This window comes from Saccopteryx leptura, chromosome 4 (assembly GCF_036850995.1).
Source record: "Saccopteryx leptura isolate mSacLep1 chromosome 4, mSacLep1_pri_phased_curated, whole genome shotgun sequence".
Classification (NCBI taxonomy): Eukaryota; Metazoa; Chordata; class Mammalia; order Chiroptera; family Emballonuridae; genus Saccopteryx; species Saccopteryx leptura.
The window spans coordinates 179,290,214-179,362,302 of record NC_089506.1 but is presented as its reverse complement, the minus strand read 5'-3'; positions in this window follow the sequence as shown (position 1 = coordinate 179,362,302).

Sequence of the window (72,089 nt, the reverse complement as noted above, 5' to 3'; positions counted from 1 at the left end):
CTGCTTGGTTGGCACTGAGTCACTTCCTTATAGCGGGTGAGCTCCCTCCTGGGTGTGCCTAGGAGGGTTTCAGGTGCTGGAGTGTTCTCATAGCATTGCATCAGCCACAGCTGCTAGGAATGTGCTCTGCGCTCTACCTACATTTCCCACTTCTCTTTTAATTAGGGCCAATTGGACTTGATGAATAACAGAAGAACACGCTGTAGTTATCATAATATAGCTCAATGTCTATTATTATACCATTTCTTAGAAATAAAACTAATTATGAGAGAGAAATTGAAAAATGACCTTCCTGTTGAAAAAAATTCAATATATTGGTATTTAAAGTTAATACAAGAAAAGTGCTTGACTTTTATATATTAAGTATATATCATTTGTTTAAAAACTCAGGCTATATATTTAAATCTCTGATCTCAAGACACTCATTACTTCAGGATATCTTATTAAAAATTTTATTTCACAAAATTAATTTTGTCATGGTTTGAGCTATGTTGAAAGGGTAAAGCAATTCCTAGAATACTTTTAATAGTAAAATTTTCACACCTGCATTCTGCTAAAGCAGCAACACAAGATTAAAGCATTAAACAAAGAAAATTTTAGTTGAAAATATAATTTAATGTAGTTCTTGTTACAAATATAAAATCAGTAAGGCAAAATACATTATAATTATTTTGCTGTGCCTCTGAATGGGTTAGAAATAAATGCTAATAATTAGCCTTGTGATGAACAGCAACATTATTTATTTCATGGTGGTATATTTGTTGTATGTTTTAACTATTTGTTGATGCTATTAATTTCTTATTTTGAAGAGTTACACTAATGGGACCTGTTTCTATATTTTATTAAGATTTCTTAATCTTTGAAAGTGAAACTATTATAGTAAATCATTTAATTCAACTAAAATAAGTGCAGGGTTCTACTGTTCTTAATTGTTTTAAGTGGTTTTTATAGAAACCTACATACTTATTTGAACAACTTTCTCTTGCTCAGCTTTTAAGTGACTTGTATCCTATTGGCAAGAATGGCAACGATTGTTTTTTAGTTTAGAAGGATCTATTATTTTTAAACACAGCTATTTCCCTTGTTAAGGTTACAAGGCAAAGTTTTGACAATATTTTTATTTATAATTAGTTTACATCAAACTATAAAATATGCAATGTGGGTCTCAGGTGGATATATATAATGGAAGATTTTGACTAAAAACATAAAGCACTTGGTATAAAGTTTAATTAAATTGAGACATGTATTTTTTATCAATTTAGAAGATGAGGACAGCAAAATAAAATTATTTAGCATGGAAGCATCATTTTACTCCTAGTCCCCTTCCATACACACTTCTGCAAAACACCTACCCCTCCCATGATCACCACACCATCACCAGGGCTGCCATTTACAAGTATCTTTAACAGGCACTGTAGGAGAATATTCCTTTAAACTTTTCAGTTTCTTTATATATGATGCAAAGAAGTAGTCCTAAATATATCCATTAATTAAACTCTCCAACTGGAGAAACAAATGGGAATGCTTAGACCAACTGTAGTGGAGAATATTTTTTAGAAAACATGGGGCTTAAGATGATCTAATTGTTTAGAAAAGCACTGTAAAAGCATAAACAATTTATGTCCAGCACTTTCACAGAGAGCTTCTGAAACAAAAAGCATTTTCTATCTTTTGTTTATCCCACTTAACAAAACATTTGAGATCATCTTTTTTTTTTCTCCCTCCTCTTCCGTTCTCTAAACATTTTCACTATTTCTTTAAAAAATATATTGAGAATTACTGAGAACCTTAACTTATCAACCTAGCCCCATAGCTTCCTCCAGAATTGTCATTTCACCGGAATTGTCCTTTCCTATGTGCAAAGATTGCATTTGGGGGAAAAAACAGTGATTGTTTTGAATATACCAATCAAGGAAAAATGAACAATAGGAAAGAACAATACTAGAAAAGTCTGACATTGGCTATATTTGCCGCCACATGAAAATGTTCCAAAGACACATTTTAGAGATCACTTAAAAACAAAGACTGCATTTGCTTGAGCAGACTTTTATTATGTACACCTTTGGATTATAGTTCAATTGTATACTACAGGCAGATGATGTTTCTATTATATTTTATTCATTTAGAAAAATGCTTAACTTCTTATTGTCTTTAAAAGCTAAAAAAGTTATTTCAACTGGCAAATTATTTATACCAATTGTTTAAAAAGTATTTCATGTTGCTTTCAAAAAAATTGTTTTCTAGTTCTTTTAAATTTTTAGAAAAGTTTTAATTATTTAAAAACATTGATATCACCCACTGCCAAATCTCTGATTACTGCAGTTCATCATAAAATCTCAGATTATTATGGCATAAAGAAAATGACAATGTACTTATTTAAGTTTAGCTCCAAGACGTTCTCCAGGCACTCAATAAATGTTAATTTTTAAAAAATTTTATTTATTTATTTACAGGGACAGAAAGAGAGTCAGAGAGAGGGATAGACAGGGACAGACAGACAGGAACGGAGAGATGAGAAGCATCAATCATTTAGTTTTTCATTGCGCGTTGCGACACCTTAGTTTTTCATTGATTGCTTTCTCATATGTGCCTTGACCGGGGGCCTTCAGCAGACGGAGTAACTCCTTGCTGGAGCCAGTGACCTTGGGTCCAAGCTGGTGAGCTTTTTGCTCAAGCCAGATGAGCCTGCGCTCAAGCTGGTGACCTCAGGGTCTCGAACCTGGGTCCTTCTGCATCCCAGTCCGAGGCTCTATCCACTGCGCCACCGCTTGGTCAGGCTAAATGTTAAAATTTTTTATAAAGCAAGTTTATGTAACTTACTGAGTAAAATTACATGACCACTTTCTGTAGAATTTATGGTTTGTAGAAGGAGAAATAAACATATAAAATCAATGGAAATAAACAGCTATATGAGTTTTGAGTAGAAATATAATAAACAGAAATATATTTGGGAGAAATTTAATAGAAAAATGTTTCTTGGGAAGCTGTTATCAGATCAGCTTTTTGAAAACCTTATGGAGAATAGTTAGAAGTTCCTGGGCAGAGTGAAGGTAGGGCCAGATTCACCCTGAGGATAAAGTGAGTAACTCTCATTGGTCATGCTTAACTCTTCTAGCATATTCTGCAACTACCAAGAAGATTCGGGAAATTGTATGCCTTTACTCCTGGCAGTGAGTTAGCAGGACACTGTTTACATACATTACATTTCTGTAGCAAAACATCTGTTCCCTTTTTTATTCCATCCCAAACAAAACTTCACTTTAGGGTGTCTGATATCCAAGGTGATGAAGAGTGCACCCCAGTGCCTTGTAAAGTTGGCAAAATGGTACTTAGCAAAATTGCTATTGTTTAATTGACCACCTCCTATGTATTGACCATTGTATCAAGTGCTTTATATTTACTAGCTATTTAAACTTCATTATAACTCCAGGAGTTAAACACAAGGCAGTAAAGCTAAGAGTTAAATTTAGGTCTGCTTTGACATTTTAAATTATTACTCTCAGTTCAAGGATTCAGAAATAAATGTTATTTATTGATAAGAGGTAATTTATTTAATTGTCCTGTGGTATCTATAATAGCTATTGTTGTTGTTTATAAGAAAATTTAGGAAATGTGAACTAAAATTAATATGAGTAAAAAACTAAAAACTTCACCTGTATTATTTCACCTCAGAGAGATACTTTGTTTTCATGGTGTAAATCTTCACACTGACACTAGCCCCCTTATGCAACCTCACGCTCTAGATTGCAGCCCACAAAGTCACAAGCCAGTGTGAGTTCCTGATATAACTCCAATAGCCCTTGTTCTCAACAATATCTCCTGCCTTCTAGAACCGCCCCCTTTTGTGCCCCGTAGATAAACCCCTTGGAGCCTCAAAACTCCACTCCTTTGGTTTGATTTGACCAATCTGAATAAAGCCTGGGAACCTGAAAGCATTCCAGCCACATTCCTTAATAAAGTCATGTGCCTTGGCCCTGGCCGGTTGGCTCAGCGGTAGAGCGTCGGCCTGGTGTGTGGGGGACCCAGGTTCGATTCCTGGCCAGGGCACATAGGAGAAGCGCCCATTTGCTTCTCCAACCCCCCCCTCCTTCCTCTCTGTCTCTCTCTTCCCCTCCCGCAGCCAAGGCTCCATTGGAGCAAGGATGGCCTGGGCGCTGGGGATGGCTCCTTGGCCTCCGCCCCAGGCGCTAGAGTGGCTCTGGTCGCGGCAGAGCGACACCCCGGAGGGGCAGAGCATCGCCCCCTGGTGGGCAGAGCGACGCCCCTGGTGGGCGTGCCGGGTGGATCCCGGTCCAGCACATGCGGGAGTCTGTCTGACTGTCTCTCCCCGTTTCCAGCTTCAGAAAAATACAAAAAAAAAAATAATAATAATAATAAAAAAAAAAGTCATGTGCCCCGAAGGTCCCGCCTCTACAACCTCTGCACTCTGTGGCCCTTTGAGGAAAAGCATGCAAGATACTTCCTCCAGAGCCTGTGACTTACAAGCTTCAATTCCTCTGTCATCTATTGTGGAACCCAGGCTCACCATCCGGAGCTCCATTCTGTTCTTAATAAGTGTTAATTTGACAAATTCATAACATATAAAACCTCTCCTATTTATAAATACTATTCACTCACTGTACACCTTGTCTGATTACTGAAATTTAAACAAATAGGGAACACATAGAATATAAAGAAACCGTACCAGCAGCAAAACTCTAAATGATGCAACAAAGAAAAACTCCCAAAGGGCTACAGTCAGATCTTTAATTTTCTGACTTCTCCAGGTAACCTGGTATAACGCAAGAAAGCTCTGGCTTAATGAGTGGGTTCAAATTCTGATTCCATTGCTCAGTAGTTAGCTGGCTGGGGTATGTCACTTAACCTCTGTCGTCCTCAGTTTTCACATCTGTTTAATTAGTAATAGCTATTTTAAATGTTGAAGAATGGCCTTATTCTAAATACAGGGATTAGCTTAGAGTAAGCTACTCCAGAAAAGAACAGAAAATATAAATTTTTAATATTTCTTTATACTCAAAAAAAATGAAACAAAATGTTTTCCCCAAGTTATGTGAATGGAAACAAAGTCACATATCTATATTTACTTTGCTATCAGGAGCCAATTAAAACAAAATATGAATATGAATGTGAAATACATACAAATAAAACTCAATCATCTAATCAAAATAAAAAATTTAAATGGGAAAAATATTTTATTTTTTTTTAAAAAAACTTGGATTACAGTTAAAGAATGTTAAAGCTATAATTTATAATGTAAAGGTTGAATACATTAAAGTATAATGTTGTTTGGAATTAAAAAAATAAAAACTTTAGAGGCAATTTTAAAATTTAATGAAGGAGCCTGACCACGTGGTGGCACAGTGGATAGAGCATTGGACTGGACCGCGAGGACCCAGGTTCAAAACCCGGAGGTCACTGGCTTGAGCATGGGCGTATTTGGTTTGAGCAAGGCTCAGTAGCTTGAGCACAAGTTCATTGGCTTGGGCAGGGAGTCACTCGGTCTGCTGGAGCCCCCCAGTCAAGGCACATATGAAAAAGCAGTCAATAAACAACTAAGGTGCCGCAGCAAAGAATTGATTCTTCTCATCTCTCTCCCCTCCTGTCTGTCTGTCTCTATCTGTTCCTCTGTCTTTCTCTGCCTCTGTCACACACAAAAAAAAATTTAATGAAGGAGAATACAGAAACGAAATGTAGGAAAAAAACCTAAAGTAAAATATTTCCATGAAAGAAAATGGAAAGCATGGCTGCTCTTGAGAAGAAAAATAAAGAGAAGGACTTATCCAAACCGGCCCAAATGTTTATCTTCCTTGCCTGGCTAATTTGCTATATTGCTATAGTAGACAAGAAGAAAAATAAAAGACTAAATTTCATTTCTTATGAATAAAAGAAAATATGTGAATTATTGACTCCCAAACTTTCTGACTCCAAAAAGGCATTTGACTTTCTTCTTTGAATTTTGATATCTTTATGATTTTAACCTGGTCCCAGATAAATATTATTATAGCTCTAAAATACTGAAGGCCTTTGAAAGCACTAGCCAAATTCTTATATAGTCAACTCCACTGAGGACCTCCATGCTATAATGATTTATCTTTTTTACTTTGACTTAAAATAAAACGCCCTGTTAATGAAGTTGAGTGGCCGCCCTCTGTTTTTCTTGTGCTGGTTGAAAAAGCTGTACTTTGTTTATTTTAACTACATCTCTCGTGTTTTTACTACTTTCGCCCAGACCCATTGAATTCCTCTTTCCCCACAGCTTCATATCATATGGAGATTATGGGTTCTTGTTTCCTGAGCTTGATGTTGGTTCAGGGTCACTATTTTTCCATCACTGATTCATCCAGTCTACTTTTAAAGCATTAGTATATTTACTTGGGCAGAATGTAGTTAGACTAGTGAGAATATAGACATAAAAGTCAGCTAAAACTCAAAATGAGTTTAGGATTAACGGTGATTTCACTTAAAGTAATAGATCCTTTTGGCAATGAACTACTTTTTCATAATATTGATAGGCTAAACAAGGTAGTTTAACTGTCTAATGACTTCACTAGACCTTACTTGGTATAGCAAGGGATTTAAATTTACAGTTACTATTGTGAGTTTTTTTTTACTTCGATATGTAAAATGAAAAGTTTTTTTTTTACCTCAAACTCTATTTGTCAGTCTAAATTGTTATATTAACTTGACAAAGCAATTTGTATATGTGACTCTTAGTGTGATAAAATTGAAGCACAGACATTTTAAATGTCTTGGTGATATTCCCGTAAGCTAGAATCAGTTGTTGAAATTCAAATCAAACGGTTCTAACACTAGTTCTATTCCTCACAACTGCAGTGTTGTCCTTTCATGTTCTTTAGAATCAACCTCGTTTCTTGTTTCCCTTCCTTCGTCCTTCTTTCAATTATATTCATCTTGAACACTATGCTAAAACTGAGAGGAAAAAGTCCTTTCTCTATGATAGTTGACACAGTTATCTGGCCTAGGATGAGTATTCTGCATAGAATTAGTGTCAGGCCAGAAGTACAAGTCTCTTTCAGAAGAAAAAAAAAACTCTAGAGAAGGTGCTTAAAATACACAGGTCATTAAGTTTGCTGGGAAAAGCAGTTTCAACATACCCTGACTGGGCTGAATTAGAATGGGTTTGGGGCCTGGAACATCTGCTTGCCAAGAGATGAAGAGCCCACACAGCCTAAGACAGGCTTATCCCCTTGTATGGGAGGGTCTATCCCTAGTTCATGCTCAGTGAGTGCTCTTTAGTTCTGCTTAAAATGTTCCGCTTAAACATCAGTGGCCCTCAGGCACACCCCCAGTTTTCCGTATTTCAGACTCCAAGGAAAGGGGGTTAGGGCTGCATAAGAGGGTACAGTGGTAAACAGGAAAACTCCAGCATAGGTTGTGGGGGAGGAAGACACCTGCTAGCCACGAGGAGTCCACCTACACTGCGGGAGCCGAGGCTGCTCTGTCTTCCCTTTGTAAGTAAATCATTGTTCCATTTTCTGTCTGGCTGTGTTTTGTTTTCCTTGGTGACTCTGATGGGGGAATTCAAGATTAGAAATTTAGCTCTAGTCATAGTAGCTTTTAGTTCTAAGCAATAGGCTTAATGATTAATGCAAGCAAAAAAGCTTTGGTGCAGGTGCTGGATACATGAATGGGCCTCTGTGACTTCATGAAGCTGCAAGCAATCTACCTATGTGCCCCAAGCCCAGGAGATCCACCAACAATATGGTATCTAAGGCCTGGTGCTCCAAGAATGGAACACCCACTGACAAGGACACAGATAAAGAATTACTGGTCAGCAGATAAGAAATGCTAGAAGGATTCCGGGACTGCAACTTTTACCTAATTAACTTCTCCCTAAATTCCAAACCTCTTCCCTGTGCCTCTCTTCCCCTTATGAAAAGGCTGGCTGAGATGAGCTGTCAAGATATATATATTTTGGTACAGAACCCCCGTCTTCTCAGATCGCCAGCCATCTGAATAAAGTGCACATAAACACTCAATCTTTGTCTCTACGTATTTGTCTGAGTGGTGACAGGCAGCACAAACACAGACATTTTTCTAGTTTCAACTAGATACCAAAATGCAATAGGCAGAAAAGTATTTGGAGTTCTCCCATGGGATTGGTAACCGGAGCATGGTACAATGCTTGACGAAGTTCAATACAAAATTTGATATAGTGTACAACATATTTATGTACATATTTTGGTTCCTAGTGTATTTTTCTCTTTGAGTTATTTCTTCTTCGTTGATTTTCACAAATTTTGACACTAGTCAGAAAAAGTAAGATATGCTCTGTCTCACTTCAAATTTAGTATTAACCCATGTTAGTTTGTCTTCCACCTTAACATATCATTCATGTCTCTCATTAAAATCAAAAGTACCTGGCCCTGGCCAGTTGACTCAGTGGTAGAGTGTTGGCCTGGTGTGTGGATGTCACATGTCTGATTCCCAGTGAGGGCACACAAGAGAAGTGACCATATGCTGCATCTCCCTCTCCTCTCCTTCTCTTTCTCTCTCTCTCTTTCTCCCTCTCTCTTTCTCCCTCTTTCTTTCTCTCTCTCTCTCTCTTTCTCTCTCTCTCTCTCTCTCTCTTCCCCTTCCACAGCCATGGCTAATATAGTTGGAGCAAAGTTGGCCCCAGGTCCAAGGATGGATCCATGGCCTCACATCAGGTGCTAAATAGTTCTGTTGCCAAGCAATGGAGAAGAGGCCCAGATGGGCAGAGCATCACCTGGTAGGGGGCTTGCCAGGTGGATCCTGGTAGGGGTGCATGCAGGAGTCTGTCTCTGCCTCCCCACCTCTCTCTTAATGAAAAAAAAATCAAAAATACCTTTAAATATAACATATTCATTTTTTTTTCAAACAGAAAATAAAAAACAGAGAAGCAATGAAAACTAGAGAACTAATAAATTACATCATCAAAATATTATTGGAAACAGAATTATCAAACTTCACTACTAACAGAAAAAATATATAATAAGAAATTCTGAAGAAAGGTCTATGCAGAAGAAACATTATCTCTGATATTTGTCCATTTATGCATGAAAGAATAAAAAGCATACAAAATGAGTTTTGGCTGTTTGAACTAAAAAATGTTGAAGTTTAAAATACAGGGTGGAGCAAAAATAAGCTTACAGCTGTTAGTGTGAAAATAATGATGAATAAGTAGTAATACAAGAATAAACTCTGCTCTGTGCTTTGCATACTCACACTGTAAGCGTGCATTTGCCCCACCCTGTATATTGAGAATTTAAACACATGGTGCTGACAGGACAACGTAAGGTAAAGGAGTAAGTGAGGTCACAGAATTGTAAGGTCCTTGAATCGTTCAATATTGGTAATGCAGAATTTAAGTCAGAATCTGACAGGTAAAAGAAATATTGAAATATATACATTCTAACAGATCAATAGAAGAAAATGTAATAATAAATATTTGATGAAAACTATTGAAGGCAAAAGAGGGGAAGAAACATAAGAAAAAGGAAAGATGGAACAGATATTATAAAAAAAAACACATTAAGTTGGTAGATTTAAAGTAAAATTCATCAGTAATCACCAAATGAAATATTTCATATGGATTCCTGTTAAGAAAAAGATTGTCAGACTAGACAAAAATAACAATAACAAAAATAACAACTGTTTAAAGCTTATAAATATGGGCACAGAAAATCTGAAATAAAAGGATTGAGAAATACGTAACATGGAAACACTAAAAAGTCTGAACTATCTCTGCTAATGTCAGGTACAGATTTTAAGGCACATGCATAATTAGACGTACAAAGGGACATTTTCTTATTTTTTAAAAAAGGATAAATTTTCACAAGAAAATAAAACAATCCTAAATTTATTTGAAAGTAAAATTTTACTTTAAAGTATATAAAATACATATCTGGAAAAATATAGAAGAAATAAATCTAAATCAGACTGGAAGAGTTTTTTACATACTTTTAATTACTGATACAAATATCACAAAAAAGTGTATTAAAGATATAGAAGATTTGAACAACTTGATTAACAAACTTCACATAATGAGCATGTAAAGACCCATTAGTACTGTTTTCAAAAAGTATTAATAGTAAGTACAACTATTAATCACATAGAGGAAAATTGAGAAAGCCGAACACATTGTAAATGATTGGAATCAGAGAGAGTATTTTCTTTGGACTCGGTGGAATTGGGTGAAAAATTGATAACAAAATGATACTTTAAAAATCTCAAAATACTAGTAACACACTTCTAAATAACCCATGGCTTTTTAATAATATCACAATACAAAATAGAAAATGTTTTAAACTGAATGGCAATAAAATTGTGGCACACAGACCTTATGAAAATCAACTAAAACTACTTTTTTATAAAGTAGAAAAATGAAAAGCAATTCTGTAAGCATTGATCTCAAGAAACTAGAAGGTAAATTGCAAATTAAACTAAAAAGAATGAGCACATTCTTTCTTTACATTAGAAAAAAATACAGAATAGAAAAAGATTAGTAAGCATAAGTTGGTTTTGAACAGCTTAATAAATATAAGCCTGTAGAAAATCAATAAAGAAAAAATGGAAATGAAAAGTTGCAAGTATCAGAATGGTAATAGTTACTTCCATACAAATCCTGAGGAAATGAGCAATTGTTATGGTGATTTTGTGTGACACATTCGAAAATGTTGATAGGAGCAACAAATTCCATAAAAACCAATAATAACCAGTTCTGACCCAAGAAAAAACAGAATATATAAGTAGGTCTATGTCTATTTAAAAAATTGAGACTCTAAAAGCTTTGCAAAAGTTAGATCTAACAATGTCTTCTTTTATCTTAAGTAACAACTAATACCAATCTTATACAAAATCTCCCAGGGGATATAATTAAGGGGCATGCTTCTAACTCTTCCTCAGGTCAACATAAGCTTGATATCAAACTCCAACTAGGACATTACAGGAATTAAAAAATTATAGGCGGCCCTGGCCGGTTGGCTCAGCGGTAGAGCGTCGGCCTAGCGTGTGGAGGACCCGGGTTCGATTCCCAGCCAGGGCACACAGGATAAGCGCCCATTTGCTTCTCCACCCCTCTGCCGTGCCTTCCTCTCTGTCTCTCTCTTCCCCTCCCGCAGCCAAGGCTCCATTGGAGCAAAGATGGCCCGGGCGCTGGGGATGGCTCTGTGGCCTCTGCCTCAGGCGCTAGAGTGGCTCTGGTCGCAACATGGTGACGCCCAGGATGGGCAGAGCATCGCCCCCTGGTGGGCAGAGCGTCGCCCCTGGTGGGCGTGCCGGGTGGATCCCGGTCGGGCGCATGCAGGAGTCTGTCTGACTGTCTCTCCCTGTTTCCAGCTTCAGAAAAATGAAAAAAAAAATAAATAATAAATAAAAAAAAATTATAGGCCAAAAATAATTATATAAGGAAATAGTTTTTGGGTTTATGGGTTTGTTCATGGGTTGGAAGACATAATATAATAAGATTTCACTTCTTAGGAAACAAATCTATAGGTTCAATGCATTATCCATATAATTTAGGTAGAATTTTAATACACATGCAAATTAATAAACTGATTTTAAGTTTATATGAAAATGCAAAGGACAAGAATAAAAGACAAAGTGAAATAAAAATGTTGAAGGACTTACTCTACCAGCTATTAAGACTCAGACAGTGGTACTTAGATGAGAATAAATAAAACTATCAGAACTAAATGAAAATTCAGAAACAGACTGAAAAATATTCAGGCACCTGATTTAAGAAAAGGATGTGTCAGAAATTCACCAGGGGACATATGCTCTTTTGAAATTAGTGCTGGTTCAATTGGATAGCTACTAACAAATACAAGAACTGTTATCCCAAATAAAAAAGTAAAAAATAAATCTTTTAGAAAATGACAGATAAGAATACCTTTATGACCTTGAGGTAGGTAAAGCATTCTAACACACGACATAGTAAGTATTCACAAAATAAGAAAACTTTGATGAACTGAGATTTATTAAAATTTAAAAATTCTACTCATCAAAAGGTATCTTTAAGAGAGTAAGGAGAAAGCCATACAATGATATAATGTACAATAAATATTATGTTTAATGGGACATGACAGGACATTCTTTTAAGTCTGGGATCAAGACATTACTATGTAAACTAATATTTCGTTATTGCTGTTAGCTATGAGCCATAACTAAAATAAGAGACATAAGAAGTATAAGTTTGATTTTGAATGATCTTACTACTATTATTAGAGATGACTATCATCTGCACAGGAAATCCAGGAAGGACAAGGCATCAATGTGGAAAAATGAGACCTCCCTAGATAGTTCTGTGAAAATAGAACAGATATATGTGAAAAAAATGAAGTTAGACTTGTATCTTATATCTTTTATAGAATAAATGTAGATGGAGATTTAAAGATAAATAAAAGAGAGAAAGAAAACAAAAAATAGTAAGAGGAGAAAATATAACGATGTAGTTGTTGTGGTATATATCTAGAAGTAGGCATGAAATTTTTAAAGCTGTTCCCCAAAAACCTAGAACACATAAAAAAGAAAATTAGTATAGCTGACCAATTAAAAAATGATAAATTATTTTTGACAAAGTTCATAAATATAAGATCAACTTCTCTGTACCCTCTCAAATAATTTAGAAAGACATAATAGAAAATAATATACTAAAATTATAAAGTATTTCAAATATCTATTTTCCCTAATAAACTTTTTTTTTTAGTGAGAGGAGGGGAGGCAGACAGACTCCCGCATGCACCGTAACTAGGATCCACCTGGCAAGCCCAGGGGTGATGCTCTGCCCACCTAGGGCATTGCTTCATAAGCAACTGAGCTTTTCTTAGCACCTAAGGTGGAGGTCACGGAGTCAATCTCAGTGTCGGGAGCCAACTTGCTCTAATCAAGCCATGGCTGCCAGAGGGATAGAGAAGAGAGAGAGAGAGAGAGAGAGAGAGAGAGAAGTGAGAGGGGGAGGGGTGGAGAAGCAGATGGGCACTTCTGTGTGCCCTGACCAGGAATCAAACACAGGACATCCACATGCCAGGCGACACTCTACTATTAAGCTAACTGACCAGGGCCCCTAATAAGCTTCTTAATTCTATGTAATCACAAAGTAAACCCAGGTGTATTATAATACAAAGTTGACTAAATTAATTTTATTTTTATTGAGATGAAGAGATAAAAGTATGTCAGGTAACTTTGAAAATGAGTATCAAAAAAGTGGGAATTGCTCTGCAATTTATTGAGACATACCATAAAATTTCAAGATTAAAAATTATGCTAATACTTCTAGATGAGACAAAAGTCAAATGGAATGAAGGCCAAGTTCAGACAGATTTATACTATAACATAATCCTACATTATCAAAAGAGGCATGTATAAACTATACAGAGATGCTGTTTAAAAATATGGATTACTAAAATATGGACAAAAAAATTTACATTATTTATTCAATCTACAAATATTTAATGAGCACCTTTCAAATGCCAAATTTCACAGTCTATCCTAGAGATTGGAGATATATCCCTGAACTAGACAAAGTCTCAGACATTATGGTACTTACAATCTAGTGGAAAGAAATAGAAATTTAAGAAAAAATATAAATATGCTGTATGGTGGCATGCACAGTGAGAAAAATCATCTGTGCAGTTGTGATGGTGGAAATGGTGGCCGAGGCTTGTCTGGGAATGAGGCTTGTCTAGGGTGAGGCGTGGCTGGGCTGAGGGTTGGCTGGGAGCTAGGGGTGAGGCGTGGCTGGGAGCTAGGGGTGAGGCGTGGCTGCGGTGAGGGTTGGCTGGGAGCTAGGGGTGAGGCGTGGCTGGGAGCTAGGGGTGAGGCGTGGCTGCGGTGAGGGTTGGCTGGGAGCTAGGGGTGAGGCGTGGCTGGGGTGAGGGTTGGCTGGGAGCTAGGGGTGAGGCGTGGCTGGGGTGAGGGTTGGCTGGGAGCTAGGGGTGAGGCGTGGCTGTGGTGAGGGTTGGCTGGGAGCTAGGAGTGAGGCGTGGCTGGGAGCTAGGGGTGAGGCTGGCTGGGCTGAGGGTTGGCTGGGAGCTAGGGGTGAGGTGTGGCTGGGCTGAGGGTTGGCTGGGAGCTAGGGGTGAGGCTGGCTGGGCTGAGGGTTGGCTGGGAGCTAGGGCTGAGGCGTGGCTGGGGTGAGGGTTGGCTGGGAGCTAGGGGTGAGGCGTGGCTGCGGTGAGGGTTGGCTGGGAGCTAGGAGTGAGGCGTGGCTGGGAGCTAGGGGTGAGGCTGGCTGGGCTGAGGGTTGGCTGGGAGCTAGGGGTGAGGTGTGGCTGGGCTGAGGGTTGGCTGGGAGCTAGGGGTGAGGCTGGCTGGGCTGAGGGTTGGCTGGGAGCTAGGGGTGAGGCGTGGCTGGGCTGAGGGTTGGCTGGGAGCTAGGGGTGAGGCTGGCTGGGCTGAGGGTTGGCTGGGAGCTAGGGCTGAGGCGTGGCTGGGGTGAGGGTTGGCTGGGAGCTAGGGGTGAGGCTGGCTGGGCAGAGGGTTGGCTGGGAGCTAGGGGTGAGGCGTGGCTGGGGTGAGGGTTGGCTGGGAGCTAGGGGTGAGGCTGGCTGGGCTGAGGGTTGGCTGGGAGCTAGGGCTGAGGTGTGGCTGGGGTGAGGGTTGGCTGGGAGCTAGGGGTGAGGCTGGCTGGGCTGAGGGTTGGCTGGGAGCTAGGGGTGAGGCGTGGCTGGGCTGAGGGTTGGCTGGGAGCTAGGGGTGAGGCGTGGCTGGGGTGAGGGTTGGCTGGGAGCTAGGGGTGAGGCGTGGCTGGGCTGAGGCTGGGATGGTGGCCATGGTGGTGAAGGTCATGGTGATAGTGGTGTTATGATGGTGGTGCTGGTGCTGTTCAGATTCAGTTATGTGGTTTACTATTCTTCAATTAGTTGTTAGAGAAGATCTCAGTGACAGGTGTCCTTTGAGCAGAGAACTGAAAGAAGTGAGAAAGTTAGCCAGGCAGAGAGTAAAATGTAAAAGCCATGTAGTTGAGCTGTGTTTTAACATGCTTTAGGAACAGGAATGAGACTAGTGTGCTTGGAATGGAGAGGAGACAGGAGGTGAGGGTATTGAAGAGCCACTCAAACTCATATTATCAGAGAAATGCAATGACTTAGCATGCAGAGTTCTCAAGCACACGCATGTTTGTCTTCTGACAAGCTGGGGTTTTTTGTCAACATTTCCTAACATTTTATTTTTCCTGTGGTCCAAATTGCCATTCTGACTTATATCAAATTCTTGAATCACTGAATGTTTAACCCCTTAATCTTTTATTTCTAATGCCTTTTTCTATCAAGTACAAGATTATAGAATATACATTAACCCAAAGTACTATTGTGTCTTTAATGCTTAGCCCCCCAATTTTAACACCTTAGCCAACTGCAATGAATGCATTTATATTAAATTTTAGTAATCCTTTAATAAAATAATAAAGGTTCTGGTACTTTCATTCAATATTCATATATTTTAAATAAAGTTAGAGAAAGCCAAGAAAATTTCACAAGTCAATAACTGGCTTAAGCCACATATCTTACTTATGTAGAGTGAGATTTACATACGTTAGTCCAAATTTCCAGCTTAATGTTATATACTATTAAATGGAACACTGACTATTGAAATGAGAGGGTTTTTTTATTGTTATTGTTATGTTTTTAGAGAGAGAGAGAGAGAGAGAGAGGAAGGAAAAAAGATGAGAAGCATCAACTAGTAGTCATGGCATTTTAGTTTTTCATTGATTGCTTCTCATATGTGCCTTGACTAGGGTTGGGGTGACGGGCTCCAGTCAACCAGTGACCCTTTGCTCAAGTCAGCAACCTTGGACTTCAAGCCAGTGATCTTCAGGCTCCAAGCCAGAGACCATGGGATTATGTCGATGATCCCATGCTCAAGCCAGAGGTCTCATGCTCAAGCCAGAGGTCTCATGCTCAAGCTTGACTCAAGTCGGCTACCATGAGGTTTCAAACATGGAAACACAGCATCCCAAATCAGCTCTCTATCCACTGAACCACCACTGCTCAGGCAACATGAGAAATTTTTAAATAGGATTTTTGGTGAATTTGCTAAGATTCTGGTACTAATGTTTTTTACTACATCAGTCCTTTTTGTATCTTAGATAAGTCAGTTTATCTTGACTTGTTTAAATTGATCTTCAGTTTAGTCCCCCTAAAAACCATGAAAAGAAACAACAGTTTTAATGTTCTTAGGCTCAAATCTGCACTGATGAAAATGCTAGAAAGCTAATGTTATTACTCATCCCTTTGCCTTCTGTTAGGTCATTTAGGAAATAAGATATAAGATCATAAATTCACATTCCAAATAGACTAGCTCTGGTTAACCTTTTGTTATCTGTCAAGCAGCATGACACATATCTTCAATAATAGGAATAATAAAAGACTTTTGAAATATATAATAAGATATTAATGAATTCTCATCATAAAACTTTAAAAACTAGAAATAATACTGAAGTACTCATTTAGAACTACTAATCCTCCAAGTCCTCAAGGCTAACCTATGTTATCAGTTTTTTAATACTTTCCAACCTTGTTTTATATATTTATTTATAATATATACATGTGGAAGATATATTATCAGGTACATATCTGGTTTCTAGGGTAGTATGTGTCAATCTGCTATGAATATAAACTAACGATTATTTCAAGTTTCTTCTATTTTTTAAGACTATTTTAAATATATTTTATTATTTTTGCCACCTGTACAGGCAGTCTATCTAAAATAGGAAGTTATAATGTAGATGCAAAGACTAGAATGTACCTCAGGAGTATAATTTTCTGTAGGTCTAATGTTTTTTTTTTTCTTAAGGGAGAAGCAGGGAGGCAGAGAGACAGACTCCTGCATGCACCCGACCAGGATCTATCTGGCAATATGTTTATGTCATTAATTTTAGAAAGTAGTGCCAACCTCGACATCAAACATCATGCTCCTGAGCACATGCTTTTGCTTCAGTAGAATATATCTTATCTTTTCATCAATGTGAACATAGCACTTAACATGTTAACTGTCATTATAAGTATGTGCTTAAATACTGTTGCATGGTGAGTGAGTATGCTCAGAGGAAAAAATTGTTATAGAACTAATGATGTGAAAATTTAGACAAACAATGTATTTTAAAGATTTTATTTATTTATTTTTAAAGACTTTATTTATTCTTTTTTTTTTTTTTAGAGAGGAGAGAGAAAGAGAAAGAGAGATAGAAAGAGAGAGAGAGAGAGAGAAGGGGCAGAAGAGCAGGAAATATGAACTCCTATATGTGCCTTGATTAGGCAAGCCCAGGGTTTTGAACCAGTGACCTCAGTGTTCCAGGTCAAGGCTTTATCTACTGTGCCACCACAGGTCAGGCTAGACAAACAATCCTAAAAGTCTAACTTGTTTTGGTGAGTTAAGACCAGAAGTATATTTGTAGGGAAACATCTGTTGACTGTACAGCTCAGAATAGATTGACAGCTCTGCAGCATTCCAATGAAGTACACTTTTCTTCCCTAGGCAACATGTGGCCAGGGCGCCAGAATCATTACTGGCACCTTGGATATCCTGTATACATCATCACCATCACCACCATCATCACCATCACCATCATCATCATCATCATCATCATCATCATCACTTTTATTTTTATTCCGACCAGTTTTTGCCTTACTTTGGTTCAGTTTGATGCCCAAGTCAGTTATATTTGCTCGGCCCCTTGGTTTCCTACCCCATGTACAATTTCCACTCCGTTATCTGAGAAGCATTTCAGAATTTGAAAACTTTAAGAGTAAGAATAATTAACTACCGTTATTCTTTTACACATAAGATAGCACTGAGATTATCAACATACATTAGAAATGAATAGTATATTGTTGTATATTAACATACTTTTTCTCTTTTATTCCATTTCCCCGAGTATGATTTTTTCCCATACTCAACAACTCTTACTTCAACATACAACTATGTAGTAACTTAACCACAATACTTTTAACATTGAAAATGTAGCTTCTTTATTTTTCTACTTTGATTTGATCCTCCTTACAAGGAACTATCCCATAATCAGTTCTTTTGAAATTCTTTGTAAAGCTACATTGCATTCAATCTCTGTTGATAGCTACATCCCCAGTCTTGGGCAAACATGGGATGCTTTGTTCTCAAATCCCAAGACACCCCACTATAATTCAGTCAGGGCTCCTTAAGGGTATACATCGCATTCATTCTGCCATCACATATTCAAGTAAAGTACAATAAATCGTTTGGTTAGGTCAAATGAGCCAAGCATGAGAATTGATTGTGCTATATAGTCTGAACAAGCTTCAGAGACCTTTTTTGCTCTTGACTCATTTCAAACCTGTCAGCCTTTCAGTTAGTCAAGCAATTGCATTAAAACACCCACCCAAACGTGTTAGGGATTTCCTGCAAAGTCAAAAAGCCAAATAAATGTGTGCTGATTTCTGAGATCAACTTACCTTTTAATTAACACACTATACCCCACACTCCTACTTGCTCAAGAAGTTTGATAAGTTGCCAAGACCCTTTAGTTTTGTAGAATTTATTTTTCCTTCCATTCCCTGGACATGGACAAATCAAGTCATTTAAGATACCTGCAATCTGGCCCTGGCCGGTTGGCTCAGTGGTAGAGCGTCAGCCTGCCGTGCAGGAGTCCCGGGTTCAATTCCCGACCAGGGCACACAGGAGAAGTGCCCATCTGCTTCTCCACCCCTCCCCCTCTCCTTCTTCTCTGTCTCTCTCTTCCCCTCCCACAGCTGAGGCTCCATTGGAGCAAAGTTGGCCTGGGTGCTGAGGATGGCTCCATGGCCTCTGCCTCAGGCACTAGAATGGCTCTGGTTGCAACAGAGCAATGCCCCAGATGGGCAGAGCATTGCCCCCTGGTGGGCATGCCAGGTGGATCCCGGTAGGGTGCATGTGAGAGTCTGTCTGACTGCCTCGTTTCCAACTTCGGAAAAATAAAAAAAAAATTAAAAAAAGATACCTGCAATTTTGTACCTCTAATATTTATTATATGTTAGAGTGATGTCCTTTTGAATGGTAGCAGAATAAGATTCCTTTTAATTAAATCCTGTCTAAAATAAGATAGGACATTTGAATAGCCCCAAATTGACAAAAGCCCATTTCAATGTCTCTGTCTTTCTCTTCTTTGTTATTTTAATTTCCCTTTCATCCTCTGGCACCTTGATCTGTTCAGGAAGAAAAATCACATATCCATAAACGCTAATTCAAATAAAGTATTAATACATGTTAAGTAGCTCCTGCTATACATAGACTTTCGTTTTCTTAGAATGTTCTTCCCACAGTAACCTGCATTTATCTAATTTGTTTCTGATATTGTTGTGTTCTCAGCTCAAATTATTACCTTATTCAAGAAACCTTCTTTGGTAACCCCATGTGAAACAGCACTCAACCCTGGATTTTTCTTTTGGTAACCCCATGTGAAACAGCACTCAACCCTGGATTTTTCTATCTATCTGAGCCATTGTCTGCATTTATAAACACATAGGTTTAATTTTGAACCATATATGTAATTATAGTTGGTTTTGGCATATTTTAATATTTTCTTTTTACAATAACATTTACTCAGCTATTATTATAAAATACATTATATTTATAAAAAGATGATTTCAATAATGTATTAGTGAGGTATTGCTATTAATAACAATTACTAATCATGAATTAAACTAATTCAATAGCATCTAAGTACTTAGTACCCATAGCTAAGAAGAAATATATATTTACAAAATACTTTGAGGTTCACAGAGTCTAGCTGTTCCCACTTTTAAACATTTCTAACTTTTCCTTCCTTGTCAAAGATGCATCATTTTTTAAAAATCTTTAATTTTAATACAGCATCTAGCACATATATAGCAAAATATTAATTTTTTTCTGTTTTTGAAGTTCAAATGATATTAGATTGTATACATTTTTTATGATTTACTTTTATGCTTAATATTATGGTGCTGAGACTTGTGGTTCATGATACACATAGGTTACACACTTTTTAATTGTTATTGGAGCCAAACTGTCTTCTATCAAATTACTTAGGTACTCTCCTGTAGTCGGACACTATTACTTCTCAAGTGAAAGAGTGTTTTACTACTTCAAAGAGTGCTAATTTTAACAATCTTGTACATATCTCCCTGTGTTAAGTATATAAGGCTGTCTCTAGGTATTATAACATGTTAGTTGATTTTTAGTTGATTTTTGATGTTTATTTTTTCTACATTTGTTCTACTTTTTTCTACTTTCACTACAGCCAGCATGATGCCTCTTGTCCCTGTTCTCTGTCACAAACAAGTGAGACAGTTTATGTGTCCTGTCATTGTTATAGACTTCAGGCTGCCTTATTGCTTGCAAATTCAGTTCTCTTACAAGTTCAAGAAATTATACACTTGTAATTTATTTGGCTTTTTCTCATTGTTATAGTGGCAGCAACACTGTTTTCAGTTTCCTGCATTCTGAGCAAAAACAGAGGCCCTGTATTAGATTGTCATCCATGAAACAGAAATATTTGATGGATAGCTTTAAGAGATAAATATTAGTAAATATATTATGACTTGTGATGAACCTAGAATTTTGTATAGTAGTTTCATTGTTGTCATTGTTGTGTTTGTTAACAAGGGAAAGAGAAGACAGACTAAAAAATATTAAAAGAACGCATGCATTTATTCAACTATTATGTCTGTTTCGGTGGGTGGTGGGTCTAAGTCTGTCAGCAGTGCTCTTCTCTATATACAGCTTTTGTCACAGAAGTTTGCATATTTGAAATAATTCTATCTCAAAATAAATAGTAATACAAATTACTTCTGTTTTCTAATTAGATAATCATATATTTAATCTAATTCTACCTTAATTAGTTAGTCCGCATTTTGTATCACTATTTCAGGCTCTGAGGTATAACCAGCCAAGTTTTGTGCATTACTAATTGTTATACCCCCATAGCAGTGTCTTCAGAATATGTCTTGATGAATTAATGGGCTAAAAGTCAATTACATATGATAGGTTTTCTGAACTTTTCCAGGGAAGGCAATTTATTTTTTAATTTCAGAAACCATGCTCTCTTTTTCTAGAACTATGAAAATGCCAGCTCGACAAAACGTTGAACTCTTATTCCATTACAATTCTATTAAGAATTACAAAGTCAGTGATTGAACTATACACTCTGTCCTTATAAAAATCTCAATTTGCTACAATTATGTTATTATTTATTTTATTACCCAATGCCCTGGTGATAGCCCTGAGAAATGTACTTTCAGAGATTTCAGTACATTAACTCTCTGATGGAAACATTTCAACTACTGGAAATGGCAAAACACCAAATGTATCACCGTAGTAGTTTCAGATTGCTAATTTTTATTTTGTATAAAATCAATTTGCCATCATAAAATAGTTTACCACACCTGGAATCATCCTTATCAATTACCCTTTCAATCTATTTTTAAGATGTATAGGAAAATGAATTTTAGAAGAGTATGAGCAAAGGTATAGTGGGCGGTGATATGAAAACAAAATATAGATTTAGTTTTAGGTCAAGAAATTAAACATGAAATATAGTGTAGGTAATGTCAGCCATTCTAATGTTTACAGAAATATTGACTTTTAGGCCACTGGTATGAGAAAAATGTTCTGGAGAATATTATCAGGAAAACTAGAGGTGAAGGCAATAAACTCAGTTATTTAAGGTTTGTCATCTCCTCATGAGCCTGAGCTTATAATGTCTTTTCATAAATAAATAAATAAATAAATAAATGAAAATAAATAAATAAATAAAATGGAAAAATATATACATTATATTCCTATTTAGTGACAGAAAGACTCAGTACTGTAAAGATGCAATTCTTCCAACTATATACTGAATGCAATACCAATAAATCCCAGGAAGTTATTTGTGGGCATCAATAAACTGATTCTTTATGTTTATATGGAGAGGCAAAAGAACCACAATGGACAGAACAAATTTGGAGACTGATATTGCCCAATCCAAGACTTACAGTAATCAATTGCTATGACATTGGCAAAAACATAAGTAAATATGTCAGTGGAACAGATTAGAGAGCCCAGAAATTGAGCCACATAAATACAGTCAACTGATCTTTTGAAAAAACAAAGCAAAACAAAAATCAACACAATGGAGCAAAATTAGCCTTTTCAATAAATCAAGAAATGGTTCTTGAACAACTTAACATCCACTATAAATAAATCTAGCTACAGACCTTTCCAAAAATTAACTCAAAATGAAACAAAGACTTAAACATAAAATGCAAAATTATAAAACTCCTAGATAACGTGGTGAAAACCTGGACAATCATGGGTTTGGCAATGACTTTTAGATACAAAATAATGGCACAACCCATGAAAAAAAAAGAATTGCAAAGCTAGACTTCATGAAAATTATAATATTTCTCTACAAAAGACAAGAGAATAAAAAGCAAGCCACAGACTATGAAAAAAACGTTTTGCAAAAGACACATTTGAAAAAAGACTTTCCTCCAAAATATAAAAATAACTCTTAAAACTCAAGAATAGGCCCTGGTTGGTTAGCTCAGTTGGTTAAGCATATCATCCCAAAACAACAAGGTTACAGTTCCTATCCCTGGTCAGGGCACACATGGGAAGCAACCGAAAAACGCATGACTGAGTGGGACAACAAATGCTTCCCTCTCTCCTCTCCTCTTTCTCCCTCCCTCTCTCTGTCTCTCTAAAAATCAATAAAATTAAGCCCTGACTGGATAACTCAGTTGGTTGGAGTGTCCTCCTGGAGCGCAGAGATTGCCAGTTTATTCCCCAGCCAGGGCACATACAGGAACAGCTTGATGTTCCTGTCATCCCCCCTGCCTCTCTCTCTCTCTCAAAAAAAAAATAAATAAATAAATAAAAAATAAAAACTACCCCAAACCCTCATGAATAAGAAAATCCAATTTAAAGACTGTCCCGAAGACCTTAACTTAGAAACCTCATCAGAGATGTATACAAGGAAAATAAACATATGAAAAGATGCCCCACATCCTATCACTATGGAAACACAATTAAAACAACAATGAAATACCACTACATACCTATTAGAATAGCCAAAATCTGTAACACTGACACCACCAAGTACTGGTTAGGATGTAGAACAATAGAAACTCTCATTCATTGCTGGGGGAAATACAAAATGGTACCAGCTACGTTGGAAGGCCGTTTGGTGGTTTCCTACCAAACCAAACATATTTTTACCATACCATCCAGTAATTGTGCTCCTTGGTATTTACTCAAAGGACTTAAAAACTTATGTTAACATAAAATCCTGCTCATGGATGTTAATAGCACCTTTACAAATATTTATCAAAACTTGGTAGCAACCAAGGGGTCTTTTAGTAGGTGAATGGATAAACAAACTGTGGTACATCTAGCCAATGGAGTATTATTCAGTCCTAAGAAGAAATGAGCTATCAATTCATTTAAAGATGTGGCAAAAATTTAGATGCATATTACTCATTGAGTGTATGCTCAATAAATGTAAAAAGTTAATAGCTCTTCGCTAAGTAAAAGAAGCCAATCTGAAAAGACTACATACTGTATGATTCCAACTATATGATATTTTGAAAAGGTAATACTATAGAGAAAAATAGAATATCAGCAGTTGCCAAAGTTAGGGGAATGGGAGGGATAAAAAGGCAGAACATAGAGAGTATTTAGAACATCAAACCTCCTCTGTATGATGTTATAATGGTGGAAACATATTATAAATGTGTCTAAATCCATAGAATACACAACACCAAGAATGAACCAGAATGTAAACTATGGACTTTAAATGACAGGGATATGTCAGGGCCAGTTCATCACTTGTAACAAACGTATCACTCTGGTGTGGGATGTTGACCACAGGGGAGGGCATGCATGTGTAGGAGCAGGGAGTGTATGGAAATGCCTGTATTTTCTGCTCAATATTTCAATGACCCTGAAACTGCTAAAGATTCCTGAAGTGACACAAGTGCAAAAACAATCTGATGCTTAGTCTAAAAATATTTTTGTAACCTTGATTTAAACATGACATTTAAAACTGGGCTATAGGCCCTGGCCGGTTGGCTTGGCGGTAGAGCGTCGGCCTGGCGTGCAGGAGTCCCAGGTTCGATTCCCGGCCAGGGCACACAGGAGAAGTGCCCATCTGCTTCTCCACCCCTCCCCCTCTCCTTCCTCTCTGTCTCTCTCTTCCCCTCCCGCAGAGGCTCCATTGGAGCAAAGATGGCCCGGGGTGCTGGGGATGGCTCTGTGGCCTCTGCCCCAGGCGCTAGAGTGGCTCTGGATGCAACAGAGAGACATCCCAGAGGGGCAGAACATCGCCCCCTGGTGGGCATGCCAGGTGGATCCCGGTCGGGCGCATGCAGGAGTCTGTCTGACTGCCTCCCATTTCCAGCTTCAGAAAAATGAAAAAAAAAAACAACAAAAAACTGGGCTATAATATTCAGCAAACTCTTGAATAACAGAAGGATCAAGATAATGGGATGATGGCCCTGGCGGGGTGGCTTTGTGGATAGAGCATAGTACGGTGTGCTGAGGTCACAGGTTTGATCCCCGTCAAGACACACGAGAAGCAACCAATAAGTACACAACTAAATGGGACGAGTTAATGCTTCTCTCTCTCTCTCTCCCCCCCCCTTTACTTTCTCTGTCTTTCTCTCTCTCTTTCTCTCAAATCAATGTAAAAAAAAAAAGATAATGGGATGATTTCATATTTTTATAATTCTCCTTTGGTTACAAAAACAGAGCTAGAGTAAATAAAAAATGAAAAAAACAAAACAAATATAAACTATAATACTGGTATCATATAAAAATAAACATATCTGTGATTAGGAAATAAATTAAAATACAAAAGTATAGGCAGACCGAAATCTAGTGGATATTATCAGTGACTGCCGAGTCTGTGTTTGTAAAGACCTGTAGTGATGGCGCGGGGGTGGGGGGTGGGGTGGGGGGGGTTGCAGATAGATCCGACTTCACAGTTTGAAGCCGATGGTAGTAGGAAAGCAGCCCTGTGTAAGAAAGAAGCTAAAAACACAATGATAAATGCCAACATAATAATAATAATAACAATAAATCAATATACAATAGTTCTGAATAAACTCTTTGGCATGAAAGAAGGTGTGGAAAATGCCAGGCATTTTTTCAGAACCAAGAAGTGAGCTAAAATCTCTATTGGCTTTTGACTGTATCAGTGAAGCCCCCACTGAGCAAAAGAGCTGTCACTCTAAATTGCCAGTGAGAGAGAGACAGGGATTATGAAGGGAAATGAATGTTCCTAAATCATGTGTGTTGTTGTTTTTGTAAGAATTGTTATTGTTAACATGTGAGGTTAAAGCAGGTCATTTTAAAAGGCTGACTGTACTAGAAATAAAAATCCTGTGTAAAGGAAGACAATTTTATTACTATAGTCTACAGAAGACAGAATAGTTTATTACATTTCCTACTAGGCAAAGGGTTAATAAAATAATTAATTTTTATTCTGGAGGTACTGGGGATGTTACATAAGGTCAGTAATATTCAAAACAAAGGTTCACAATCTCTGGGTATTGGAAGCCTTAGGTTGAAAAACAGCATCTCTAAGCCATAAGAGGTAATCATTTTACTTACACTGTGGACCCTATCCTCCTTCTCCTGAGCCTAAATAATCTTCTACCTCTTATTTACCTCTGTTCTGGATAAACACAGATTTTTATCATCTTAAAACAATAAAATAAAATGAAAATTTAACTTTTACAGTCCTCAGCAGTTTATTTTTCTCATTTCCTTCACAATGTCTCAAAATAAACCTAGACTCATCATCTCCAGTTCCTCAGTTCAGACTCTCAATCTGGTAACAATCTGCACACCTGACAATCCCTGCTGTACTTCTGCAAACTTGGCCAGGCACTAGAGACATGAGGGTGAACAAGCATCATCCTTTATAACTGCTGGAGTTTCACAGTGGATCACATCAATGTAATTCTGGGCCACTTCTGGGCGAAACCTCTGCTTCCATCATCTTTCCATATTATAATGCTAACTCATGCACATATCTATTTTTGTACGGGCATACATTCACTAAGGATAATTTAGAATTACTTTGGAATACTCTGTGACATGAACGAGGTTATTTATTTGAGAGGCATAAGAGAACCAAAAGAAAAGAAATCTTGTCTGTCAAATGACATGCATTTTTTAAACACTATGAGACGTTCAAGTGCAAATTCAATTCTATTGTAGAATCATCTTCCTCCCTTAACATTTCTTAGGCTAAAACTATTAAAAAGGGAGAAACATATTTTCTTAGTGGGTATCCACCAAAGATTATTCTACATGTTGTTTTATTCCCTCTTTACATTTCTTTTCGACTCCTTCACTGAAGTGTTCACACTTCAATATTCTTAAAAATTATCATCTTCTAACAAAAAGAACCCAAATGTTACCTTTTTAGACAAGATCGGGCGCGTTCAGGGTGGTATGGCCATAGACCAAATGTTACCCTTTTAAAAAGCTTTTTTCCATTGATTTGTGTGTGAGAGAGAGAGAGAGAGGAAGGGAGATGGGGAGAGGAGAGACTGAGAGGAGGGAAAAAAAGGAGGGAGAGAGAAAAGCATCAATTTTTTGTTTCACTTAGTTGCTCCATGTGGTTGTGCCCTCCTTGGTTGATTCTTCTCATAGGCGCCCTGACTGGGAACGGAGTACATGACCTTGGCACGCTGTGACGGTGCTCTACTCAGCGACTTAGCTGGGGCCCCCAAATGTTCTCTAAATTAAAATCTTTAAACCTTAATTATGTTCCATTCTCCGTACCATATTTAAGAACTACTTGCACTCAAGGATAGAAAAGGAAATCTTGTTGAAGGATTCAGTCTTGTCCTTAGTGTACACACTCCAGGCCTACCTTACCTCTTCTAATTAGTCAATTTTTTGGGTACAATTAGAGAGTGAAAAGCTGGTCAATATTATATATAAGAAAGGCGGAGTTATCTTTGTTCTCTTTCTAAAAAAGGAAAATGAACTAGAAGCCTCTGACATATTATAAAGAGGCTTCGAGTGGGATTGCGACACTCAATTTCTGATGTTATCCGCAGAACTTCAAGGAGAGCTGGCTTTAATCATAGAAGCTCAGAAATAACCTTTAATAAGAACAGGCTCTATTTGTCCAATATAGTTCCTTCCTGTCCCTTTTATATCCCCCAGAATTATAGCTAACACCCTCACAACTTCCCTCTGCCTGAACCACTGATTGTAACCTTCTCCATCTTGGCCACAGGCAGCTCTCATTCCTGTTCTGTCTGGCCCCTTTACTTTCCGTTTTCCTCCTTTGAGGTTAATTTGTCAAATGTCTTTTCTCTAATTGTGTGTACTCAAAGCATATCTTATCCAGTTAAACAAAGCTAATACAACATAAAATTTGACACAGAGAGCAGAAGTTAAACTTCAATGATTAACTTATGTTCACATATTCTTTCTTTCATCTTGCTAAAAGCTGCAGCTTAAGGGAAAACAAAGTTTTCACTGTGAGTTTCATAATGACTTTTATTACTGCCTTAAAAAAAAAAAAACACGTGTCTCTCAATGCTCTGGAATAATTTTTTAACTCTTTAAATTTACGTTAGTAAGTACATAGATTTATATGTACTTAAATAAGCCCATGTAATATTCTTGAGAAATAGATGACTCCTCATACAAATTAGAATGAACCAATAACTGTCATTAAAACCACACTATATAGGCCCTGGCCTGTTGGCTAAGTGGTAGAGCGTCAGCCTGGTGGGCAGGAGTCCCGGGTTCGATTCCCGGCCAGGGCACACAGGAGAAGCGCCCATCTGCTTCTCCACCCCTCCCCCTCTCCTTCCTCTCTGTCTTTCTCTTCCCCTCCCGCAGCCAAGGCTCCACTGGAGCGAATTTGGGATGCTGAAAGTTAGGCCTTATTTTAGGGTCATATTTAAGACTCAGAGGACTAAACTTGCTGAAATGGAAAGAATACATATTATATCAAACGATGTCATACATTTGGATTCACTCAATATTTTAAAAATCTGCTATTATAGTTTTTTTCCAGGTCAAAACACATGCAGACCGAGACTCTGTTGCTGGGGCTGGTCTTCGTTACCAACATTCCTAAGTCCACAGTTTGAGCAATAATACTTCATTCTCTGATATCTGTGCACGCATGAAAACTCATGAATTCTTTGCCTAGTTCCTCAGGACATTGTTCTCTGAACAACCAGAAAAGTCAGCCCTCTCTCTGCATTGATGGTCTCTCCATATAATATGCACTTTAATTTCTTTATGAATGGAACATGTATAGGTAGATTCAGAGAGGCCGACTGGGTAAGTCAGAACTATTATTATTATTATTATTTTAGCATGAATGTACAAATACACTGCTTTTTAAAAATGTCCTAGAAATTCCTCATGGGGCTTTTTTTCTTCTATGTCAGTCTTAATATACGTGAATGAGGCCAGAGACATTGAGGAGAGAAACACTGTTAGCAAGTAACAGTTTTTTTGTTTGTTTTTTGTTGTTGTTGTTGTTTTGGGTTTTTTTTTGTTTGTTTGTTTTTACAGGGACAGAGAGAGAGTCAGATAGAGGGATAGACAGGGACAGACAGACAGGAATGGAGAGAGATGAGAAGCATCAATAATCAGTTTTTTGTTGCGACACCGTAGTTATTCACTGATTGCTTTCTCATATGTGCCATGACCGCGGGCCTTCAGCAGACTGAGTAACCCCTTGCTCGAGCCAGTGACCTTGGATCCATGCTAGTGAGCTTTTTGCTCAAGCCAGATGAGCCCGCGCTCAAGCTGGCAACCCCGGGGTCTCAAACCTGGGTCCTTCCGCATCCCAGTCTGATGCTCTACCCACTGCGCCACCGCCTAGTCAGGCAAGTAACAGTTTTTATACATATAATTTTGAGAATAGTCTGTAGAAGGGCAATGGGTAGAAATTAGAAGAAGAGTAAAAAAGCATTTGCAGAAAGGGAAATTAAGGTCTCTCAAAACCAAATGGTAACAGTGCATGTGGTCAGAAAGATGACCAGAGTCTAGATAAACTCTGAAGCCAGAGCCCACAGGGTTTCCTCCTTCATTAAATATGAGGCAAGAAAAAGGAAAAAGTGAAGGTTAAATTCAAGGTTTTTGTTGTTCGGAAAGGAAGGATGGAGCCATCAATTGAAAGTGGGAAGGGTCTAATAGCGTAAGCTTGAGGGATCCAGTTAACATTCAAGTAGAGATGTTAAATAAGTGGTTATATGTATGAGTCTAGAGCTGTCAGAAAGATCTGCAGGAGAGTTGTAAATTTCTTAGTAGACATCATACATTTGGTATTTAAAAACTGGATGAGAAAATTAAGGAAATAAGTTTAAATAAAGTAGAGGAGTAAGAAATGAATTCTAGGACACTCCAATATAAAGAGGTCCATTAGATTTAAAATAAGATACACTTGAACTAGGTAACTCTGCATCAATTATTTACTCCAAAATGAGTCAAGAAAAAGCAAGAGTTTTAGTGCATGCCAGTGGGATTCTAACTGGAAACGTTATTTTTTACATTAACATTCTACAGTTAAACACATGATGAATTTCTAGAGTAAGAACTATGCAGTAATTTAATTATTTTAATGATTTATAATGTTTTCAAAGCATTATATTAACTTTAGTTTATAGTACAGAAATAGGAGCTTTATATTTTTAGAATATAATTTTTATATTCTCAAGAGACTGGAGATAGGAAAACTGAGTTTTCAAAATTCCTATTTTAATTTATAAAACTAAAATGATATTTCAAGTTGGATATTTGCTTTGCATTTTTTTTTAACTCGTTATATCTTTTCAGGTGTTTAGTTATTCCATTATTTTTTAACTCTGAGTATTTTCCTTCAGTTATTTCATTGCAGTTGCAGTAAACAGGGTTCATCCTAGGAAATTCTCTCTAACTGTAGAATTTCTTCCCTCTGCAGCCCTATAATGAATGATAATTATGTCAAGAAAAAAACATGTTTTAGATGCAATTGACTTATATACGATTTTAACATCTACTCAAACTTACTAGAAGTATGCATTTGCAAATCAGAGTTTGTTCTTAGCCAAGAATTATCACAGGAATTAGGGTGCCCTGCTATGTATGTCTGTGCATATGTTTGTGTGTATATGTAAGCGTATGTCTAGGTGTGTATATGTATGTACATGTGCAGGTATGTGTCTGTGTGTGGGATGTGTTTTTCCAAAGAGCACATTTTTAGTATTTATTGCTTTTTTAAAAATTTTTTTTTAACTTTTATTAATTTTTAGAGAGGAGAGAGAAAGAGAGAGAGAGAGAGAGAGAGAGAGAGAAGGGGGAGGGAGGAGCAGGAAGCATCAACTCCCATATGTGCCTTGACCAGGCAAACCCAGGGTTTTGAACCAGCAATCTCAGCATTCCAGGTCGACGCTTTATCCCCTGCGCCACCACAGGTCAGGCAGTATTTATTGCTTTAAATATCAGTCTTTATAAATAAGACATAAATACCTATAAATCATGCAAAATTAATATTTATTGATCATTTGTTACAAGCCAAGCAGCAAGGAAGGTAATACTTATACAAAAAAAAAAGCATAGTACCTTTTCCCTGACTGTTAGTTTACCTCTTTTTTTATTGCAGGATTTCTGAGGCTTTAGTGATTTATTTAATTTATTTCTAATTATAGTTGACATACAATATCATATTAGTTTCAGGTATACAACAATGATTAGACAGTTAAATACCTTACTAAGTGATCCTCTTACTAAGTTTTTAAATGCAGTGATTTGTTTCTGTAAACTTGCGAATAAAGTTCCTTCATAGGGACTCTGCCTTTGAAGAGCTCATAGTTTAGTGAGTTAAAAACATGCCAGACGTCATTATGATATAGTGCGAAAAGGGAAGCAGTAGAAATGGACCAGCTGTCATATAGCTAAAGGGAATGATAACTTTATTGAGTGTAACAAGGAGGGTTTTCATATAGTAGTGGCAATTGCTGTACCTCTGGAAGGTCCTGTTTAAGACCCTTAAATTCTTCGTTAACTGCTCACCATGCACCAGATGTTAGCTCCTGTCATTTTCTTAGGGATGCCTTCTCTGACTCCTCTGGCTGATTCACATTTCTGTGTTATATATTTGCTTTCTACCAATTGTGTTCCTTTCCTTAATTTGTAATTCTACATTCACTACTGAAATAATGCGCTTGCCTTTCTCTGAACCTCTCTCCCTATTAGAAGTTCCATGGGGCCCTGGCCTGTTGGCTTAGTGGTAGAGTATCCACAGAATATGAATGTCCCGGATTCAATTCCCAATCAGGGAACTCAGGAGAAACAACTGTCTGCTTCTCCACCCCTCCCCCTTCTCTCTCTCTCTCTCTTCCTCTCTTCTCCTCCTGCAGCCATGGCTCAACTGTTTTGAACAAGTTGGCCCCTGGCACTAAGGATGGCTCCCTGGCCATGGCCTTAGGTGCTAAAAATAGCTCAGTTGCTGAGCAACAGAGAAGCAGATCGAGGAATGCAGAGCAAAGCCCCATACCTGGTCTGAGGGGCTGGCTGGGTGGATCCTGGTTGGGGTGCATGCAGGAGTCTGTATCTCTGCCTCCCCTCCTTTCACACATTAAAAAAAATGAATCCCAATGAATGAACACTTGGAATGTGCCAGTTTGTTAACCTCTTTGTCCCCAATAGGTAACAGAGTGCCTAGCCTGATCAACAGGAGAAATCATTAATTACTTATTAGATGGAAAATTAAAAAATTTAAAAAAAAGTTAAAATTTTGGGTGCCTTTCTGTATACCTATTAGACCTATAAATAACTAATTAACATTTCCAGGTCTCTTTTCATTAATTTTTCTCAGAGTGATCATTTGCATCATTGCATAATTAGATATGGCACTTATCAAATACAGTGGTCCCTCATGTATCATGGGGGCTAGGTTCCAGAACCCTCCATAATAGGCAAAAATCCACGGAGTAGTGACCTTATATTTATTTTATTATTTATATATTTTAAGGCTTTATAAACTCTCCCCACACTCTTATAAATCTTTCCCCCACTGTTATTAACCTTTCCCACACTTATTTTACCGCAAAAATAATTAAAATAATAAACATATAAAAATACCTATATACCACAAAATACTGCAATATAGTGAAAAATCTGCAATACAAAATTAGATATATACAATTTAGAAATTCATGGTATAGTGAGACCACGAAAAGTGAACTGCGATATGGCGAGGGATGACTCTATACTTCTTCTTCTGGCTCTCTAGTAGTACAGTACTAAATATAGTTTTCAGTAGTTCATAAATTTTTGCTGATGTTTACCTTTTTTTTTTTTTCTTCTGTATTTTTCTGAAGCCGGAAACGGGGAGAGACAGTTAGACAGACTCCCGCACGCGCCCGACCAGGCACGCCCGCCAGGGGGCAATGCTCTGCCCCTCCCGGTGTCGCTCTGTTGCGACCAGAGCGACTCTAGCGCCTGGGGCAGAGGCCGAGGAGCCATCCCCAGTGCCCGGGCCATCCTTGCTCTAGTGGAGCCTCGGCTGCGGGAGGGGAAGAGCGAGACAGAGAGAAAGGAGAAGGGGAGGGGTGGAGAAGCAGATGGGCGCCTCTCCTGTGTGCCCTGGCCGGGAATCGAACCCAGGACCTCTGCACGCCAGGCCGACGCTCCACCACTGAGCCAACCGGCCAGGGCAGCTGATGTTTACCTTTGAAGTCTTCTTATAATTTGTCCCATTTCAGCTTCTTCATATCACCATCAGAAATCTTATACTGTGGATTTCTTCTTGGTCATTTTTTTTTACCTTAGTTTCCTTCTGTCCCCAAACATACCACAAAAGGCTTGTCAATAATTATTTCTTCTAAATTCAATTTGCAGAATTTATAGTAATTATGATATATAACCCTATCTGTACTTAAAAATGGTGTTTAAATGTTAATCATTGTTAATGTGTTAGCATTCTAACATCAGAAAGATGTTTTCCACCTCTGGAATGCTTTTACAAAAGGAAATAGCTCTAATTGAATGTACAATTATTTCCTACAAAGAACTTATAGATTTTTAGTAAATCATTACTTAGAATCAATTAGAGCTAATACTATTGCTTGTGTCAGAAAGAAATAAAAGAGCCTAATCTTTCATAACATATCAAAAGTTCTCTACTTGTTGGCAATTTTTTTTGTTGGATTATTATTTTTATCATAGATGAAATATGTATGGTATTATCCAAAGGAAAACAAATCACAGTACTTAATGAGAGGTCAGACTTGGGAAAATACTAAAATTCCAGGGAGTTCCACTACTTTAATTTTAAAAATATACGTATATACTTATAGCAAAGATTATTTCACACACTATAGAAGATAAAAGTAGACAAATCTATTTATGGACTAAAGTTAACTATATGTTGTTTTTAAAACAAATTTTTAATAATAAAGGATTCTGCTTATTCCCAAAATAATGTCCTCTACTTTTCTCTCTGAAACTTCCACTGTTTAAGTAATAAAATCTTCCTCAGAGTTAAAACTTTGTTAGCATATTTCATTAATACATATTAGTAAATTGAAACGAACTGTAAATTAATCAGCCAATTGATGAAAATCAAGATTCTAAAGTTAAAAAATATTTTTAATTATATAGAAATGTAATGCAAATGGCATGCTAAGAAGACTCTGGATTCCGCTTTATTCCTTGGAAGAGTGTTGACTTCTTTATTTCAGCAGGCAGACATTAAATTAGTTGAATTTAAACTGGAAACTTTTTTTTTTATTTTATTTTTAATTTTTATTTATTTTTTTTAGGGGGAAAGAGAGAGAGAAAGAGAGAGAGAGAGAAGGAGGAGGAGCAGGAAGCATCAACTCCCATATGTGCCTTGACCAGGCAAGCCAGGGTTTTGAACCGGCAACCTCAGTGTTTCCAGGTTGACACTTTATCCACTGCACCACCACAGGTCAGGCATACTCGAAACTCTTGAATGTCAACTCAAATCTCAGTTCTATTCTGTTTCTAGCTGGGCTGTAGGGAGTATCACCTACTACTGTATAATTGATTTTCTTGGAAATTATGGATGAATTTATTTTGATTTTGAATACCCCCTCTCTAATTCTTTTCTTTGTGATCTCCCTACATCGACAGGAAATTTGGTTGTCTCATGTTCTGTCCGGTTTCTTATACCCATTAGAATTTTAGCAATCTCTTACAGTCTAGTTGACCTTGATCTAAAAGAGACCTGGTCTCAGTCCAGAAGCCACAAAATGTGGAATTCACCCATTGCCATTTTCTTTCTCCAAGTATCAGTCCCCTTCCAGAATCATCTGCCTCTAGTCTCTCTTCAGTGCACTTACATGCTAATTTCTATGTGCTCTTTAGAGCTTACAGCCATCTACTGTGGGAGATTTACTCCAGTTGATGTTATGTGTGGTTTTATAAAACAAAAAATATATTTAGAAGATTCCATCTATAGAAATATATATAATATATTTGTATATATATATATATTTGTATTTTTCTGAAGTTGGAAACGGGGAGGCTGTCAGACTCCTGCATGTGCCAGACATGGATCCACCTGGCATGCCCACCAGGGGGCGATGATCTGCCCATCTGGGGCGTCGCTCTGTTGCAACCAGAGCCATTCTAGGGCCTGAGGCAAAGGCCACAGAGCCATCCTCAGCACCCGGGCTAAAACATTTGACTCTCCATAATCATTCCAGTAACACTATTTCAATACTGTGGTAAAATAAACCTCCCAAGAATTCAAGTTGTAATAGAAGGCAAAGGATTTCATCTTGCTTAACTGTGCACACAGTGAACTCTGAGAAATGACCTGTCAGGAAAACAACATGCCAGAAATGATATACTGAGGTCCATCTAAGATAAGGTGGCTATCAATAAAGCAACATACATCAGACATATTAGACTCCATAAAAAGATATGTTTACCTTATATAGTGGTTAATAAAAATTTGAAAACTGAATAGCTTTCTATCAGGTAGGTCTGGGAAAAAGAGATATTACCAGGGCCATGGGGCCATTGTAAACCCTTAATTAGCCCACATGGCTTCCCACCATCAGAGGAGAAGAAGAGATACTGCTGCCTATTCCATTTAACTTTATCTCCTGTCATCATGGGTATTTGTCCCAAAATATTCAGGGAGCTTGAAAACCAGAGCTCAGAATGATCTCACTCCTCTTTTAAACAGAGACCTCTACTCCTTATCTTAACATCTCAATTTAAGTTATTCTCCAATTTCAGAAAGATATTAATAAATCAGTTGAAATGTTCGAACAAAATGGGAACTAACTGCCATAGGTAGTTTCTTACCAACAGTTCATTATTTCACTGAGACTGTTAGACAGCATGTATGACTCAGCCCTGAGCTGTGCGCTCAGTGCAGCCTGCTCAGAGGCATCTGCTATTCCTCTGCCCACTCCTCACTGAGGAAGAAGTGGAGACTCCCCAGTGTGAAAATAGAGCAAGAGTAAAGAAGCCACAAAACCAAGTTCAAAACTATCTACTGACTTCCTACGCTGTTCCGGAAATAATCTTTACCCATTTCTAGTTACAAGACCTTTCATGGTATCAGCTCTAACCACAGATGCCTCCCTTTGCACAGGAAAATATCCAAGCTCAGTCCCTCCCTAGACCTTTCTTTGCTCCTGTTCCCCCCTCTGAAGTGGACTCTTTGCTCAGATTATATCTTTCTTCCTCATTTCATTCATGCATATACTCAAACACAGATTTCTCAGACAAGCCTTCTTTTATCTTCTCTAAGGTAGTTTCTCACTCCCCACCACTGTCACTTTCTACTTCGAATACTTTACTTGCTTTTAATTTTAGTCAAGGTGTTGTCACTACCTAATTTTATATTTAATATCGTAAGGTGACCAACTTTTTTACAATGCAAAGGAGGACAAAAATAAATTGAAGAAAACAATATTATAAATTAAAAAAAAAATTATTCATTGCAACAATAATACACTATAATATAAATACATAATAAAACATTTGTAATATTTTATATTTAATTAGGCTGACATGCCTATTAATTTTTAATAATAATTCTAAAAAAAAGGTATTCATTTAGATACAAATACGTCACATCACACACAATGGATCAACTCTGGATCGATCGAATACGGACATTTACAGATTAGTTTTCCAATATCAAAAAAGAGGACATGTAGGAGGACACTTTTCAAGGGAGGACAGAACTCACAAAAGAAAGACTGTCCTCCCTAAAGGAGAATGATTGGTCACTGTGGGTCAAATAAGTTTGCAAATATGATGTATATGTTTGCTCGCTTATAGTTTGCATTGGGTGTGGGGGACAGGCTGTAAGCAGGCAGGGTCGTTATAGCCTAAGGCTTAGTTTTAAGACTAAACCTTTTCCACCCTTTTAATCCTAAAGTCTTCTCAATATTAAGCTTTTCCCCACACCCTTGACTGTTGCATGATGTGGGGTGCTGCACTCTTATGAGGAATCCTATTATGCCTCAGATAAGTGACTTGATATCAGAGATTTCCTTATTTGTATATTGGCTTAAAGGTTCTGATTTCTACACTATAAAATGAGACAGAACAGGGGCTTTCTCTCTTGATTCCTACTATTAGGATTGCAGAGGAGAGGCAGCCAAGATGGCAGAATGATGAAAGAGAAGCCAGTTTGTGCAGAGTTTGTGCAGAAAGAAGGAGATGGCGAACAGAGGTGAATAAGGCTGGTGAGGTACAAACCTTTGATTCTAGGAAACTCGGATAAGTCAGTGGCTTTGGGAGCCCTGAATGGAAAGGGAAGTGTTTTCCCACTGTCTGTATTTCTTGCCCACCAGGTGCAAGCTAGGATTAGAGCTAATGGCCTACCAGTTCTTGGCTCCATTGTTTCTTTACCGTCTGTCTGAATCAAACCTGAACCTATGTTGGCCAGGCAGCTGTGATGGTGGCCGTGGCTACTGGCCTTACAGTCACCTTAAATATAGTTGTCTGTTCTTGATTAAGAATATAAATCCAGAGCAAGAATTCCTGCTGATACTATGTTCCAGGCACAGAGAACAGTGTCTGGCACATAGTAGATATTTAATAATATTTTTGAATTAATCAATAGTTTGAGAATATGTTGAAAGAGTATCAGGGCATATTTTCTCCATTTACTTCTTCTTTTATATTTAGATTAACCTATTTTAAATTTCATATTCAATGAGATGTGACTCTTTTCTAAAATTTCCATTTGTTTACAAAATATTATTCTTTTGGAGAATAGACAAATCTGCCAATTATTAGCCCAGAGCCTTTTTGCTCTGGGGATGATTTCCTGTTAAGAAATTGATTCCAATAAATGATATTATAACTTCACAAATTATTTTTAATAGCTTCGTAAAATTGAAATATTAAAATGACAGAGAAAAATGCAGTTAAAAAATTAAACTACAAATGATCTTTGGTGAAAATGGAGCATAGGCAGACAATAACCTAAATAACAATTCTTATCATAGCAAGTCTTTAAATGTCTCTTTTTAAGGTACTACCTTGTTAATCATAATCAACAGTTACCTACCAAGTGCTTTTAGGCTCAAGATGCACTGCTAGGCACTTTATGAATAACAAAAGCTAAAGAACTTGCAGTTAAATTGTCAATATAAGACATATTAAGACACTAAAACATATAGACATTTCAGATACTATATGATAATTAGAAAAAAAAATGTTAACATGGGGTCAGAAGACAGAAATCTCTGTAGATTGAGATGATCAGTTGGAAGTAGAACAAGAAGCTAAATTAAAGACTATCTATGATTTAGAAAATAGATAAGAGTAATTCAACATGGATAAGAAGTCAGGAAGATTGTACACAGCAGTTTGATATCAGCAAGTACACAGAACCCTATAACAAAAGGAAGGGTTTCTGCATCATAAAAGGAAAAGAGTCGGCCTAGCGTGTGGAGGACCCGGGTTCGATTCCCGGCCAGGACACACAGGAGAAGTGCCCATTTGCTTCTCCACCCCTCCACCACGCCTTCCTCTCTGTCTCTCTCTTCCCCTCCCGCAGCCAAGGCTCCATTGGAGCAAAGATGGCCCGGGCGCTGGGGATGGCTCTGTGGCCACTGCCTCAGGCGCTAGAGTGGCTCTGGTCGCAACATGGCGACGCCCAGGATGGGCAGAGCATTGCCCCCTGGTGGGAGCTCTCTCTGGGGGTGGGTTGCTTTCTCAGCTTCAGTAGGGGGAGGTGTATCTCAGATCTCCATGGAGACCTGAGTTACTGCCCCTCCTCCCCACTTCTTGTTTTTAGCTGTGTCTTGTTGCGCTGATTGAAGCTGGAGAGATGTAGCTCTATGACCTGGAAGTACTTTTGTATTTTGCTTTGTGGAAGGATCAGCCCCTCCCCCAGTTATGGCCGCCTCCAGCACTGAATGAGTCAGCTTTTCATGTCATCACCTATATTCCTCTCCCCCTCACCATCCGTCTCTCTCTCTCTCTCTCTCTCTCTTTTCTTTTTGGAAGACAAGCGGGCCCTTTCAACACACCTTGTTCCCTGGTCACCAGGCAAGTGGCTGTGAGCAGTATTTATTGCTCTTTTCCTTGGAGTGAGAGCCCAGCTTCACCCCCCCCCTCTGTTCCTATAAGCAGGGGAGATTCAGGCGCTCTCTACCAGGTTTGTTGTGGCTTCTTCTTTGCTCCTTGGTTTTTGAAAGCTGTTCTTGTAGTCCAGATTTGGTTTTTCACGCTGATTGTTCATAAATTAGTTTATAATCCAGTTTGGTTGTGTGAGCTGTGAGTCTGTGCATCTGCCTACTCCGCTTCCATCTTCAGGTCTCCAAGGCCAATATTTCTTTATTGATTTTCTGGTTGGATGAATGATCTAGAGCCATCAGCGGTGTATTGAGGTCTCCAAGTATGATTGTATTTTTGACGGTTTTGGTTTTAGGTCAGTCAGTAGCTGTCTTATATATTTTGGTGCTCCTTGGTTTGGTGCATATACATTAAAAAGTGTTATGTCTTCTTGATTCAGTGTTCCTTTTATCATTATGAAATGACTGTTTTTGTCTCTGATTACCTTTGCTGTCTTGTAGTCAGCATTATTAGATTTGAGTATTGCTACACCTACTTTTTTGGGGATGTTATTTGCTTAAAGTATTGTTTTCTAACCTTTTACTTTAAATTTGTTTTTATCCTTGTAGCTTAGATGTGTTTCTTGTAGGCAGCATACAGTTGGATTTTTTTTCTAGTTCATTCTGCTACTCTGTGTCTCTTTATTGGTGAGTTCAATCCATTTACATTTAGTGTAATTATTGACATTTGAGGGTTTCCTATTGCCATTTTATATATTGCTATTTGATTGTTTTGTATCTTGTTTGGTTCTTCTCTTTTATTTTCCTATCATTTGTTTTTGTTTGGTTGTAATCCATACTTCTTTTCTCTGTTACTTATTTTTCAAGCCATGTACTTCTTTGTTAGTTTGTTCAGGGGTGGTTATCATTAAGTAATGGAAAGCATACATATTGTAGTACATTATCTCATGAGTGCTTCTGCACTCCATCCTCCTTTGCTACTGTTAATCTTTGTCCTTTCCCTTTTTTTTATTGTCACAGATTAATCTTGTTTTTATTGCAATCTTGATGGAGCTTTTACGTGTAGTTTTGTTTTGTTTTATTTTTTGTATCTGTTTAGGCATACTCTCTCCTCGGCTTGAACATCTCTGCCCTAGCCCAGCTTTTTCCATGCCTTCAGCTTTCACTTTCTCTCAGTTCCAAGTGAAAGTAGCCCTTGCTCAGGTCAGTGAAGAAAGCAGAATACTTCATTCTCCATCTTATTTCCTTCAGAGTGGGTTATATATTTAGTCTCCTTTTCGCCTTTGTTTGATGTATGTGTATTTTAGATGCTCCTAAGATTGCTTTTATTCTAGTTATTGAATTTGTTGGTTTCAGGGAGAGCACTGAAACCATTTGGAGCACTCCTCATGGCACCATTTCTCTGACGTAACTCCAAAAAGAACTTTTCAAACAGAGAAAATATCTTTAATATTTATGCATCTGAAAAACAGTATCAAGATACATGATTCATTCCAGAAAATAAACTGACAGAACTGAGATAAGAACTAAACAAATTCACAATTATAATGGGATATCTCATCACCCTCTCTAAATAATTGCTAGTATAAAATGACAGAAAATATAAAGAACATTAACTGAGCAGCATTATGAAATAACTTTGTTTGATGATTATAGGACATGCCACCCAACAATAGCAATATATGTCCTTTTTATTTGGACATAGACAATTTACCAAAATAGGTCATACATATTCCATTCCATGCAAAATATCCCAATAAATAGAAAAAGATACTGTTGGGCAAATAAGTTTGTAAAATGCGCTTTAAGTTTGCTCACTTATAGTTTGCATTGGCTTGAGCAGCGTCCTGTGTATGCAGTCTGTGAAAGGCTGTGGGATTTGCCCTCATGGCAGCAGATTGAAAATTGTGGATTACCTTCCTGCTTGGGAGGGGCCAGTGTATTGCTAATGTTTGCTGGAGAAGGATTTTTTCCACATCCTGGGTTTTGAAGGAAGAGAAGAAGGAGTGGAGCTGTGGAACCAGAGCTGAGGGGCTTTGGGAGCTTCACTGAGGCTGGTGGGGGTCTTTGATTCCAGGAGGAACTGGGGAATGCATCATGGCTTTGTCAGCTCTGAATGTGATGGAAGCAATCTTCCCTGCCTGTTTGCTCATCTGTTGGTACGAGACTTTAATAAACAAACGTCCACCATTTTTGGCTCCACTGCTTCTTTAGAGTCTGCCTGAATCCAATGGCCATACAGATACAAATATACTCAGAATGCTAATTCTACAAATAGAATACATTAGAAATAAGGAATGGAAAGATAAACTAGAAAGTCTCCAAAATTTGGAAAGTAAATAATCAACTTCTAAGTAAGCAGCAGTTCAAAGAAGAACTTAAAATATTTTAAAATGAATGAAAAAAACAAAACAAAACTAAAGCACATCAAAATTTGTGGATGCAATTAAAGCAGTACAAAGAGGAAACTGAAATCTAGAAGAAAGTCTGAAATCAAGGATCTCAGTTTTTACCTTAGAAAAAAGTGTGGAAAAAGACAAAGAACACAAAGAAAGCAACTGAAGTGAAATAATAATGATCTGAGTAGAATTCCTTGAAGTACAAAAAAAAATTGAGAGAGAAAGTAATCAATGAAACCAAAAGAATGCTCTTACACCAATAAATTGATGACTATTCAAATATATTAGAAATAAAAGCAAACAACACCTATTACTATTTACAGGAAAAAGAACAGTAACATCATTACAGACTAAATAGATATTAGAGAATAATAAAAGATATACCATGAACAAATTTAAGCAACAAATTTAGTAACTTAACTATTTATATAATACAGATTCTTTGAAATAATCAAATTACTAAAACTCACTCAATAATTTGAATAGATTTATATCTATTAAAGAAATTAAATTTATAATTTAAAATCTCCCCCCCCAAAAAAGAAAACTCCAGGAAAATAAAGACTTTATTAGAAAATTATTCTAAATATTTAAGTAAGATATAATTCTTCTAGAAAATTAAGAGCTTATTTTCCCTTGTCTGTAATTAAAGAGAATTTGATTGCTTAACTATGTCTATAGGCCAACCTAAAACAGGACATTCTATGTAATGAATTATGAAATCTTAATAAATGTCATAAAAGCCCTAATATTTTTGTTTTTTTATAAATACTATAATTAGTAATTTTAAAGTGACATTACCTAAAATATTTTTTATAAATGTGTTAATGTCTTAAAACTGTGTTAGTGAATTTTAAAAACATTGATTTGGTAAGTTAAAGATACATTCTAAAGCAGTAGTTCTCAACCTGTGGGTCGTGACCCCAGTGGGGGTCGAATGACCAAAACACATGGGTCGCCTAAAGCCATCGGAAATATATATTTTATTTAAAAATGTATTGTATAATAAATATGTATTTTCCGATGGCTTTAAGTGACCCCTGTGTTTTGGTCGTTCGACCCCCGCCGGGGTCGTGACCCACAGGTTGAGAACTGGTGTTCTAAAGGAATACCTATGTAGGTGAACTTAAAAGGTAGGCATATAATTAGAGAATAGCTTAGGGTAGCCATGGCCAGGTTACTAAATGGATAGAATGTCCTCTCAGCACACTAAGGTGGTGGGTCTGATCCCAGTCAGAGTACATCATATGATATGAGAAGCAGCCAATGTGTGCACAACTAAGTGGAACAAATAATTAATGTTTCTCTCTCTCTCCATTTCCCCCACCCCTCTTCCTTTTTCCCCCCTCTCTCTCTCAATCAATGAAAAATTAATAATAATAATAATAATAATAATAATAATAAAGAATAGATTAGGGCCAACATTTTTATAAAATCTGAATAAGAAAATTGTTTTATAAATGTACAAAAATAAGCCATAATTATTATAATCAAGAAAAGTAAAGGTCCAAACTCTACTGTTCATTAGTTTATTTAATTAGCTATGTTTTGCTGTTTAAAATTAAATAATTTGATATATAAATGGGGGTTAAATTTTAGTCATAAATAACTATCTGTCATCTTCATCATGCTTACATCTTAAATTAATTTGCAAGAACATTAATTGACTTAATTTACAAGAACATATTGAAAGTTCAATTTTATTTCATCTGTATGATAAATACTGTTTTCCCAGTTCATACCCATAAAGTGTTTATGCTATTTCTAAATGTTTGATGCTATTCTTTTCTGATCTACACTGATTACAGTGTAGAGATAAAAGTAGTTATCTCTGACATGCATAAGAGTCTCCTTTGCTTTTTTTTTTAGAGTATGAAGGAAGAAAACAGTTACACAACACCTTTATATCTACATCAGATCATCAGATGTAAAATATCTTTTATTTGAGTATTTTAAAATGCAGGGCTTTAGAATTAGCCCAACAAAAAATTACTTTGTTTTCACAAAGACACTAGTCTTTACTAAAAAAAATAATTTCTTGCTTCAGCTTTTTGTAGCAATTTAAATTTGACATCTGTTGGGCAAATAAGTTTGTAAAATTTGTGTTATTTGAATTTGCTCACTTTTACACTTAAAAATGGCCACTGCCCAGGTGAATGGTGCTGCCAGGTGAAACTGCTAATTACCTTCCTGCTTGGGAAGGGGCTTAGTTATGCTAATGTGTGCTAGAGGAGGGGTTTTTATGCCAAGAAAAGTTTGTGAGGAAGAAGAAAAAAGAAGAAGCCAAGATGGAGGGGAAGGAGAGAAAAACTATTTTTGCAGAGTAAGAAGCCATGTTGGCAGATGGGGAACCAGAGGTGACTGAGTTGGTGGGGGCCTTTGATTCTAGGAAAACCCAGATGTGTCAGTAGCTTTGTGAGGTCTGAATGAGTGGGATTTGGAGCCCTGTGATTTTGTTTTTACTCGCCTGCCGGTGTGAAGGTAGAATAAAGGAATGGCCCATCAGTTTTGGCCTCCACAGTCTCTTTACTGTCTAACCAAATCTAACGTGAACCTGAACCTTGCATGTGCCTGGCAGTGATGGCCATGACTACTGGTCATATAACATCACTCTTTTCTTTCATTTAAATTATGCTATAATTTTTTTGACAATAAGAATATACTTTTTAAAATAGTTGTTAGCTATAGAAATTATTTTATTGAGAATGCAATTCTTTTTTTTCTTTTTATTTTTTTAAACTTTTTAAATTTTATTTTATTTTTTTTAGCAAGAGAGAGAGAAACACAGAGCGACAGAAAGGAAGGGAGAGAGATGAGAAGCATCAACTCATAGTTTCAGCACCTTAGTTGTTCATTAATTGCTTTCTCATATGTGCCTTGATGGAGGGTAAGGGGGCCTCCAGGTGAGCCAATCACTTCTTGCTCAAGCCAGTGACCTTGGATTCATGCCAGTGACCATGAGGTCATGTCTGTGATCCCACACTCAAGCAGAGAAACCCGCACTCAAGCTGGCGACTTTGGAATTTCAAACCTGAGTCTTCAGCATCCCAGGCCAACACACTATCCACTGGGCCACCTCCTGGTCAATCTATTTTTCTTATATTACAATTTACATTTAATATTATTTTATATTCTTTTAGGTGTACAGCATAGCAGTTAGATAGAACACTTTGTAAAGTATATGACTGTGCTATATGTTTTTCAAAGGTAGACTTTATTTTGTACTTACTTCTATAATAGTAAATACAGTTGGCCCTAGATGACTGAATCAGACTGGTTTCAGCTCATCTTGAGCAGACTACAGAGCAAAACATTTCCCTCTCTCCTTCTCCTAAGGGTAAATAATGCTACTTTCTAGAATTGTTGTTGCTCAGCAGAATTATTTATTTAGTAAACAACTTGCCCATTTTCATTAATGCCTATTAAATAATAGGAAAGGTGGTTGCCTAGCAACCACCCATCCCCCATCCTATTATAGTGCACATTTCTTTTTTTTTAAATTGAGAACCTGGGAGGCAGCGAGGCACAGAGATAGACATGCACCCCCTGGGATCCACATGACAAGCCCCCTACAGGGCAATGCTCTGCCCATCTGAGGTCGCTGCTCCATTGCTTGGTAATCAAGCTATTTCAATGCATGAAGTTAAGGCCATGTAGCCATCCTCAGCACCTGGGACCAAGTCGCTTGAATAATTCGAACCATTGCTGTGGAAGAAAAAGAGAGAAAGGAGACAGAGAGAGATAAGGGGCAGGGGTAGAGAAGCAGAAGTTTGCTTCTTTTGTGTGCCTGAGGTGAGGCCATGAAGCCAGCCTCAGTTCCCAGGCCAACTTGATCATTAGAGCCATGGCTGCAGGAGGATAGGAGAAAGAGAGAAATGGGGGTGGGGGGAGGAGAAGGTGGAGAAGCAAATGGTCACTTCTCCTGTGTGTCCTGACTGGGAATCAAACACAGGCAACCAGTCAGGGGCTAAGACAGTAATTTCAAATAAAATTTAATTTTTCATATACATACTTGTCATGGATCAAATAAATTATTATAATACCATGGAAATAATAGATCAGCAAAATTTACCATAAGATTTATAATATAAATGATGTATTGAGATCAGTTGTAATAAGCATAATTGAAATTCCCAATAATATAATTATTTTCTCCAAACTTTCTGCTTTTTGTTTTCTTGTCCATTCTTTAATGTATCCAAGAAAGATGAATTACATGAACTCAAGCAGAAGGTCCTGACAAATCTATCCACTAAGTCATTATTAGTTCCACTGCAACAAAATCAGGGTAAATGATAGCTTCAAGGAGGAATTTATTCCAAAGTCATTTTGCCATATTGATTAGCAAGCTCAGACAGGAACATTCTCATAAAATCCCACAGCAGAACGTAAAGCAGAAGGACATCTGGTACAATATTTTAAAAATACGATTCTCTATTTAAACAGTGACAAAGCCTTAAAAATTTTTCCAGTGATTTGAATCATTAATGCTAATAATGCCTCACAGTGAATGATGTTTAGCTTGAACATATATTTATTCAATTGTGAATATATATATATATATCACAAGTAGGTCAAATGATACATTTTTTTGTCTAAAATTACTCTCATGATCTATAACAAAAGTGATACAATATTGCTTTTTTTTTAACAGAGACAGAGAGAGAGTCAGAGAGAGGGTCAGATAGGGACAGACAGGAACGGAGAGAGATGAGACGCATCAATCATTAGTTTTTCGTTGTGACACCTTTAGTTGTTCATTGATTGCTTTCTCGTATGTGCCTTGACTGTGGGCTTTCAGCAGACCGAGTAACCCCTTGCTCGAGCCAGCGACCTTGAGTCCGAGCTGGTGAGCTTTGCTCAAACCAGATAAGCTCGCACTGAAGCTGGCGACCTCAGGATCTGGAACCTGGGTCGTCTGCATCTCAGTTTGACACTCTATCCACTGCGCCACCGCCTGGTCAGGACAATATTGCTTTTTTTTTCACTTTTTTTTTTTTTTGTATTTTTCTGAAGTTGGAAATAGGGAGGCAGTCAGACAGACTTCCGCATACGCGGATCCACCCGGCATGCCCACCAGAGGGCAATGCTCTGCCTATCTGGGGTGTTGCTCTGTTGCAACCAGAGCCATTCTAGTGCCTGAGGCAGAGGCCATAGAGCCATCCTCAGCACCTGGGCCAACTTTGCTCCAATGGAGCCTTGGCTGCAGGAGGGGAAGAGAGAGACAGAGAGGAAGGAGAGGGGGAGGGATGAAGAAGCAGATGGGCACTTCTCCTGTGTGCCCTGGCTGGGAATCAAACCTGGGACTCCTGCACACCAGGCTGATGCTCTACCACTGAACCAACCGGCCAGGGCCAACAATATTGCTTTTAAAGCATACAAAATATATGTTAACTTTAAACTGTTTGACAATTTTTACCTACTTTACTTGAGGAGTATTAGATATTGCCTATTTTCTTGAATCTGGCTTTGGGAGCAACATAAAACCCAGTTAGAAATAATTTTTGAAATACAAAAACTAATATGTAATTTTATTAACCGATGTCAACTCAATAAATCAAATTAAAATGAATGAGTGAATGAATGACATGCCTATGTCTATATCTGAGTCTAATGCAATGTGGAAAGCAACTGAGGAATGGGCAGAGTGGATATTAAACTGATTTTCAATCTTTCTGAACAAAATGTTTACATTCTGACTATTACACTGGGCTTAATTTTTTTTTCTTCTTTTCCAAGTGAGAGGAGGGAAGATAGAGAGACAGACTCTCACATGTGCCCTGATCCATCTGGCAACCCTCATCTGGGGCCATGCTCGCACAGGCTCCCCAGAGCCATCCTCAGTGTTGGGGCTGATGCTCTTGAACTAATCAAGCCATAAGTGTGGGAGGGGAGGAGAGAGGAAAAGAGAGAGAGAGAAAAGACAGGAGCGTGAGGGGTAGAGAAGCAGATGGTCACTTCTGTGTGCCCTAACCAGGAATCAAACCCAGGACATCCACACACTGGCCCAATGTTCTACCATTGAGCTAACTGTCCAGGGCCTAAATTAATTTTCAAGGGAAAAAATGTCTGTTCAAAAATAACTTTATAAAATATTCAAAGCATTTTCAGGCTGCTTAGATACAACAATAGCTGCAGTCTTATCAATGAATATAGTTTGTTAGGTCTGCACTATAGACAAGTCTGTGTTATCAAATGTAGACTCCAAGACATGATTAAGTGTGCAAGACCCTTGTGGAGGATGGTAGCACAAAAAAGCCTTTAAACCATGATTGGGTCTGACACCTGTAGAGGGGGTGAGAGAAGAAAGAGAAGTGGATAGAAAGTTTCAGACTTTAGTACCCGAGTGTCAAGAAATTTTGGGTAGCTAGTGCAATAAGCCATCCTTCCAGAGTTAGTCATTGGAGGAGCCCATATCTTGCTTGAATGGGTCTGATTAATATCTCTGCCATACACAGTGATTGGCTGGGAGTTGCCTGTGGGATGCGTGTCCACAGTGTGAAGGTAACAATGGGCCCAGGGGTATGCAGCTGGGTTCAGTAAAGTATGCTCCCCACGTGGTAGACTGAAAAACACACTTCCATAGTCACATATGGTCCAATACAGTGTTTTAAAATATTGTCTATAAAAGTCTCAGTTTATTTTAATATATTACTCTTCTGCTCATTCTTCATAACTAGAAAAATATTTCAAACAAAGCATGAGATGAATGAAACTTAATCTCTTTTGAAGTTATGATGTAATATTACTGCAATTATAATCAAAGATCTACCAATATGTTTTAGTGATAACAGCCAAATTTTTATAAAATTTATTAGGAGGAAAAAATGTGTAAATGACTCCAGAATATTACGGAAAAGACAAAAAAGTAAATATAAAATTTTGAACTCATTTATTAAAAAAATAAAGCAAAATGTTAGTAATAGTGTGGTATGACTAAGTATTAAACCAATAAGGCAATGTAAATTTAAAAGCACAAAATTTGTGTTTAGAAACTAATATAGGGAAAGTTGCCCTTTCATTTTTGTGTGAAAAGAATATGCAACATAACAATATTATTGTATACTACAATACACTTGGAATGAATTGATATATTGAACTTAAAAAATCCACTCATAACTGAAGTATTCAATATAATCAACTAGAAATATATTAGAGAAAAAATATGTATTTGGCCTGACCTGTGTTGGTGCAGTGGATAAAGCATCAACCTGGAACGCTGAGGTCGCTGGTTCAAAACCCTGGGCTTGCCTGGTCAAGGCACATATGGGAGTTGATGCTTCCTGCTCCTCCCTCCTCCCCCCTTCTCTCTCTCTCTCTCTCTCTCTCTCTCTCTCTCTCTCTCTCTCTTTCTCTCTCTCTCTCTCTCCTCTCTAAAATGAATAAATAAATAAAGTCTTTAAAAAAATATGTATAAAATTGTGGAAGCCTGTTGAACATGACAGAAAACAATAGACCCTGTTCATGCCTATGATAAATAAGAACATCAAAATTAACTTACTTATAAAAAATGTGTGCTTTTTGAAAGTTTAAAAACCACCTTCTGTTGGAATTTTACTGATGCAGCTCTCTACCCACTGACATGAGCTTGGCCACATTATTGGGATTTCTCCATGGCTCTGAGCAGTAGCAATGTATGTTACAACAAAGCAAGAGAAACTTGAAAAAGACAGATGCTCTGCTTTTAGTCTGGATTCTGAAATAGGAAGCAGAGCAGAACGGCAGGAGAATGGACCTATAGTTAACAAGTAACATGAGTAAGAAATGAATCTTCATCTATGTACACTACCGACTTTGGGTTTGTTCGTAATACAGTAGCTAGCAAAATAATTCTGGTGCACACTAAGTAGAAGAGATAATTCTACCTTTACAATTTTGCAAGACAAACTAATCCATTCCACATCATGTCCAAAATTATTTTGGCTCAATCAGATGGTTGATAAAATGCCTGAGTATAAAGATAAAATGAAACAAAAGGAAGGAAAAATGTCTGATGGTGGCAACTTCATCATCATGAGGAAACCAAGTGGTAAGATTATAAAGCAAGTGCGTTTCTATTTCTTTAAAAAAATATGGTATTTATCTGGTAACTAAAGAATCTGGAACACAAGTAAATTAGCAATGCAGATCATTTGTATTTGGGTGACAACCATGACTTTGTCGTAATTTAGCACTTTAGAAGAAATCATAATGGATGTGTGGCTAATTCTCTAGATTGCATATGAAATCTTTACTTTCCAAAGTGTATTCCCAAAAAACATTCCATAATAAATGTTGTATGATCAGATGATTGTGAGAAATGCTTAACATCATAATGACCTCCAGAAAAGTTAAGTATCTACTATCACAGCTAAAAAGCTGATCACCCTGAAATAAATAAAACTACTTAATTTGACCTGGAATTTCTCAATTTATTTATCTTGGGGTGTTATTTAACCAATAATCTCTATTATCATCATCCTGCTAAACTGGTTTTCCAATAGCAACTTTTAGAAAATGTACAATTAGACCTAAAGTAATAAGATGAGGTCATGTAATCTTAACTTCCCAAGAACTGGTTTCTCTACTTTGTGTCTTGGACTCTTATTTTCACATCTAAACAAAAAGTAAAAACATATTTTAATAATGTATCTTTTGGAAAAATTATAGCATGTGCCATTTTTATTATTATACTTTCAATGTCCCCTCTATGAAAAATAAAAGAGCAACAATAAAATGCTTTAGTAATTTAATATTAGAAAGAGATATTTCTCTATGTGAGTTCATATATTTTCTTTTAACACAACTAAAGTGTTCAGTTTGACATTTAGAAAACAGAGAACCTAATTAAGTACACTATTTCAATAGTACCCCAGGCATTTTTTATATCTATTTCTTGACTTTTTTTTGTCAGTTTATTTTTTAATATGCATCTTTGATATTATGTTTATTTTGGATAGACTGCCTCAAATCCTTTCACAAAAGCAGCTAGTCTGTCCATTATATATATATATATATATATATATATATATATATATATATATATATATATATATATATATGATATTTTTCTAAAGAACAGCTCACTAAGAGCTGTATCTTCATATACTTAATTAAAAAATAATATTGTATAAAGTTCAGAATAATTTGGTCTGTGCTATCAATTGAGAGAATCAAGTTCCAGATATAAAAATAATTGGTATTTAACTAAAAAAAATTTTAACCTTTCTGAGCCAATTCCTCATCTGCAAATTAGAGTAATAATGAGGCCTCCAGACTGACCTCATAGGTAAGCAGAATTAAAGAACATGATGATGTCAATGTACAAATGTTAGTTACTTTCCCTAATTATCAGTCGTGTCTTTGTCACTTTTCTGAAAGCATGGCAGCTGCTAAAGCAACAGCAGAGAGCATCCTCAGAACTGACATCACAGTCCACTAGGCTCATTGCTATTTCCTCTAGACTAGACACATATACTTTCTTCTCTCCTTCTTATACCCTAGTATAATCTTTATTTGTGGTGAAATGACATGACAAAACCAACAAATCTAATTTTTTTAAAAAATCTAAATTAATATATATATATATATTTCTGCCACCCCTTTTGTTATTGTTGCTGAAAGATTGGATGGGTATGGTCAATATATAAAAAGGAAATAAAATAAGAGAACCTTTCAGATAATCAATAATGCCAATTTTAGTAATCATACCCTTCCTAACTCATTTTTAGATCCTTGTGTCCAAAGTACTGCATTCCTCCTGTCCTTCAGATGACATCCTAAGAGGCCTAAACTTCTGTACCATTCATGTCAGGGACTTTTTACACAGAAAACTAAAACCTACTTTCTTCTCCACTGGTTCCCTGGACACTTCATGGAAGATACCCGATTCTCAGGCCTGGCTTTTTGGAAGGGGTAGAAAGGGCACAGAATCATTAAAGAACTTACAGATGTGACCTTCGTCAAGAGGAGCTTTGAGAATGAAATCCAAGCTCTTGCTACCCATGGCTTTTTAGATCTGACTGCCTGTTTTTCACTTTGGCTAAATTGAAGTAAAACGTGGCTTCAGGGAGTCGCTGCTTATGAGTTCTCCTAAATGTTCTAATATAATATGCATCTGGCATATTTAGAAACTTTTTCAAATTTTTTTTCCAATGAATGCTATTACTTAGTGAAGTGAAAGTCTTGCCAGCTTGATCTCTTCGGTGACTTATTTGCCTCTGAGACACATGGTTGATGAGGCTGCATGTGGCAAAGCGTGTATTCCACTTAAAAAAAAAAAGAGCCAGTGAATGTATATGATTGGGATACATAACTCTTTCTGAGTAATTAAATCCCCTGCTTCTATGTGGGAAAGCTCATAAAAGACATGTAGAAACTGAGTGAATTGGGCCCAGTGGTGTTCTGTTGCTCTGTCATGCATAATAATACAATATAATTTATCTTGGTTGTCCCTTACAACAGAAGCAATACATTTAAGAGACTCCTGGGTATACAGGAAGAAATGAGATTTATGTTTGTGTGCATTTAAAAATTCTCTCAATTAAAAGCTTATTTGAGGAAAACAAAATTTGAGAATATCTTTTAAAGGTGAATATCATCAATTATTTCTGATGAAGTCTAAAAGTAAGGCATACTTTTGTTGTTTGAAAATATATTATTAGGGGAAAACTATGTAACTTAGAGGGCTACATCCACAAATTAATGATACAAAAATTAAAAACATATTTTAGGCAAAGCCTTTTTCAAGGGCACCTTTTAGAACACTGAGATAATCCTCATATATTTATGACCATGTGGATGCTGAGACAGAAGATATCTATGAAGAAGGGCTCCTGGTGGCTAACTAGGCTCAAATTTAGAAGCAGAGCCTAGCAGCCATTTCTAAACAGGTGCCTCTCATACAAACTACACCTCAAGGAAAAGCCTGTATTAAACTGCTCGTCTCAGGCACTGTATTCCTGACATCAGAGCCAGCCCTTATAAAGGAGTTCCTGGAATTGTATTTCAGCTGCTATGACTGGGCCTTTCTCAGTCCAAATGAAGCTGTGTAGTTATATTTCCATCAGCATCTTCTGACCAGCAGCTCCATTCTGACCAGGCAGGACAGTGTTTTTTGTACCAGTAAAACTATTAGGATTTGGAGTCCCTTTCCAAGGAACAGTGAAGACTGTGTTTTCCTGGCTGGAGCTGAAACACTGAAAATGAAACAGCAAAGTTCTTTCTCCCTACCAGAGCAGGGCAGATAGAGCAGGTAGAGTAGGGTAGAGCTGTCTAGCCAGAGACGGACCTCTACCAGGGCCACCTTGCCCCAGGGCTTACTCATAGCCCTGTTACTTCATAGCTGTAAGGCCAGCGGCCACCACAGTGGTGGCAATATAGGTTCTTATTGAATTTGGACAGATGGTAAAGAAACAGTGAAACCAAAAAATGGTGAGCCATTCCTTTATTAAAGTCTTGCTCCGGCTGACACATAAACACACAGGGCTCCCAAAGCCACTGACACATTCTCTGGTTCCACAACCTGGATAATCTTCTCTGGTTTCTCCTAGAATCAAAGGTCCCACCAGTCTCAGCGGAGCTCGCAAAGCCCCTCGGCTCTGGTTCCCCATCAGCACACCTTCTCTTTCCCTGCCAACATGGCTTCTCCTTCAGCACTTTGCATTGTCTCTACTCTCACTGCAAAACATGGCTTCTTTCTGCCTCTTCTCCTTCTTCTCTTCCTTTTCAAAACTTTCTGGCACAAAAACTTCTCCAGCAATCATTAGCAAAACAATGGTCCTTCCCAAGAAGGAAGGTAATCTGTAATTTCACACACCTCATATACCTAGAGCTGCCCAGCGCTATTTTGTAACAATAGAGTAAGCAAACTCAAAAATTACAAATTTCACAAACTCATTGCCCAACCATAGCTGAGCTGTAACATTATTGAGCTGTTCCACAGCCATGCTGTTTTCACACTCATATCACACTGAAGCTATTTGAGCTGAATAGAGTTTCCTTCACTGCATCTCAAACTGGGGTCTCCTGTTGGCACTGAATTGACACCAATGACCACTGTTTGGCATCATCAAGGATTTCATCCTGTAGCAGATGTGAGATAAGAAGATAACATAACACAAGACAGAAGGTGGTGTTTTACTCAAAATTTAAATATGAAAGATGTTGAACAGACAGGACTGAAATCTGGTGGGGCCATTATAACTTCAATTTTCCCAGTTGATCTTTGTGTTAATGGAAGAGTTCTGTGTCTCACTTGCAATAGTGCTTACACAAATCTACACGTGACAGGGCACTGAACGAACACATCATTGTACCCCTCTCTATTTCCTGATTTTGATACTGTACTATAGTTAACATTAAGATGTGCACAGGACTTCTTTGTCCTGTCTTTGCAACTTCCTGGGAACCTGTAACATTTTAAAATATTTTTGTCTAAAGGAACATTTTTAAAAAGAAGCAAATAAATACATCTTACTATGTTAGTTTATTTGACATAAGGCTGATTTGCAAACAGCTTGACTTAATTTTGGAGAGTTAGAGTAACAATGGGACACAATCATTGCTGTAAGTGCTCTAAGTCCCAGGCACATCAGCAGCCCGGCTTATGATTACGATACTCTGATTCTTGCAACAACCCGTTCAAGAAGTTATGCTGCATTTTACAGATGAAGAAACAGATCCACAGCATTCAAGCAGTAGGTCCATGCTTACTGAATGACATAATAAAAAATAGAGCCTGGATTCTTGAATCTGACATTTTTTTTACAGTCCTGATCCCTTATTAAAAATATCTATTTAGGAAAAACAGGACAATTTTATATATTTTTTCTTCAAAAATTAAGTGACAGTTTCTGTGAAAAGAGCCAGCCCACAGATAAAGTGAAGAAGCTGTCACAGTTAATTATAAGGAAATGTAAAATTTTATTTTGTTAATAGAAACATTTATGAAAACAATATGGTCAAAAGAAGCAATAGAAAGTATTTGAAACATATGTGGAAGACAGTCTTAATCTTATTTTTAAAATAGAAATATGTACCAGGGCCAGTTGGCTCAGTGGTAAAGCATCGGCCTGGCATGCAGGAGTCCTGGGTTCAATTTCCAGCCAGGGCACACAGGAGAAGCGCCCATCTGCTTCTCTACCCCTCCCCCTCTCCTTCCTCTCTGTCTCTCTCTTCCCCTCCCACAGCCAGGGCTCCATTGGAGCAAAGTTGGCCCGGCACTGAGGATGGCTCTGTGGCCTCTGCCTCAGGCACTAGAATGGCTCTGGTTGCAGCAGAGCGTTGCTCCAGATGGGCAGAAATCGCCCCCTGGCGGGCATGCTGGGTGGATCCCGGTTGGGTTCATGCTGGAGTCTGTCTGACTGCCTCCCCATTTCCAACTTCAGAAAAATACAAAAAAAAAAAAAAAAGAAATATGTATATATATTTTACAGAGAAGAATTTTAATTTTGTTCAGGACTCCTATGTAACTAAATTTTTATACTAATACAAGATAGACATTTTATTGAAAAAAATAGCAAAATAGCAGTTTGCAAATGCAGGTGATTAGTACTTGGGCCACGGCTTTCTTGTAAATTGTACAATATGGCAATGTTCTAAATATTTCTGAAAATTATGTGCACATTAATATATAGTAAAAAACTGAAACTTAACATGCCTACTTAAAATAATTACATTGGGGGACAATTTGGTACACTTGAATTAACAGAACTTAAAACAGAAATAGAAAGAATGAATAAGCAAAATAATCTATACTGCCAAAAATCAAATATTACAGATTCCAGATTAAACCTTAACTGGAAATTAGATGTTTCTGAGTATGCTCAAGAAAATGTGTGAACTTGTTCAGTCAAAAATCTGTGTGCATGAGTATCTAATGAGACTCCTGAAATAATTCATCCCAAAAGAAGAGAGACCTAGACTTGATTAGCATAATATATATACTCTTAAAACCTCAAGGGCAGACAAAGAAGAATGCTGAGGAATGTAGTCGATGTAATATTCATTCCATCATGGAATTCCTGTGGATCCTAATGAGAAGAGCCACTGAGAATATGGAAAAAAATTCACTCATAACTCTGTTACACATAAGTGCATATGCAGCATAAAATAATTGTATGCAAAAGGAAGAAAGAGAATCACAAATACCAGTGTGTCAGAAACATCACCTAGAGAGAACATTTTGAAGAGTTCTGGTTAAGACTACAGTGCCATTTGTTGTTCCACTTAGTTGTGCATTCATTGGTTGTTTCCTGTAGGACATCTCCCAACAGTTGGAAAGCCTTGGGAGTGCAGGGAAACCCAGCTGAGGTCAAAGTAAACTCAATGACAGCTATATAAAAAAGTCACTAGATGACTGACCAGACCAGTAGACGAACACATATGAGATAACCCAGAGACTTCCCCAAAGTATTCAGGCTGGAAAGTACCATTAAAAAAGACGTGAAATGCCTTGAAATATGACCTCATTTGTAACTGCTGGCTAATTAGGCATGGGAAATTAGGAAACTAAATAATAGAAAAGAAAAAAATTTTTGTATACAGTATTTTCTACTCTGAACAAATTATTACTCAACTTAAAATATAAAAGTGTTAAGTTTTAGTGTGTAGCTTTTCTCCTCTGCAGTAGGAATTTTAGGATGAGGACTCTTACATTAAAAAAATTTTTTTTTCAGAGAGCAATTTACGGGGAAAGCCATAAAAATGTGTCTCTTCTTACTCTGCTTTCAGTGACCAGACTCTTTGGAAACAGAGAAACGATGAAAATACTGCTTTAGTCCAGCCCCGGAGAAAAGATGTTCTCCTGAGCTGTAGATCTGGCAATGCACACATTTCAAACTTAATATTGTGAAAATGCTCAGAAAATTTCACACCCTATAATCTCTGGTTATAGTGTGTGTCCAGGACAGCCTCAGTTTGAAGAAACATTAGACAAGCTTCCTCCTGACTATGGACCCCTGACCACCCTTTTCCTAGACCATTTACTTTGGAAAACATTTAATCTATTCACTGTCCAGTTAGATGTAAATCTTTTAAAAGGCTTCCTGTAAGTTTTACAACCTGGGCATGTGTTTCTCAAAGACCTGGGAGACATCCTTTTGAATTGTAATAATCAAGGAAGATGGAACCCCTATCTCCCAGATTCCGTGGGAGGACAGGAGCCTAACTTTGCAGAATGACTTGCTCTAAGTTGTAAAACTACTTCCTGTTATAAAAATAAGATAAAGTTTACTTTTCCTCTGAGTAAAGCCAATTATCAAAAAGAGATGGCTTATGATTTCCCCAGCCTAGCTTTTAAAAGCTCCGCAGCCCTACATGTCAAGTAGAGTAGAGCTCAGACTGAATTCTGGCCTCTTTTCCCTATTGCAGTAACTTTGAGTAAAGTCTTCCTTACTTTTTATTTTGGCGGAGTTTGTGTTTAGTAGTTTTTCTTTTTACATCTGATAACATATCAACTCTACATCATTTCCATATATTTAAATTAGTGGTTTATTATCGATCGATTTGAGAGAGAGGGAGAGAGAAAGAGAGGAGAGCATTCATTTGTTGTTCCACTTAGTTGTGCATTCATTGGTCGTTTCCTGTTATATGTCCTGACCAGGTATCAAAGCTGCAACCTTGGTGTTTCTGGATGACACTCTAACAGGGCCTAAATTAGAATTCTTAATATTTTGAAATACTTAAGACCAAATTCCACCTATGGGTTTTCAAACTTTTGTTTCATTTGTTGAATTTCTTAGTTTTCTGCCCTTTACAGCATTTTTTTTATCCTATTAAGTAAGCATAAGAAATCAGAGTAGATGCTGTGAATTTCACAAGTTTTCCATTTCTGAGGAAAAGATGTTTTTTTTTTTTTTATGTGGAGAGGTATAAAGAAAATGGATAAAAGATGTTTTAAAAAATAATCTATAAATTCAATTGTGCATGCTATCTTTCCCTCCCAGCTGCCAAGTTAAATTAAGAGCAGCCTAGTTTTGTAAATGCTCAAGGAAAGCACATTAAAAATGAATACAAATATCTAAAGATAAATTAAATGATGACTTAACCCAAATTCTTAAAACATAGTATTTCCCAAGGAGTCTGGAAATGCTTGAGATATTCAGTGACTTTAAGTCAGTATATCTTAAATCTGTTTCATGAAAGCCTAGTTCTCCAAACTGCTATAGGAAAATACACTTCTCTTGTCACATAACAGTAAAAGACATTGTGTAATATCTCAACGACATGAAGATTGCACATGAGTTTATAAAATCTGAGCATTTTGCAGTAAACCATGAGGTTGTGTTGTACTCAATAATTCCAAAATCAGTTTTCCTAAGGAATTTTTCTAACTGGTTTATGATTTTCTTTTCTGAGCTCATTTGATACAGAGCTAAATATCATATATGTGCATCATATCAGAGAAGCTTACATTTAGTTTTTAGACTTTTATTGTTTTAAAAATTATATCTCAGTTATTATGACATTCAGCACAGGTACAAGCATAGGCTTATAATTCTTTCTACACTAAAGCCTGGATTTCATGGTGGGAAACTGAAATATACATGAGTACATCAAGATCCCTGTAGGAAGGACATTAAAAAACACTATTTTTTTTTAAATTTTTAGTGTCATCCTAATTAAGGGTTTTTTTTTTAAGTAGAAAGAAAAATCAGCACTCTTAGTTTTGAAGACTTTTGTTAGCTCCCCATTTCTCCCAAATCAAAACCCAATTACGATAAAATGGCACTCAAATAGCTTTCCATTCCCCCACCCAACTATCTACCTGACATTTTCAGTCACCCAATCTATTCACGCCTCTCAAAAATAAACTTCAATTTGTTTTTATTTATTTTCCTTCTTTACTGTTCCAAACATTGCTGCCTCTCCCCAAGATCTACAAATTTCCCCTCCTGAAATGTCTCTATTAAGGCCCAGTGCAAACATGAAATTATCTATAGTGAAATGGTATTAGTCATCCATCCCAACCACCTAACAATGGAAAAGCCTCCATCACAGAGACTGGGAGGTTAAAAAGTACATTTTCAAAACTCTGTTTAGCATGGGTTGTGGCTGGAAGGAATTTGCAATTTATCAGATGTAGTACAAATTTGAATGTCAGAAAGAAGACATAGGTTTTCTTTCCTTTTTCTTTCAATAGCAAATAAGATCTGGGTAGAATGATCTTTTCTGAGATATTAGCAGCAGTTGCAATGTACATTTATTGCTACATGGCTGTCAAAGGTATGGGGCATTTGATCGCTGGTATGGATGGTGGCAGGCATGTAATTGTTCTAATGCCGGCTGTTACCATAGCTAATGCTTGTCTGCGCCTTGGCTGCAGAGTGGTGACTGGGTTCTAGTTCCAGCAGCTATTGCAGAAGCTGCCCAGTGGGCACATTCTTGATCACAGGAGAAGATGCAGCCTCTCAGTGCTCAGGTCTGGTGTGTGGCTTTGGGGGCTGTTCCTAAAAGCCCAGCTTGTTCCTTCAGCTCTCCTGCAGATTTAGCAAGTGACTTAAGCATACTGGATCAAGGATCTTCCTGTTTAAACTGACTGACCTCTCGTTTGTTCTCTGTAACTGAATTCTCACCTTTAAAAATATCATATTCTCTGTGAATTCTCTCCCATTTCCTGGGCCTTTAGCTGTTTTCTTATGGAAAGTTGTATACAGTAAGAGCACTTATTAAATTGTCTTTTTAGGCCCATTCCCTACGGTGAAATTATACTGTCTTTTATAATGGCCATCCTTCAAAAAGGCAAAAATTTCTTGTGTCCTGTCCTTTCTCTGAGAGGCCTGTCATCTTATCAAATTCAGTCGGTTGTCTTGTGATTCAGTTGCTTAATGTCCTTCATAATATTATGCGTTTAAATTTCCTGTCCTTTTCTGGTTGTTAGGGTGCAAATGACCCTCTGTCAGCTTCTACATTCCAAATAAAATCATAAATTACCCTTGTTTTTATGGTTAGAAAGTTGTTTTCCAACAATGGTCAGCTAAATATTTCTAATATGCTATTTGTATTTTTTGTAAATTTTTATAATCATATGTAAACTTTATTTTTGCTCTTTTAAGTTTGAACTGTATCTTTCCTTTTTTCCATTTTGGAACATAACATTTAGAACAATTAAATATTATTGATTTATATCACAAATCAAATCTATATTTCTCTAGTTTGAATATGAAGGGGAAATAAAAGCTGGCTGTCTTTCTCACACATATATACATACATATACATGTATACATATATGTGTATATATATACATGTATACATATATGTGTATATATATACACACACATATATACATATACATACACACATATATACATATATATGTGTATATATATATATCTTATCTCTCTCTCTCTCTTTCTCTATATATATCCTATGACCAGTCAGTCATATAAGATAGGAAAATAAGTATGTTTTTACTCCCCTCCTAACCACTTCCACTTTGCAATTCTTTCAATGAAATACAGAATTTTAAATTCAGATTTTATCACTATTGGTTATTAAATTTTATCAGTATATGCTTTCGCAGTTAAACATTTATGGCACTTTATTCTGTTAATACCAAAATCTATAATAAGTATCATACAGAAGAATAGCTATCATAAAAACCAAAACTCAGAAAAAACACAATAGTCCCCCCTTATTAATGAGGGATACATTCTAAGTCTTTCAGTCTACATTCTCTGAGACTGTAGATAGTACTACTGTATGCTATGTTTTTAAATAGTACTTGGACTGGCCATTTTAATTAATATAAAAATAAGTCAAGCATTCACACTACACAATGTTTATTTCTGAAATTAATATCAAGTTGATGTTATCACTATATTCTTAGAGTATTATACTAGAAGCCTCAAAACAATTTATATGTTTAATGTCATTAAATTTTCTATAACTGCCAACATGGGGAGCAAAACAAAAATTACTTAAAAATACCCTTGTATGCAAATAAAGTAAAAAAGATGAGAGAAGAGTGCAACTCAGTGATTTCTTCATTTCCTTAGCTCACAAAATAATAGCTATTTTCTGTCTCTTTTTATATACATTCATGCAGGAAAAAAAATAATCATTTCAGAGTTTAGATCAGAAAAATAGTATAGAATTCAAACAACTCTATCAGTCACCATGAAATGGTTTAAAAATCTTTCATGAGTCAAGAACAATCAACAAAATCTGGCCAGATAGCTCATTTGGCTGGAACATCATCCTGAAGCATGAAAGATGCCACTTCAATTCCCAGTCAGGGCACACAAAGAAACAGATTTGTTCCTGTCTCTCTTCCTCTCTCTCCTTTCCTCTCTTTCCAAAATCCATGAAAGAAAAAAAGGTGAAGTTCCCAACACAATCCTTGCAGCCATTTGCCACCCCCCAAAAAACAACAACTAATAAAAAAAAACAGATCAACAATATTCTGAATCGGACTAACTATATTTTACATACTTTAAAAAGACAATAATTTATTTTATATTTTTAAAAGTTAGTATAAGTTAGGATTCAAACAATATGGCTTTGATATCAAACAGTGGTGGATTAAGGGTTTTAGTTTTTTGCTTATTGTTCTATAAAATTTAATTTTCCCACAAAATGGTTAACTATAGTGCCATGAAGGAACTATACAGATTTAAATTATTAATGAACAGAAAACACAGTTCCTGGTTTGAATGAGCATTCAATAAATGCAAACTGGAAACTGGATGGCTATTGTGGCATTTATATTTTAAATCGTAAAAATTCTCTTATGGATCTATTGATTATGCATTATTAGAAGAGCTGCTATTCAAAATATATACAGATATGTTCAGTGTATTATCTATAGATATATATAGAAGAGTCACCTGACCCATAAGAACAGTCCATCATGCACTACTACTGGTGCCAATTACTAAATATCAGTGACGCATGCAATGCAAAATTTTAAACTTACTTGTTGAGAAGAAGTTTTACGTTTATATCATTTTAGAGTTAGTCTCATATGTTCTGTTGTTTTATACCCTTATAAATTAAAAAGTATTATATGTAGGCTGGCCAGGCAGTGGTGCTGTGGATAGAATGTTGGCCTGGGACACAGAGGACCCAGGTTCAAAACCACAAGGTTGCTGGCTTGAGCGCACGGGCTCATCCGGCTTGAGTGCAGGATCACTGGCTTAAACACGGGGCCATTGCCTTGAGAGTGGAATCATAGACATGACCCCATGGTTGCTGGCTTGAAGCCCAAGGTAACTGGCTTGAGCAAGGGGTCACTTGGTCTGCTCTAGCCCTACAATCAAGGCATGTATGAGAAAGCAATCAATGAACAACTAAGATGCCACAATGAAGAATTGATGCTTCTCATAACTCTCCCTTCCTGTGTATCCCTATCTGTTCCTCTCTCTGTCTGTCACACACAAAAAAAGTATATATAAATAAACAATAGCTCTTTTGATTCCCCAAGAAACAAAACAATCAAAATTTGAAGAAATCACCAGATTAAATAAAACAAGAGAAATATTCCAAATCAGAAGTCATTACCTTGATATTATTTAATGTTATTTCTATAATATAATAGTTAAAACTACAAGAGTGAAGAGATAAAATAATTTTTAAATGAAATAGTTTTTAAGTTGAACTATAAAACAGAGAAAATTATCATTTAAATTACCTAGTAGGAAGAAAAATTAATGTAGTTTTATGTAATAAGGGTATACTCACAATAATTATAAATACCCACACAGCTTAGTATATCAAACTGACTTTTTTTTTTTTTTTTTTTTTTTTTTTTTTTTTTTTTCATTTTTCTGAAGCTGGAAACAGGGAGAGACAGTCAGACAGACTCCCGCATGCGCCCGACCGGGATCCACCCGGCACGCCCACCATGGGGCGGCGCTCTGCCCACCAGGGGGCGATGCTCTGCCCATCCTGGGTGTCGCCATATTGCGACCAGAGCCACTCTAGCGCCTGGGGCAGAGGCCGAGGAGCCATCCCCAGCGCCCGGGCCATCTTTGCTCCAATGGAGCCTTGGCTGCGGGAGGGGAAGAGAGAGACAGAGAGGAAAGCGCGGCGGAGGGGTGGAGAAGCAAATGGGCGCTTCTCCTGTGTGCCCTGGCCGGGAATCGAACCCGGGTCCTCCGCACGCTAGGCCGACGCTCTACCGCTGAGCCAACCGGCCAGGGCCTTCAAACTGACTTTTTAAAATATTATATTAGGCCCTGGCTGGTTGGCTCAATGGTAGAGTATCGGCCCAGCGTGTGGAAGTCCTGGGTTTGATTCCCAGCCAGGGCACACAGAAGCACCCATCTGCTTCTCCACCCTTCCCACTCTCCTTCCTCTCTATCACTCTCTTCCCCTCCTGCAGCCAAGGCTCCACTGGAGCAAACTTGGCCCAGGTGCTGAGGATGGCTCCATGGTCTTTGCCTCAAGCGCTAGAATGGCTCTGGCCACAATGGAGCAACAGCCCAGATGGGCAGAGCATCGCCCCCTGGTGGGCATGCCAGGTGGATCCCAGTTGGGCACATGCAGAAGTCTGATTGCCTCCCTGCCTCTCACTTTGGAAAAATTAAAAAAAAAAGTTATATTAGAAGAATTTTAAGATTTAATTTCTGAATTATGCTACAGTTACTGCATCACTGCTACAATAAAGTGAGCAGGTATAATTTACATGGGTTCATTTGATAAGATGTCTAACTGTACTGTCTGCAGTGAATCCTCAGAAGAAATATTGAATAAAAATAATCTTGCCAGTTGGATGTTTTTATAAAAGTAAACATATTAGAATGTCATGTAAATACAATTTAATGAATGTTTACTTTTCAATGATTTAAGTAAACTTTAGACAGTTGCCTAGGGCCCCTAGAATTTTACTTAAATAAATATTTTAAATAGCAGGGTCTGTGTCAAACAAGAAAATAGGACTATACTTGTTTAAGATTCTTTTAAATCATAAAATCCATGTAAGCAATGAATTTTTAAAAAGACTAAGAGGTGTTCAAAATTATTATTAATTCACTTGAATTTATTTATTTTGTTATTTTATTTTATTTTTTTATTAAGTGAGAAGCAGGGAGGCAGAGAGAGAGACTCCCGCCTGTGCCCTGACCATGGTCCACCCGGCAAGCCCACTAGGGAGCGATGCTCTGCCCATCTGAGACTGCTGCTCTGTTGCTCCAAATGGAGCTATTTCAGCACCTGAAGTGAGGCCATGGGTGCCATAGTCAGCATCCAGCTCAAACCAATCGAGCCTTGGCTGTGGGAGGGGAAGAGAGAAACTGAGAGAAAGGAGAGGAGGAGGGGTAGTGAAGCAGATGGTCACTTTTCCTGTGGGCCCTGACTAGGAATTGAACCCGGGACTTCCACACTCTGGGCCATAACTCTACCGCTGAGCCAACCAGCCAGGGCCCTTCATTTGAATTTAAATGTAGTTCACAAAACAACAAATATAGCTCATGTATAACAAAGAATGAATAGGAATTCAATAATAGATCATTTTGAATTATAAATTTTTTTTTTTTTTTTGTATTTTTCTGAAGCTGGAAATGGGGAGAGACAGTCAGACAGACTCCCGCATGCGCCCGACTGGGATCCACCCGGCACGCCCACCAGGGGCGAAGCTCTGCCCATCAGGGGGCGATGCTCTGCCCCTCCGGGGCATCGCTCTGCCTTGACCAGAGCCACTCTAGCGCCTGGGGCAGAGGCCTAGGAGCCATCCCCAGCGCCAGGGCCAACTTTGCTCCAATGGAGCCTTGGCTGCGGGAGGGGAAGAGAGAGACCGAGAAGAAGGAGGGAGGGGGGTGGAGAAGCAAATGGGCGCTTCTCCTATGTGCCCTGGCCGGGAATCGAACCCGGGTCCCCCACATGTCAGGCCGACGCTCTACTGCTGAGCCAACCGGCCAGGGCCTATAAATTTTTTACTACAGCAAATAAGCCATCTTTTAAAACATGTCTGTCATAATTTATGCAGATTAATTCTGAATTTCACCAGATATCCCTTCACCTTTTTCCCCAAGGCCCCCAACCCCATCCCCTCTGGGAGTTATCAGTCTGTTCTCCATATCTATGAGCCAGTTTCTAAAACATTCATAGATACAGACAACCGTATGGAAATTACCAGAAGGAAAGGGGTGGAGAGAAGTAGAAGATGGTGCAAAGGGAATAAATGATGATGGAAGGAGACTTGACTGAGGGTGGTGAATACACAATATAATATTCAGATGATACATTACAGAACTGTATACCTGAAACTTATATAATTTTATTAACCAATGTCACACCAATAAGTCCAATAAATTAAGAATAAAACACATCAGTTAATTAAAGCATTGTCATTAAAAATTAATAACTATCACCTCAAGTGCAAATTCTAGATCTTGAAAAAGAGTTATGGTGAACAAACCTAGGAATGTGGTTTTTATATAGGCTGAAAAATTATTATAAAAGTGAAGAAAAATGTTGATGTGAACATATGAGAAATTACCAAAGATCATAATTGATATTGAAATATTTTTAACTAGATATTTTAACAAAGAACTTACTTTTGAAGATAATTATTTTCCTGTTTACAATGTGAATCAATAAAATTGATTGGCAGGAAACAATAATTAATATCAAGAAATATGGAATAATGAACTGAGGTAGAATAATCTGCTACTTTGTTATTTGCCTACTTTATTTGACATCTATTAGTAATAAAAAGGGAAAACTCACATCAAAAGGAATTGAACGGGACATCAATATTTAAAGTTTAAATGCCATCTTTCTAAGGTAAATTATTTCCCTATTACATTTCTGCATTCTCAATTCATTTTTCTCTTCTAAATCTAAGTTATTCTTTAGTGCCCATGAGGGTAAAGCCATGCCCAGTGATATGACACCAGGTTGTCATAATGGTTTCATCTCATCCATTAACAAATGGCTTGGGTGCCTTGATCTGGCTTTCTGGAAATGTTAGGAAGAGTGGTTTTTTTCTTTCTTTTCTATGCAGTTCAGTACAAATTTTCCTATACCTCTGAATTTAATGGTTATATGGTTAGGCAATGACAACAGAAAGCTCTAGATACAACTATTAATTTATTCATTTAAAAGTTCCCTAGCCTGACCAGGTAGTGGTGCAGTGGATAGAGCATCAGACTGGGATGTGGAGGACCCAGGTTCGAGACCCCGAGGTTGCCAGCTTGAGCGTGGGCTCATTTGGTTTGAGCAAAAGCTCACCAGCTTGGACCCAAGGTCACTGGCTTGAGCAAGGGGTTACTCCATCTATTGAAGGCCCGTGGTCAAGGCACATATGAGAAAGCAATCAATGAACAACTAAGGTGTCGCAACAAAAAACTGATGATTGATGCTTCTCATCTTTCTTCGTTCCTGTCTGTCTATCCCTATTTATCCCTCTCTGACTCTGTAAAAAAATAATAAATTAATTAAAAAAATAAATAAAGTTCCCTAAACTTCAATATACCTCTTAAATAATGGCATTAGCCACATAGTAGACTAAAGTTTAAAGAATTAATACAAAATGTGCAGTGTATTCTGGGAAAATACTGCCTTAATAATAATGGCAAGTTTTTGTTAACTCAAAAAAATGTCACAAAAACATAGTAAACCTACTTCTGCCACCCCTGTATATATAACTCAAAAGATATAGATATTACAATTTATCAGAATAGAGATTGTATTGGATACTAGGTAGCTGAGGAAACCTCCCAGAAGTTGAAAACTTCCTAAAGACAGGAAAAGAGGAGAGTCCCTAGAACTGATCCCTGAGGGTGACTACATTTAAGGAATATAAGAAAGAACCTGAAACATGTCTATTCAGATCCTTTGCCCAGATTTTTGCACTTTTTTTAAAAAAAATTAAAACTATTTTTTAGACAGTTTAAGGGTCATTGCGAAATTGAAGGGAAGGTACAGAGATTTCCTACATACCTGCTGCCCCCACACATGCATAGCCTCCCTATTATCAATATGCTACACTTGAGTGGTACATTTGTTACAACTGATCATTTCCCCCTACAGTGTCAACACATCATTTCCCCCTGAAGTCCATAGTTTACATTATGATTCACTCTTAGTGGTGTACTTTCTACGGAGTTGGACAAATGCATAATGATATTTATCCTTAATTATAGCATCACACAATATTTTCACTGCCCTAAAATTTCTCTGTTCTTTGCCCTTTTTTCCTTCCCTGACTTCCTCAACTCCTGGAAACCACTGAACTTTTTATTATTTCCACAGTTTTGCCTATTATCATAATGTCATAGAGTTGGAATCATTCAGTGTGAGCTTTTCCAGATTCACTTCTTTTACTTAATAATATCCATTTAAGGTGCTTCCACGTCTTATGGCTGATAGATCGTTTCTTTTTAGTGCTGAATAATATTTCCTTGTCTAGACGTACCACTCTTTACATATCTGTTCACATACTGGAGTACTTCTTGTTGGCTTCCATTCTTTGGCAATTATGAACAAAGCTGCTATTAACATCTGTGTATAGGTTGTATGCAGACATAACTTTTCAACTCCTTTGGGTCAATACCATGATCACATGCTAATAGTATATTTAGTTTGGTAAGAAACACCAAACCATCTTCCAAAGTGACTGTATGACTTTACATTCCCATCAACAATGAATTAGAGTGCCTACTGCTCCACATCCTTACCAGCATTTGCTGTTGCCAGTGTTACAATATTTGGCAATTCTAACAAGACTGCAGTGATATTGTTGTTTTTATTTCCATTTCCCTTATGAAATAATTTTCATATGTCTATTTTCCAGCCACATATCATTTGTGCTGAGGTGTCTCTTAAGGTCTTTAGCCCAGTTTTTAATTGGGTTGCTTGCTTTCTTATTGTCAAGTTTTAAGAGTCCTTTGTATATTATTGTTAATAGTCCTTTATCAGATGTGCCTTTTGCAAATCTAAGTAATAGCATCAAGACTAGGGCAAAAAGAGCTTTTCATGGAGCTATGAGTAGTTCCATTCAATTAAGAGACTGGCAAGCTGAATGGAAAATAACCATTGTTAAGAGTGGAATGAGGTGAAGAAAGATGGGTATGTACAGGAGAATGGGGGTGGGGACGTGTGTGCCCTGAATACCAAAGTGAGGACTTAAGATTTTATTCAGCAAGCAATAGAGAGCAAAAACAGGAATTCAAGGGGAAAGTGGCTCAGTCATTTTATTTATAAGTACAATTAGCTCTTGATTACATTGTGCCTTGTTAATAGAGTTAAGCTTTAAACCTGGGTTGCTGAGCAATGCCAGAAAAAATAACAAAATTGTTGGAATAACACAAAAATTTATGTTCCTCCCCTTCAGCAGTATCATCAGGGGTACCATAAGCACTGCTTATAAATTCTTTATAGATCCTTGGTCAACAAAGGTTTGTATTCACCACCAAAGGCAATATGAAACCCTCATCATTAAGCTGCAGTTCTTTAGAAATTATAGAGTTCCATTTTTGCTTTACAATGGCCTGAATTCAGGTAAAATAACAATAGATTTCATGATAATAATACACTTATGCAATGTCAAGGGGACCTTAACAAACTAGTGCTCAGAGTAATTTTAATGATTATCTTAAACATATTCTTTCTGAAGGAAAAATCAATCCTAGTTAATATGTGATATATGAGCAGATCTGTTGCTTGACTCTTTGGTCTAATTTTTTTTTCAACATAAGATCTATTTCTGTTTCTCAACCATCATAAAAAGGAATTAAAGAAAGAAAAAAATCAACAGAACAATGCAATCACTCCTCACGTAGGTCTAGCACCACCAGTGGAAGCAGTGAACAGTCACAAACTGATATCAATTATACAACCTTGACACCAAATGAATGATTATCTATACATTGTACAGTGGGTGACACATAACATTTTACTTAGGACTACACAATGAGTTAAGCACTTTAGAAAATCATAATGTATTCTCCAAAATACCAAATATTGCAGTTATCCTGAAAGATTTCCAACATAATAAGTTCATTTTTTTCTTTCTCCAGGATGAAGAGGCAGGGTCAGGTGACGTTTGAACTACAGATTTGCAGTCTTGTCCCTGGACAGTATCTAAGTTTCAAGTCATCAGGAGGCTTTATTTTATTTATTTATTTTTTTTTCCTTTTTTGCATTTTTCTGAAGCTGGAAACGGGGAGAGAAAGTCAGACAGACTCCCGCATGCGCCCGACCGGGATCCACCCGGCACGCCCACCAGGGGTGACGCTCTGCCCACCAGGGGGCGATGCTCTGCCCTTCCGGGGCGTCGCTCTGCGGCGACCAGAGCCACTCTAGCGCCTGGGGCAGAGGCCAAGGAGCCATCCCCAGCTCCCGGGCCATCGTTGCTCCAATGGAGCCCTGGCTGCGGGAGGGGAAGAGAGAGACTGAGAGGAAGGAGGGGAGGGGGGTGGAGAAGCAAATGAGCGCTTCTCCTATGTGCCCTGGCCAGGAATCGAACCCGGGTCCCCCGCACGCCAGGCCGATGCTCTACCGCTGAGCCAACCGGCTAGGGCCGTCATCAGGAGGCTTTAAAATTCACCCCAATATATAGCTAGATGTTCTTTTTGAATACTTTATATTAATTATTTATGTAAATATGTCACACAGTATTCTTAGGATCAGCGTGACCATGAAAAATAATGTAGAGATCATAAAGAAATATCCTATATTTGTGGAAGACATATGAACTGTAGACATTAAAATACTAAAATATTACAAACCTTAAAAGTGGTGAAGGAATCTAAAATTCTAATGGATTCTTGGACATGTATTCTATTCACTTTTCTTCTTCAGCATCACCTCAGTCAGTAAGAGTGGCTGGTGTCTTATATGCTGTGACATGCTGGAGCCAATTAACACCAGAATATCCTGTGACCCTGCCGACCTGCAATCAAGTTTATCCTGTTTCACAAGAGGACTACACATTCTACCCAAAGCATTATATTTTCAGAAGTCATCCCTGAAAATGCAACTGCATTACTTGAAAACAGTGACTCACAAACTGATAAGCATCTACTAGTTTGTATTTTTCAGGACCTGCCATCTCATTTGCCAGTGCCTGAATAATATGAGAAGTAGGAAGGGCAATGACTTTTATTAGAACCTACTACAAATACAGTGCTTGACAGTCTCACCAGAACTCTCCACAGTAGTGCTATTAGGAGCAGAAGGAGCCTCCAAGCAGCACAGCTCCTATCCTCTATGACCCAGCTAGTGCACTCTTACATAATCAACACAAATGTGATTATGTAATTATCCTCTTTTTCTTGGGATAAAGTGTCCCTTGGTTCTAGTGTGTTTCCAGCTCTAAGAACTGAGAGACAGGATAGATAACAAGACCAAGTTCATGAACTCTGCCGGTGATAATGAAAGAACAAAGAGTGACCAATGGAGCAACCTCTTCAACCCTATGATCTTGATTATTCATCCTTCCAATTGGGGGAGAACATTGCCTGTGCCAGAATGAATCCTTGTCCCCAGAAGTGTCTTGGATTTGACTGAAGAAAGCTTAGTGATATCAGCACTTCAAACAGTTCTAATTTCTTAGGTAATATATTGAAAAAATATCATGGGGTTGAAAAGTTTGAGTCTTTTATGTTGATTAAAAATAATACTGACTTACTACATTCCAAAAATAAGCAATTGTCAAAATATGAAAGGATTTGCAGAGTATTAACCAGTCAGATAGAAGGAACACAACAATGAATTACTGAACTGATTATTTTGTTTCCAAAGAAATATTTTATGTTTTCTAGAGTGTTTCTATTGGTGTGTCTGGAAATATTTAAATTCAGTCTTTTACAGCTACAAGAACTCTTCTGTCCTCAAGGAGGCTTTAAAATTCACTCCAATAAACAGCTAGATGTACTTTCTGAAAACTTTCTACTAATTATTTATGTAAATGTATCACACAATAGTCTTAGGATCACCATGACTATGAAAAATAGTGTATGGATCATAATATGTAGATAATGCATTAGTATTTGAGACCATTTTGGAAAAACTGAGAGTTTTTATATGAAAGAAAGACCCTATCTACCAGAGTGACTTTATAAATTGAGAGTTGCAATGAATAACTAGATACTGGGAAATGGACAGAATTGCCTGTATTGAAGATGGAACAACACACAACTTTAGCTCAGCTTGGGCAACATTATTTTCTGTGTACATAGTTCAAAATATTTTGAAACCTAAATAAAAATTAAAGAGATGGTCATTAATTTTAAATCATACAAAGAAAAATACCTACCTGAGCATATTTTGTCAAATACATGTGAAAGAAAGAAAAATTGTATAGCCTGACCTATGGTGGAGCATTGGATAAAGTGTCAACCTGGAATGCTGAGGTCATCGATTTAAAACCCCAGGCTTACTCAGTCACAACATATAGGAGAAGCAACTACTATGAGCTGATGTTTTCTATTCATCCCCCACCCCCTTTTCTCTCTCTCTCTCTTTCTCATTTTCTCTCTCAAATCAGTAACTGGTATCCTAAAAGAAATTGTATAATCAAGCACATAGAATACGTGCCAATTTTTTTCTAAATATTTGAGCGCTTTTTTTTTTTTACTAGAGCCTACTCAAATACAATTATCTGAACTTTACACTGAGCCCTCATTGAGTACCATACTCCTTATGATGTAATGACTATGCAAAAGCATTCATAACTCATGATTTACTATATAAAAGATTAATAGATTTTAGGTCTTTTTAAATTTTTTTTTAATTATTTATTTTAGAGAGAAGGCGGAGAGAAAGAGAGAGAGAGAGAAAGAGAGAGAAGTGGGAATTATCAACCCATAGTTGTTTCCTATACGTGCCTAGACTGGGCAACCCAGGGTTTCAAACAGGCAACCTCAGCATTCCAGGTCGATGCTTTATCCACTGAGCCACCACAGGTCAGGCAAGGTTAGGTCTTCATAACCAGATTTTCTTCTACACAGATTTCTTGATGCATAAAAATTCCTATCTTGTTCTGGATTTCTATATGCCCTTCAGTTTAGTCTACATATGTTAATGTATAAAAAGCATATTATTTGTATAAATTATTTTTTAAAAATCAGTTTTTGTGCTACCCAAGATATTCATTATAGGAGTCTGAAATTGTACTTTACACATAAAGCTACTGATGGTTCTTTAAGACATTATTACCTGGATTGATCATCTGCTTTTGTGTACTGACAGAGGTAATGAATGAAAAAGTTTTATTTATAAATTATTTAAATATGATAATTGTGTATGCAATCCAGTATGCATGCATTGTTATATGTATATAACATAATAACTACCTATCAATTTATCTGTATCTAAATTTTTGAAATTGTTTCTGATATAATTATGCTATGTAAAATATCAAATAAAACATACCATTTAGAAATATCCCTGCATGTATCACTGTTGATAAAGGGAATTTGCTGATTCTTATGGGACTTAAAGATGAAGTCTCTTTTCTCTCTTTTACTGAAAGGCAACTAATAGAATGGCATTTTTAAACACTTGGCAGCACTGTCCCTTGATTGCACATTTTTTATAATGATGTTGAAATTAGAAAAGGACAGATGACCCATAGAAATATAATTGAAGTTATAATTTGGGATACTTTTCACCAATATGTCTAGTTATTAAATTTGGTTCTGATTTTAAGTCCATCAGTTGATGAATAAATAAAATTGAAGCCATACATGTATAAAACGGAATGTTAGTCATAAAAAATAAAATCTTGCCATTTGGGACAACATAGATAGACCTAGAGGGTGTTATACTAAATGAAATGAGTCAGATAAAGACAAATATTAATGGTTTCACTTATATGAAGAATATAAAAAAACAAACGAAACAAAAACAGACTCATAGAAACAAAGGTCAAATTGATAGTTGCCAGAGGACGGGGGATGTAGGGGTAAAAATGTAAGAGAGGCCCTGGCCGGTTGGCTCAGCGGTAGAGCGTCCGCCTAGCGTGCGGAGGACCCTGGTTCGATTCCCGGCCAGGGCACACAGGAGAGGCGCCCATTTGCTTCTCCACCCCCCCCTCCTTCCTCTCTGTCTCTCTCTTCCCCTCCCACAGCCAAGGCTCCACTGGAGCAAAGATGGCCCGGGCGCTGGGGATTGCTCTGTGGCCTCTGCCTCAGGCGCTCGAGTGGCTCTGGTCGCAACATGGCGACGCCCAGGATGGGCAGAGCATCACCCCCTGGTGGGCAGAGCGTCGCCCCATGGTGGGCGTGCCGGGTGGATCCTGGTCGGGCGCATGCGGGAG